The following is a 72,089-nucleotide window of genomic DNA, read 5'->3' as shown; positions in this document are numbered from 1 at the left end:
TACCATAAATATACATAGCGAATCAAAATATCCATTAAAAAAACACTTGACACATTTGACATGTACTCAGAGGTCATTATGTATTATAATGTAAAAATAAAATATTTTGTACATCCTTTCCCGGCAGCCGACTTCTTCGCTCTGAAATGAATTGTCCAGGTTTTGAGAATAGTCGTCTTCTAATCATAACATAACATTCCTGCGTTGCGACTCCTACAGTAATATCGAATATTGTATACAAACTTTTTAAAAATGTGTCACCTTAGCTAATAGAAAATATACTTATGTAATAAGTATATAAGTAATTAATTTTTTTCATTATTAGTTTTCTAGGAATCCAAACACCAGAAATCTTATCGGTATACATATTATAGTAAGACTATTATGTATTTTTTATGCTGACTGTGCTATGAGGTCACTCGGCTAAACAAAATTTGCCGAAACAGCGCGACTATTATTTAAAAATATCATAAGGTAATAATGATACGAGACCAAAGAACAGATAGTGCCGGATATCGTGTAAACAAAATTCCGAAATATTATTTTAACGATATACATTTCTCCAAGAAATTAACGCACCACCTTAAAAACGGGTCATTTTTAATGTCTCAAATTTCCTAAAGCTGTTGTCCGATTTAAGTGATTTTTTTTTAATATGTTGTCTTATTCTTTATAAATATTGCTGTAATAATATTGTTGCTGGACAGGTCAATTATTGTCATTGTATACCGGGTGTACCAATCAAACTGTGTTTTTTCTCACTCTGTGGAATATTCTAGCATTATGCTAACTTATTATTCAAGCATGCAATAGCATGCTGAAATTAAAACCCAACTATAGCCTCATATTTTCTTAGCATTATGTTTTTTTATTCAATTATCTTATATTGGATAATGAAAAAGTTAGGTACTTTTTTAACTAGCCCTGTTTTTCATCAATACAGGATGTTTTTAAATAAGTATGGCAAACTTTAATTTGTCATTCTGCACGAAAAAGTAATGACAGTTTGCGTCATAAACGTTTACTTTATAAATTCTTTGTTTCCTAAATAGGGGGTGTTGAAATTTTTCTTACAAACTGACGATTTATTTATCGCTCTAAAATCTGTTATGCAAATGAAATTTTGTGGGTTTTAAGAGGTAGTTTTAAATTTAGTTAGTTAGAACATAGGCAGATATCATTTAGATCGTGGGTTCAACCCCCACCCGGTGTCAGTTGTTTAGATATTTATTAATTTGGCTAGACTTTACTATGGCTATGATATTCAAGCTTAAAATGTACCTCTCTGTTACGTTGTTCTAAGATATGCAATAGGCTAATGGGCAACTGCAAGACTCTTGCTGCAAGACCAAGACTAAGACCAAGACCGGCAGCGCAATACCAAGACCAAGACTGTCTAAGTCTCGTCTTGGTCTTGCATTTGGGCAACACTACACTTAAGTGTAGTGTTGCCCAACTTTAGTGCCCAACTTTAGTGTTGCCCTCTTTTGATGACGTCTTGAACTCCTGATATTTGCCTGATTTGTTGGTTTGTTATGTGGTCTCGAATGCTCACGTTCAGCATTGCACGTTCCATGGCTTTTTGTGTAATTCTGAGTTTATTCGCGGATTTTTGCGTCAATGTTGAGTCTCTGCTCCATAAGTTTGTACGGGCAAAACCCAACGGGTATAAACCTTTCACTTGAGACGCATGGGAATTGAACTTTTTAGAAAATGGCATAGTTTGCCAAATGCTGCCCATGTCAGGCCTATTCGCTTCTGTATTTCATGTGTTAGGTTGTCTCTGCTTATGTTGATCTCGTGTCTCAGATATTTGTAAGTATCTGTTTGTTGTATGGAAATTGTCAATATCGTCGGCCTCATATGAAAAGTGCCTAAGTCCCAAAATAAACAAAAATGAGATTTTTGCGCCATCTGATTAATATTTATGGTACGCATGCATAGTAAGACAAAAAAGTTGAAACTTGCCAAAGTCCATCATTGTCATTGAGGTTAGATGTACTTTTGCTGCGCTGCTGTGTTATATCTTCAAGAAAAGTATTATAAGCTAACATATCTTCATGAAAATAGCGTAAACTTATTGAAGGTAAGTTCTATTTGATCATATTATTATAGTTTTTGTGTTATCTACATTTAAGTAGCATTAGTATATCCTTAAAACCCCTCATTTGTTTTTTTTTGTGGGACTTTTCTCACAATTTATTCTTGTTGACTTTTTATGGAGTTGCGCATGTTTATTCATGATTTTCGTTATTAAATATGCCTAACTCCAAAATGTTTCCTTATTTCAAAAATGAAAGTTGCCTAATGAGAAGGCTGACGGAAACTATTCTAAGTAACTGTGTCAAATAAGATAAAGTTTTAAGTCAAAATCATTCTTTAAATCAGTTTTTTCGTATCACTTTTCATATTAGGCCGACGATATGTAGGTTTATTTCCACTCATTACGAGATTTTTCATAAGTATAGTTTTCTCAAAGTTTATTTTTAATCCTGTTATGTCACAGTTTTAAGCAAATGTATCATATAAACTGTATCATATTGATGTCCATATTGTAATAAAACGAGCGATTTCGTATTTATATACGACTTTATTAATTTATTTATACAAGTTTTCTTTTACAAACTCTAGCTTAAACTAAACTCAAATAAAAGCGAGCTCCGCTTAATAGGCTATTGATTATGTACTATAGAAAGGAACTACAACGTTAACGGGGTTTTATTATTTCATATAGCCAACGAATCTCTATATATGAAAAAACCGCGGAGTGCTACCATTTAAAGGGGTGCGTTTTTGAGAAATGGGTGAATTAGTCCCTGGGCACAGGTTACATTAGAGTGAGTTCTATGCACTTTTGGTACAAACATATCTACATAAAAATTGTTCCTAGTTAAATTTCCTATCTAAATATAACTTTTTAAAGTCAAAGATACTTTTTTTTACAAAAATATATTCAAAAGAAAAAGCACATACAAACCCAAAAGAAAGAAATTTTGTTTTTTGTCCCATAACTTTTGTCCACGAGGATATAGGTATAGAATAGACATTGCTTCACAGAAAAAAAACTTACATATTTTCTCTTGAAAATTATTATTATTATTATACAATAATATCGAGCCAAAGCAGAGCTTATATGGCTCAAAGTACAAAAATAATTGTAGGTCTTAAACTAAATAATATAACATAAAACAAATTCTTACAAAATAAAAATTAAATTAAAGTAAATATTCAAAAGAATTGGTTTTCATAAAAGTTGTTACAACAATAGCAAATTAAAAAAGATACAAAAACTAGAAAGTAAGTATACCTAAAAATTACAATTTTTTTTCTCATAAAAAAAACATAAAATATATCCTTATATTTTACAACAACTATTTTAACAAAAATTGCTAATATTACACATACAATGTCCAGTTAGTTCTCATCAAACCTGTTTTTGAAACTATTTAAGCTAATAGCCCCTACGATGTCATCACTTAAACTGTTCCATTTATCAAAAACACGATTTACCAAAAAGTTTTGCCTTACAGTAGTTTTAAAAGGTTCCTTTTTCAATTTATAGTGATGACCTCGTAGTCTAGCATCTTCGCTGATATTAAAAAAATTCGATGTTCCCCAAAATTCTCCCCTAAGAATTCTGTAAGTAGATATTAAATCACCTCTCTCTCTTCTATGAGTCAATGGAGACAACTTAAGCTTTGGCTTAAGACAATTATGTTTGGCAGATGTTATTATAATTTACAGTTTTCAAAATATGATTTTTTAAAGTTCGCCACTCACAGCAATTTTGGGCAATTTTCACTAGTAATACCACTAGAGGTCAAATTATTTCCGGAAATTTTTTTGAGATCATGAATATTTTGAAAATTTCCCGAGTCGCAGACGAGGGAAATTTTCTAAAAATATTCATGATCAAAAAAAAATTTCCGGATATTAATTTGACTTCGCGTGGTATTCGGTAAGAAAATTCCACACCAAATTTGCATTTGAAAATCCAAAGCTGCATGAACAGATTAATAGCGCGCCATATCTTTGTCAGCAATTATTTAGGCTTTCAAATTCGTAATTTCTACTCATTGTAGTTGCATGGGAATACCATTTCAAGATAGAAAATAGTATATTCTTCAATTTTACATAAGTTTTGAGTAACTACAAGTGATAGAAAATGAATCAAAACTAAATTATGTAAACAAATAAAAACCAGTCTGTCAAAAATGTTCTGTTATTGTAAACGTCAAAAAATTTCCACTATAATTCGCTGTTGGGTACCCCACGAGCAAAAAATTTCCGATAAAATACCTCCGTTGCCATGGTGATCTGTCAAAATAACGTATTTTGATTGGTTCAAAATTACAGGTGTGGAATTTTCCTTGTTATTTCGCAAATATTGTTCTGTAACGTTTACGTTTTTCTACGTAACTTTAGGTATATGCAATGGTACATGTAAGAGGAATAGAAATCAATTACCTTTAAAATGGTCTACTGTATAATGTTGTACGACTTCTTTTAAAGGGGTTATCTTTTTCAAGACTTTATACTTTTAACGAGTTTTTATATTTTTTACGATTATTTTTTAAATTTGCCATTATAACTTTTTTTTCTATATGGTATATATTATATAATAAAAAAGAAAGATTATTCTGTTTACTTTAAAATGGTGTATTATAAAAAATTGTAGGGTTATTTTTGAATAAGATATGCTTTTTCAAATTGTAATAAGTACTTGCAACGATTTTTGATTTTAAGATTATTTTTTAAACTTATAACATTATAACTTTTTTATGTGATTGTGTGTTTGAATGTTTGAATCTTATTTTTTATAGGTAATACTTTGGATCCACTTGACTCGGCCGGGCAAACTTCAAAATATGGATTAATTCCAATATTTACTGTCAAAGCTCCTGCACCACAAGCCTTGCTTGAAAAAATAGCATGTAAATGTACTAAAGGATGTACAAAAAACTGCGGTTGTAGGAAGATAGGAATTAGTTGTTCAATATGCTGCAAAGGGTGCATGTGCATGGTTACTAATTATTGTGGGAACTCTAAGATAACTGAGGTATCAGAGGAAGATATTGAAGCTAGTGCTAACGAACAGATGGACTTTGATTTTGAAATTTTTTTAAATGTTAACGTTTAAATAATTTTAACTAAAGTGATGTTTTTTAAGACTAATGTTTATGTAATTTTTGTAAAAGAAATAATTTTAAATAATACAGGTAAAAAAATATCAAAGAATCGCTCGGTTTACATTATGTATTTAAACATAGATGATACACCATTTTAAAGAACAGAAAGTAAGCCCCCTTTGTTGCGCAATATATAGATAGTATATTCATGTACAAGAAAAAAAAGTTATAATGAGAAATTTCAAAAATAATCGTAAAAAATTTAAAAAATAATATTTTTTTATATTAGGTATTATATAATATATAATATATTATATCATAATTTTATTTTATTTTTATATTATATTATAAAAAAATCGTTAAAAGTATAAAACCTTGAAAAACCATAATCTCTTTAAAAAAAGTCGTACAACGTTATACAGTAGCCCATTTTAAAGGTAATTGATTTCTATTCCTATTACGTGTACATTGCATATACCTAAAGTTACGTAGAAAAAAGTTACAGAACAATATTTGCGAAATAACAAGGAAAATTGCCCAAAATTGCTGTGAGTGGCGAAATTTGAAAAATCATATTTCGAAAACTGTAAATCCTAATGACCTCTACCAAACATCATTTTAAAGAGAAAATATGTTAGTTTTTTTTCTGTGAAGCAATGTCTATACCTATATCCTCGTGGACAAAAGTTATGGGACCAAAATCAAAATTTCTTTCTTTTGGGTTTATTTGTGCTTTTCCTTTTGAATATATTTTTGTAAAAAAAAGTATCATTGACTTTAAAAAGCGATATTTAGATAGGAAATTTAACCAAGAACAATTTTTATGTAGATACGTTTGTACCAAAAGTGCATAGAACTTACCCTAATGTAACCTGTGCCCAGGGACTAATTCACCCATTTCTCAAAAACGCACCCCTTTAAATGGTAGCACTCCGCGGTTTTTTCATATATAGATGTCCACTGACCATATCAAATAATAAAACCCCGTTAACGTTGTAGTTCCTTTTAGCTATCTTATTTTGAATATAATCAATAGCCTATAAATAGCAAATAACGTTATTCTCGATCATTCCAGACTTCGCAATCTCTAGCTATTGTGTGATCTTCCACATACCGCACGTCTTTCTCCACCGATTCCACGTATATCGTGCTTCTGCCAGAATGTTCTGGAGATGGAACCGTTTGGAGCTGCTACTTGCGGCCGGTGATTCATTCTTTTGCTACAATATCTTGCCATCGAGTGTTCATGAATATTGACTCTAGAGCTGTCATGAACAATTTTGGTGAAATATTGTCTCCTTGTCTTACTCCTCGACCAAAGTTGAAGTTTTCTGTGTCTTCGTGTAGTCGTATAGTTGATGTAGCGTTTTCATAGATGTTTTTGATTAGTGACGTGTACGTATAATATATTCGGCTTCGGCTTTGCTTTAGGGCTTCCAGTACTGTTTCAAACTCCACAGAATCCAAAGCTTTCTCGTAATCGAACAACGCATTAACAATATCACCTTAGAGTAAAACAGACCTCAATAAAACACAAAAAGAACTAAAAGTAATTGAGGAGAACAGGGGAAAAACAAGGAATGTCACTTTTTCATGAATTTTGGCTTTCTTCGGCATGTGGTAGCAAAAACTGAGTACTATCGATTAGAGTGACTAGACTATCGATTCAAAACAATAGCCAGAAAGATCAGTCAATATAAATTTTCTAAGAATTTGTATCCAGGCGAAGGACCAGGATTGCCCGCACGCCACTGAACAAAAATATAGATGTCAGCAGTTTTTTGGTGCATTATTAAATTAATAAATTGATATAGATTAATATTATACAGGGTGTCCCGAAAAGATTGATCCTAAATTATATCACACATTCTGGAGTCAAAAATAGTTCGATTGAACCTAACTTACCTTAGTACAAATGTGCCCATAAAAAAAGTTCAGCCCTTTGAAGAGACAAAATGAAAATCGATTTTTCTTAATATATCGAAAACTATTAAAGATTTTTTATTGAAAATGGACATGTATCATTCTTATGGCAGGATCATCTTAAAACAAAATTATAGTGAGATTTGTCAACCCCATAATAATTTTATGGGGGTTTTGATCCATTAAACCCCCCCAGATTGTTGTGTACGTTCCAATTAATTCATTATTGTGGTACCATTAGTTGAATACAACGTTTTTAAAACTTTTTTGCCTCTTAGTATTTTTTCGATAAGCGAGTTTTTATCGAGATGCGGCTTCTTTTTTAATATATTTACATAAAAATTTTATGGGAGTTTTGTTCCTTTAAACTACCCAAATGTTTGTGTACGTTCCAATTAAACTATTATTGTGGTACCATTAGTTAAACACAGTGTTTTTAAAACTTGTTTGCCCCTTAATCTTTTTTGATGAGTCACCCTTTATCGAGATGTAGCTTCTCTTTCAAAATATACCTAAAAATGTAAATTATAAATACAGTTTCAGATTATTAATAGGTCTCTATAATCGTAAGTACTTAACCATATACAAATATGTGGTGGATTCGACAAATATTCAAAATATCTCGTTAAACACTTGCTTATCGAAAAAGTCCTAAGAGGCAAAAATGGTTTAAAAACAGTGTGTTTAACTATTGGTGCCTCAATAATAATTAAATTTTAACGTACACAAAAGTTGGGGAGTTTAAGGGAACAGAACCCCCATAAACTTTTTTTTTGGGTTACACAAATTTCACTTTAATTTTTATTTAAGATGCTGCTGCCATAAGAATGCCACATGTCAATTTTCAATGAAAAATCTCTAAGAGTTTTCGATATATGAAAAAAAAATTTATTTTCATTTTGTAACTTCAAAGGGCTGTAACTTTTTTTGTGTGCACTATTGTATATAGGTAAGTGAAGTTCAATCAACCTATTTTTGACCCCAGAATCTATGGTATAATTTATGACCAATCTTTTCGGGACACCCTGTATGAAGATTATAGCATAAGAATTGCTAGAATTCTGCTCTCCTAAGATTGCTCTCCTAAGTGGTGTCTAGATATCATAGGAATTAAACATTTATTGGTGTTTATCTTAATATGTATAAAATGTGACATTCCTTGTTTTTCCCCTGTACTCTTCAATTGATAATGGCAGAAAAAATGCAACTTTTCAGGAATATTTACAAAAACTAGATGCAACTAGTACCTAGCCATTGGCTACTCGTTATAAAAGTCTACAAAGACCTTACGAAAGCAGAACTATACAATCCCACCAGTAAGAACAGAAACAGAAAATTAGGCGAAAAGTCCACTAGACAAATTCGAAACTCAAAAAAGTTTTTAAACAAAATGGCGGAAAATACTCACTACAAACTGAAAATGAAATTATTTGAATATTCACAGAACCTTGTCAACTAGAACTTTCTGAAAAAAGATGGGCAAAAAAATGAAGTAAGAAATATTATACAAGACAACAACAATCTAAAAAAATCACCAGCATAATATGACATTATTACTGAAAAAACTCTTCAGCAGCTACCAGAACAAGTTTTCTAATTTTTGACAGTTATTTAACTCTATAATGAGTTTGGGTAATTTTCCATCACATTGAAAATTAGCACAGATAACACTGATACTAAATCCTGGAAAAGAATAAGCAAATGTACAGTCCTACCGTCCTATTAGTCTTCTTCCAGTGGTTTTCAAAGTTTTTGAAAAGCTGACACTTATTTAGGCTAATGGCTGGTATGAATAAAAACGGAGTATAAACACCGAGTATGTTCTCATGCGTATGAGCATAGAATATAAGTTTATACTCCATTTCATATGAATAATAATATGTTGATGTGATGAGTTTCTACTCACCGTACATAAGAGTATTTATTCTCTTTATATTCATTTTTATTCATACGAGCATATGCCTATACTAGAATACAAAAAATTAATACCATCACACCAATACTATCATCTAAAAAATCCCAGAATAACCTCAGAAATCCTACAATATTACTTACAATACAACAATGGATGACAAAATGGAGAAAATAAATGAAAACAGATCACATCCCTAATAACACAAAACATTCCATGAATGTTCCTAGAATGTACACACAGGACATTGAAAACATTCCTGGAATGTCCCCAAATGCACACGAATGTCCCTGGAAAGTACCAGGAAAGTGCTGTGTCAGCATTTTAAATATTCTTAGAATGTTCTGTTGGAACATTCCATGAATGTCTACGAATGTTCTTTGGACATTCACAGTCTATTTTTTAGACTGAATGTCTTGTTGGAACATTCCATGAATGTTCTTTGGACATTCACAGTATATTTTTAGACTGAATGTCTTGTTAGAACATTCCATGAATGTCTACGAACGTTCTTTGAACATTCACAGTATATTTTTTAGACATTCACTGAAATATATCGTCAGTAATGTGACAATACCTCCTATATGTTTTTTCATGAGGTTTGCAGGAGACGAAAAACATTTTTTAAGGTCACTTTCTGGTTTCGTACGTATTCTGACTTTTTTTGTAGTAAATAGATAGTTGAATTTACTGCAAAACAAGTCAAAAAATATATGAAAACAGGAGGTGGCCGAAACAAGTTTTTAGTCTATCTTACAAATCTCTTGAAAAAAACAGATAGGAGGTACTGTCACATCACTGACGATATATGGCCATACCAAATAATACATCCTTGATAAATATAAACATTTTTATTGCAAAAAATCTTTACATACATTTTTTAATGTAATTTGCTGACATTCCTAAATATTATAAAAAAATGTGTCACATTTGCTTTGTAAACCTTTCTTTTGCTTTTCGTAGCCACATATTCCGTTTCCTTTCTGTTTTTTTGTAGACCACTTCTCTCAGCTGATTCTAAAAGAAAATAAAATAAAAGGTAATTTTTCTATCCTTTACAATTAACAATCAGAAGAAATATTATTTACAGGTAATAATATGCATAAATAATAATAATAAAAAAATAAATATTAAATAATATTTAAATAAATAATAAATAATATTTAATAAATAAAATAATAATAATGAACATTTTGTATTTTGACAACGACATCCGATGTGGAAGTAGAAACCTTAATAAAATTATTTTTTCAAGTAAATTGTGGCTTATTTCCCCATTAGAATAATTAATTACAAAAAAGCCACAAAGAAATAGATTTTTCACAAACAAATAAGTATTTAGTATTCATTATATTTATTGTTTTTATTATTTACTTTAATGTCCTACTGGTACATTATTTGACAAATAATGACATTTCGAAGTCTGTTAAGTACGATATAACGCCCTTGGGCATTAAATTTAAATAACGACTTAGATACTGTCAAGTTGACAAATATCAACCTAAGTAAAACTATGGTTACCACAATTACGTTACTACTGTTACTGGTAAATGTACTTATTTAAAAACTAATCAATTCAAAATTCATTCAAATTTTTCGCATATAAAGAATAATTTAGTCGGGCATTAAACGTTGAAGGCACCACAGGTATTATAATAATAACGCTTTCGGTCAACGTATATCCCTATAATACCCTTGGTACCTTAATAACTGTAACATAAGATTATACCTTAATTCTTGTTTTCGATTTCTGATGGTTTTATTTATTTACATTGAATATTAATCTGTTTTGTTGTATAATCTACTTCGCAATAATTATGTGATATATTTGACTTAAAATGAATTCAAAAATTTTTTGTAGTTGGGCAACAATGTCAACTTAGATCTCTGATGTAGATAATGAATTACAACAGTATCTATATTGTACGGACTGTATTATTAATTAGGTTATGCATATACCTGTGTGACATAAGCTATTGGAACAGCACAGTCTCTCAAACGAACAGATGAAAGTGAAGTTCTGTCAATATCTTTTTCTAAAAAGTGTTTTGAACATACTCCTCTATTAACAAATCTGATCTATACTTCATGTCTTCTTCGCAGGATCTTCTGGAAAGCTAAAAATACAAAATATATGCATTACTAAGCATTATTAACAAATTTTAGTTTTAAATAAAAAATATGATTAATGAACTCACACAATTATTATAAAACAGCTTAGAAATTGTTTATTAGTATAGTCGGTTCCCCAAACTCAGACACAACTGGCTAGTGATTTTAGTAGGTAATTTTTTTTGTTTTTGGCCAATTTTGCCAAAATTACAGTAATTAGTACTGAGACTGAGTTTAGCAAATCGACTATAATATTCTGTGTATTCATTAGTTGGTACTGCATATTATAGTGTGTGGTCTACCATCCTATTTATAAACGCATACACTAGCAAAAACGCAAAAAGAATTATTTTAGTTTTACAAATCCTTTTGTTATTACCTATCTCTATTTACTATTTTAGTTAGGAATAAGCGAAGTTTGTGGCTTATTCACAATTATTATTAAAATAATAAATGGATATGACCAATTATTAACTTATAAAATAAAATAATAATTCTTCTGATTTATGCCTTTTATTCACTTTGTTATATCTACGTTACTTAAAAGATTTTTTATGAATAGTATTATTAGGGTATTAATAGTATTAATTTATTTTCTGAAATACAGGGCATGCTTTCGTTTACATATTTGCATACTAACCATAGAAAAAAAGTGTTGTGTGATTTGGTAGAACGCGAACTTACTCTTTAAAAAACATGTCACGTATTTCAGCGCCATCTCAGCACCTGGTTAAATGGAAGGATACTACAAATCTGGCCTCCACATAAGTGGTCTGTAGCTTCGACATGATAGGTGCGAAATTTTAAACGTTCTTGTTGTTGATTGGATAGGAAGGGTGCCATAATCTAGCCTCCATGCTAGATACATACATAGCCTCCATACCGTACTTCCAATATTTAATATTTTATTCAAGTGGTCAATAAAGGTAAAACACAAACAACATTTGTTTCTTACTTATTTATTTATAAAATAATGTGACATTTTACATAGAAATATGAGTATTTAATTTAGATTAAATAAATGTTTACTTGTTGAACTTTTCCACCGTCTGCACACAACAGCTGAACGGAGCCATTAGACCTAACAACAAAACGCGAAATAAAGTGTGTATTTTAAAACTGTTGGATAAACAGTACCTACAATCAGGAAATCTCTACCTTACAATCAGAAAAACTTACCTTTAAAAAGGTACTCGATTACAAAATATCAAAAAACAAGACTGAATATCAGCTTTTTATGGTGACACAAACACATCACATAACAGACCATATAAAATAAAATAACTGAACGACAACGAACGAACGCACACGAACACAGATTCACAGATAGCGCAGGATTTGTCAAAAGTCATGTTCCACCAATCACAATGCCGACATCAGCGCCTCTGACTAAACGGAAGGAAAATAAATACGATTACATGTTTTTTATTAGAGTTAGCGGGGCATGATACTAACCTTTTAATAGGGCTTTTCATTCACAGTCATTTGTTTTGAGCTTCTGTCATAATTGAAACGTTATTCCTGCAGATTTTTTTATCTACATTTGTTTCTGCTACTCCAACTGCGTTAAAAACAGGACACCATTTTATGCACTATGTTAATAATACTATTAAAGCTATTATAAAAGTATCCGAATTAAAAAAATATTCTTAAAAAGCACAAATAATACAAACAACTAAAAACAATCCACGGCAAGGCAAGGTCGCCAAGATGAAGATGCCAAGATGGCCGAAGCGAGGTCGTTGGTTGGTCGTTTTTAGTCACGTGATGCCCTCTCAAGCGCCATGCACAAAAATATATGCACGGCGAATTTGAAAATGAACGCAAAAGAAATAAATATAAATGCCTCTCTTGGGTTTTGCATAAGTTATAAGTATTTTTTTTATTAACAAAATCGCATTCCAAATTGAATATTCGCGAACAATAATTTTTATTACATTTGTATGTTTATAATCTTGGGAAACTCTTTAAATTTGACATATTATTGCACTGTAGGCCTAAAATGTCACTTAGTTTGTCTGGTATGTTATAAGTAATGTTGTATCTCTTACACGTATGTATTATTATTTCGCAACTTAAAATATAGGAACATTGGTAGTATGTTCACAGAATGTCTTATGGTAACATTCCAGGAATAATTTAAACAGATGTTCACCGAATGTTCCCTAAATGTCCAGGACATTCAAATATTGATAGAACTTTGGTAGTACATTCCTGGAATGTTGTGTGTTGTTAGGGATCTAACATTTACCACGCGTAGGGAAACACGTCCGACTGTATGTAGCCTCTTAGGTTACATTGATAATATCTTCTTCTTGATATATATTCTTCTATCTCTCTTTACAAAATAAAATGCCTACAACATTTCTTCTTCTTTTTGTATAGACATGACTCTGACTGTCTTTTCAATGTGCCTCTAGTAGGTTGTCGTTCCATCGTTTTCGTGGTCTTCCCACTGATCGTCTTCTTATTGGGGAACCGTCTCTCGCTCTCCTTACTTACTCTATTTGTTGTCATTCGGCTTATGTGGTCATTCCATTCTATTCTTCTGTTTCTTACCCAGTTATTGTTATTAATGTTATCCAGATTGCATCTTCGTCGTATATCTGTACTTCTAGCTCTGTCCCATAAAGTCTTACCGTCGATTTTTCGAAGGCTTTTGTCATTATTGGTCTGATGACTGTTTTGTAAATTCTGCTTTTCATTTATTTTCCGATATATTTATTTCTCCAGATTGTGTCATTCAGGTAACCTGCGGCTCTGTTTGCTCTATTCACTTGATCTTTCACTTCTGCTTCGAGCCTTCCGTAGCTAGATAGTGTGATTCCTAGGTATTTAAACTCCATCACTTGTTCTAATATCTGACCTTCCAGCTCCAATTTACATCTTATTGGATCTGCTGTTATAACCATGCATTTTATCTTTTTTTGTGAAATTAACATGTTTAATTTTCTGGCGGTTATGTTAAATTGATGCAGCATACGTTGTAAACAATTTTCACTTTGAGAGATTAATATTGCATCGTCTGCATAGCAGATTACTTTAAGTTGTTTTTCTCCCATTTGGTATCCTTTTTAGTTTTTACTTTTTTTATTATTTCGTTCATGATCAGGTTGAACAATAAACGACTCAAGGAATCCCCCTGTCTTATCCCATTGCCGGCTTCAATTGGGTCAGTTAGTTTATTCATCTTCCACTTTTACTTTTATTGCGTTATTCTGGTAACATTGATAATATAAGTGCTAAAATTGAGTTTGGAATCCAAGGTTACCCCTAGATGCTTGACTTCATTGGTTCTTTCCAGTTCCTCCCCAAATATGTAATTTCACCTCACTCAGTCTAGCAAGCAGTAGGCTAATGAAGGCTACTAGTTTAGTTTTGGAAAGGTTCTCAGAGAGATTTTCTTTCAGACGTCAATCTCTCTATGCAATGCAAAAATTTTTTCCCTAGTTACTATGACAATGTCTTATTCGAAACCCTGGACCCATACTCCTTGACTGCTAAGCTCTTGGATCAGATCAGCAAACCTATAATCCGTAATGTTGGTGACAGTACACCCCCTTGAGATCACCCCATAGGTGTATAATATGACACCTTCAAACGTATGTACCGTGGATATGCAGTCAGACTTATAAGCTTGTATGAGTTTGTTAAGGTGTACCTAATCTGTTTTCCTGATTTGGAAATAAACGCCACCTTCGCTCTTCTCCAAGTTTTGGGAATGTATCCAGAGCATGTGATCAGGAGACCCATAATTATTTCCAGTCTTTTCTGGAGAAGCCTAGGAAGTATGCTACTGCTACGCAAATATTACAGACATTGCCTAATTCATCATCATCCAGTCTTCTGCATCCATGGATCAAATCATCAAACCTATAGTCCTTAATGTTGGTGACAATACACCCCCTTGAGATCGCCCCATAGGTGTATAATATGGCACCTTCAAACGTATGTACCGTGGATATGCAGTCAGACTTATACTCTTGTATGACTTTGTTAAGGTGTACCTAATCTGTTTTACTGATTTGGAAATAAACGCCAACTTCGCTCTTCTCCAAGTTTTGGGAATGTATCCAGAGCATGTGATCAGGAGACCCATAATTATTTCCAGTCTTTTCTGGAGTAGCCTAGGAAATATGCTACTGCTACGCAAATATTACAGGAATTCATCATCATCATCTAGCCTTCTGCATTCAAAGTTCAACATAGATCTTCCCTAATTTCTTCCAGTTCTGTCGATCTTGGGCTTCCTGCAACCAATTCCCAGCAACCCTTTTGACGTCTGTCCATCGTGTAGGTGGTCTACCTCTACTTCTTCTATCTACTCGTAGTCTCCACACTGTGATTTTTTGGGTCCACCGTTCTTCATTCTGGCTACATGGCCCGCCCAATTCCACTTCAGCTGTGCTATTCGCTCTATGACATTACCTAATTACTTTTTATTAAAATCAAAAACCAAACCTCAAAAAGTGATATATTGACGTAACCATTACCGTGACGTATTTTTTAATAACCAGCTGTTTCTTGCAGATATTTTCTGCAACGCACGATTGGCCGTCTTTAATACTTGATTTACTGAACTAACAATGATGTCGCGCCATGAACGCAACGGCTACAGAGATCGGTAGTGGTAGCGGCTACACGGAATTGGAGAAGATGGATTACTCATTAAACGAGGAGCGAGTCCGCTATAAAGACGGATTCTTCTTCGGTTATTTATTATTGCTATCGAAACCGGATGAACAGAATAACTCGACATTTTTATACCGTATCTTGTATAAATTACGTTTCGCTATTCATTTAAATCGCTAAATCTGTTCAGTTTTTTACTTTATATGTATTTATTTGTGTTTTTGTGTATATTCAAATTCCATATATTATATTATGCAACATGTATAGTTGCAGATATATCTTGAGGCATTAATGATATCTTCAGTGTAAAATCAGCTAAAGCTGGAAAATAGAAGTAAGGGACTAAGGGACATATTATATTAAAAATGTGTCTTAGAGACTCAGAGCCACATTAAGACAAATTCAACTGACTACTTTTGCGAGTTGAAAAAGACGAAAACATAGAAAATCAACTAAACATACATCAGCAACTACACATTGAAGCACCAACAAGAGAAGTAGTGCCAAATACCATCCAAAGACTTAAAAATAATAAAGCCCCAGGAATCGACGAAATTTGTTCTGAGATGTACAGGGAAGGTGGTGACCATCTTTTGGCAGTAATCCATAAACTGGTAGTACTAAATGGTATATGGCAATGAGAATGGAATTCAACAAGGTCTTCAAAACCATCTGAAGAATAAAAACCTAAAACTTGTAGTAATGTTCTCCACCTTGCATCTCCGTCGTATATCTAAACTTCTAGCTCTGTCCAATAGTGTCTTACCATCGATATTTCAAAGGTTTTCAGCTCTGCTGTATCTACATTATTTATATCATCTCTGTTTCAGGTCATTTTTCTGTCGCGTATGTCATTATTGGTCTGATGATTTTTATTTCTATATTCATTATGGAAACTTGCGGCTCTGTTTGCTCTATTCAGTTGATCTTCCACTTTTGTTTCGAGCTTTCCGTAGTTAGATAGTGTGATGCCTAGATATTTAAACCTTATCACTTGTTCTATTATCTGACACCGCAACTCTAATTTACATCTTAGCAGTGGCACACCCAGAAATTTCCTCGGAGGGGGAGGGGGTTGTCTTGGGCACCGAAATTTTTTTGTATTGTTTGTAAAAGAGATATTACATTTTCCTACTCTTCTTTGTATATTTTTTATATGCCCTGGGAGAGGTTTTAACCCCCAAAACCCTCTGGGTGCGCCACTGCATCTTAGTATTATGTAGTAGCTTTACTGTTATAACCATGCGATTTGTTTTTTTTTTAATTAACATGTTAAATTTTTTGGCGGTTATATTAAATTGGTGCAGCATACTTTGTAAATGTTCAAAATTTAATTATCATAATTTCAAGACGTATGCAGACTGTTTTAAGCACCCGAGAAGGAAATAATAGGTATTAATAACAAATGACATAAACAATATTTTATTATGACTGTTTTTATGAACAAAGCTACTTTTCATTTTTTTTCAATTTTTGAAATATGCCATTTTATGTTTTTATAAATAAATAATTTTTTGCATAAATTCTGTTTCGTATTTATCGTTAATGTTCTTCCTTAAATCTATGTCTAATCTGTACATGGCGTCTTCAAAAATGTGTCTTATTCTGTATCTCTATAACAAGAGCTCTAAAATTATCAATTTGTATTCCGAGTGACACTTTGACGGTTTTAATTTTTAATTATATCAAACTGTCACGAAGGTAAAACAAATTGATAATTTTATTTTTGAGAGCTCGAGAGTAATTCGGTAAGATTATTTCTTGAATAATGCTCTCTTTTTAAATCATTTTATCTAATATTTTATTGATATCTGTGCCTGAATATTTACTAAACCTGTTTCTTAGTGTTCTCTGTGACAAATTGTAAAACATTAATTGTCATTAATGTCACTGAATGTATTTTTTCATAGCAACGAAGGGCATCTGACGTAATATACTTAACGACGAGAAATTATTTAAAAAAATTATCAGTAGTAATTGCACAAGAGCTCTGAAATTATCGAATTTTTCCCGAGTGACACTTTGACAGTTTTAATTTCACGAGCCGAAGGCGAGTGAAATTATGTCAAAGTGTCATGAGAGCAAAAATTCTATATTAATTTCAGAGGTCGAGTGCAATTTGTTGCGATTATTTGATGAATAAAACTGTTGAAAACCAAAATTTTATTGTAATTTATTTATGTAGGTACCATTAAACACACAGTTTTTATAAATATTTGACGATTGAAAGTCATCACTTTTATAATTTTTAAAACATTAATTGTCATTAATGTCACTGAATGTATTTTTTCGTAGCAACGAAGGGCATCTGACGTAATATACTTAACGACGGGAGATTATCAAAAATTATCGATTTAATTCAGATTTCTGTAGCTTTCTATTGGTCAGAATCTCCTATGAATGAAATAATCAACATTAATATCATAAGAGAGTGACAATAAACTGACAATAATGCGACAATTTTTCGAAAACTTGTTTCCTGGCAATACACACGAGAGCTCGGAGGGCTCGAGGGACTATTGCTGATTGGAAACAAGTTTAAGAAAGAAAATTTGAGCATTATTTTCTTATTTATTCTTACTATCGTGTGATATTCGACCGATTATTTTTTATTACTTACTTATAAAATTCAAGGCTTTGTATAAAAACATTCAGTGACATTGATCCCAATTAATGTGACACATTTTTCAACTTGTCAAAGGGAACAGCACAGTTTAGCAAATATTTACACGAAGATATTATTAAAATATTAGTTAAAATTATTTATAAATAAACTTTTATTTATCAAATAATCTTACCGAAGTAAACTCGAGCGCTTAAAATTGCCGATTTGTATTCTCTTCGTGACAATTTGACATTAGACGCAGAACTACAAGTTTATTATGGATATTTTCTTAAATGTGACAGTTGTCAAAACAATGAAACTGGTTGCAATTAAACAGAAACAATACTTAAAATTATTCCCGCTGAAATAATGTACAGTAACATATTGTCGCTGTAATAATAATCTGATTGGACAGAATTAAACACGTGATGAAAAATCTTACTATTGGAAGTTAAAATCATAAAAAAATAATCGCTGCAATTTTTATTCTTGTAGGTTTCTATTGGTCAGAATCTGTATGAATGAAATAATCTTAGAAATTATAAAAGAATAAAATATTATAATAGAAAAGAATAAAAAAAATGGAGTATTGGAATATTTTGATAATTTTATTTTAATAGCGGCTTTTCATCAAAAAGTGTTTTTACAGATGAAAATAAATGTCCCAGATAAACATGAAGCATTTGTAACATCACATCTCATGATAAATATGCAGGTGTAACTGAAATGAAGGGGGACGTTACAACTAGCGTCCCGCTAAAAGATATTACTCTCACGGGATGAGAGAAGAGTTGACCAACTTGAATCGAACAATGACCATTATGATAAAAAACGCAAGGTGCGGGTCCAGTGGTCCAGCGACTAACGGAATACTAGTTATAGTAGTGATCAATAACCCTTTGGGAACGGTTTTGGGATAACAAAAAAAAAGTAAACTAGTAACAGTTGAAATTTATTTATTTGTTCAACTTAAACTTTAATGTTATTCAATTAACTTTTTTTATTTGGGAATAAACAACAATTTAAGTTTGAACTTCAATTGATTCGACGTTTCAATTTCCACTTTGGAAATCTTTATCAAAATACAAAACATTAAGGTGATACAGTAGCGATCAACAGGTGGCAACAAACGCGGTCCAATATTGCGAAAGTTCTGCGAACTTTCAAAAGTGAGGCAACAGTGCGTCGGTAATTCGACACTGACAGTGACGTTTATACTATCAAAAACAATAATTTTTATACACATAGGCGCGAAGTGTTGCCAAGTTAGTGACGTTCGATTTCTTGTTATAAAAAAATCGATTTTTAGTAGTTCCAAGATTACACAAAATCTAGGCATCGGATAAAAAAAGTTTATTTGAGGAAAGTGTATTTTTTTGTCTTTCTTAATGGCGGTACAGGCTCCTTTTTTCAATATTTTATTTAGTTGTAGAGTAATTTCCATATACTAACATATTTCTGAAATTGGGCTCTGTGCCGCCATTCTTTATTATATTACGAATATGTTTGCCAAATATCTCGAAAAAATATTCAAAATTAGAGCCGCAATCTTGGAACGCGTTTGTTGCTACCTGTTGATCGCTACTGTTTCCTCTTAATAAATTAATCAAATTTTGTTTTTGTTGTTTAGTAAAACAATTTTTCTAATATTTTAATTTTATCTGATTCATTCAAATTGACAATTCAGATAGGTATACATAAGCAGAGCTGGGCCGGGTACTGATAAATTGTACTCGGGTACAGGGTACCGGGTACTTTTCATAATTGAGGAAAGAGTACAGAGTACCCAGTACATTGCTCAAGTAAAATAGAGTACAATACTAAAAGTACAATTACCCGAATTTCTCGGGTAATTATTTCGAGTACATTCGAATATAGAATCCGAGAAAAGGTAAGAAGGTAATAATTATGTCTGTATATCTAAACATATTTATGAGTCATATTCCAACTGAAATAAAAAAATTTGAATTTTAAAAATTAATCACCGATTAATAATCAGTATCACTTACACTCATTGATTAATTTTATTGGCTTTTAAGTTAACTAATTTTTCAAAGTTTTGCGCAGAAAAAGGCAAGCATGTATTATAATTATTTCTTTTTGAGTTGATTGAGACTGAGGCAGTGGCGCACCCAGAATTTTCCTCCAAGGGGGTTGGCTTGAGCGGGGTTCGGCAAATAAAAGCTAAGAAAAAATCAACACAAATTATCTCTGGACAAAAATCCCCAGACAAAAAATCCCCGGACAAATAATCCCCGGGCAAAAGATCCCCACAAAAAATCCTGGACAAATAATCCCCACAAATTTTGTTCGACAAAATATCTACATGAAATATTTGCTACCAAATATTTCTCTAATCTAAAAGTTTTCCCGTGAACGCAATCGACTCGAATGTTTTTCAGCCTCAGTGCATAAGAGTTATAGCAATGACCATGAAACCGCTTTTCGGCACGACAATAGTGATTAGTAATTAAGATTAAGCATGAATTATTGTAATTTCGATTACCAAATTTCGAATTCCAATTACATGCCGAAAACTTCAAATTTTACATGACAAATGAGTGTGAGTTTTTTTTAAATCGTGGAAGATATGGGGATTGAGCTAAGGCTGTGGGAATCATGTAATTAATTATTCGCTTAAATATTTTGCTCATTCTGCCTTGAATAACTATTCAAACATTGCCTATTATCTGTGTGCATCCATGAAAATTTTTTGCGCTATTAAGAATGTTTATCTTTGTTATAAAAACGTAGAACACAGGTTTTCGACATAGCTTTTGAAGCAGGTTTCTGAAATGTTGCTTGCAGTTAATTGAAACTGATGACTAAATATTTTTCGTTATGTATTAATAAAAGCATTACTACCATATGCCGAAGAAGTAGTTGGTGACTACCAGTGTGATTTCAGACCCGGAAGATCGATTGTTGATAAAATATTAACTATTAGACAAATGCTTGAAAGGATTTGGATTATAATCAAGACGTGCATCAGATCTTAATAGATTTCAAACAGGCTTATGATTCAATTAAGCATCCTACACTATGGAATACAATGGTCCAGCTGGGCGTACCAAAAAACTAACTGAGGTAACGCAAATGTGTGTAAGTAACTTCTTTGCACAAGTTAGAAGAGGTGGGGAAATATCAAATGCTTTCTGCGTAAATTCTGGACTGAGACAGGGAGATCCGTTGTCCCCATTGTTGTTTAACCTGGCCTTAGAATATGCCATGCGAAAAATTTGCCCAAAAATCAAACCAGACATAGCTGTTCGGGGAGAGGCCAGATGGGAGAAAGTCTGTAGGATGCCTAGAAATAGGTGGAAAGATGCAGTCAGAGAAGATCTGAAGAAAATGGGAGTGAGACATTGGAAAATAGTGGCACAGGACCGACACATGGAAGGCAATAGTAAAACACTCGCAAGGACACTCGAAGAATTATAACGCCATTGATGATGATAATAACTAAATATTTTTGACGTTAAATTTACAAAAAGTAACAGGTTTTTTGCATTACAAAATTACAATCAAGATTATCGTTTTCAGGACCAGCAGTTCTTATCACGAATAGGCAATGTTTTGAAAATAGTTATTCAAAGCAGAGTGAGTAAGAGATTTAAGCGAATAATAATTACAACATGGTTCCCGCAGCCTTAGCGCATTCCCCATATCTTCCACGATTTTTGAAACAAACTCACACTAGTTTGTCATGTAAAATTTGAAGTTTTCGGCATGGATTTGAAATTCGAAATTTGGTAATCGAAATTACAAATCATGCTTAACCTTACTTGCTAATCATTATTTTCGTGCCGAAAAGCGGTTTCATGGCGATTGCTACAACTCTCATGCACTGAGGCTGAAAAACATATGAGTCGATTGCATTCACGGGAATATTTTTAGAGAACTATTCAGCAGCAAATATTTCTTGGGGATTTTTTATCCGGGATTTTTTTGTGGGGATATTTTGTCCAAAAAAAATTTGTGGGGATTATTTGTCCGGGATTTTTGGTCCGGGAATTATTTGTCCGGGGATTTTTTGTCTGGAAATTTTTTGTCCAGGGATAATTTGTGGAGATTTTTTGTCCGGGATTATTATTTGTCCTAGCTTCGCTTGGGCACCTAAATTGTTTTGTATTGTTTCTGAAAGACAAGTTACATTTTACTACTATTCTTTATATTTTTTTATATGCCCTGGGAGGGGTTTTAACCCCCAAAACCCCCCCTGGGTGCGCCACTGGACTGAGGAGATTGGTTTCGTGTGTCTTGTTTAGGTGGATACTCTGGTTCATTGAAATCGAAAAAGCCGTCTGGAGTAGTATAGTCGGTTCGCTAAACTCAGACGCAACAACTGGCTAGATATTTTAGTCGATAATTTTTTTGTTTTTGCCAATTTTGCAAAAATTGGCAAAATTACTAACTATTTAGTGATTATTAACTATTTAGTAATTATTTTTTGCCAATTTTACTAAAATTGGCAAAATTACCGACTAAAATATCTAGAAAGTTGCGTCTGAGTTTAGCGAACAGACTATATCACTTGAATCGCGTGTGTCTAGTTCTTCGCAATAATCAAGAGAAGTTAGTTTTTCAGTAGAGTTAATCACTATCCTTTTCAAAGCGTCCATAGAAAATTCTGCATTTTTTAAACTTTATACCAACGCAATTTAAACTTCCGATAATGGCCTCTTCCGATGGCAAATTAAGTATTTCAGAAAATCCTTTCTCCAAGCGTTGCATACATATTTTTATAAAAAAATTCACCGCCAGAACTCAGTGTTTGAACTTCTCCCATTTATTCCTCAAAAATAGCAAACTTGGAAGTACCCATAGTAGACACATTCTTTTCCTTGAAGAACATCGAAGTAGCGAGAGGTTCCAAGACCATACAGTACTCCTCTAAGTACAGCAACTCGATTTCTTTAAAAAAAATTATATCAAACCTTTGAAAAAAAAAAGACGGTAGCTTTTCTTTTTCACTTAAAATTTGCAGAACCGAGTCATAATAAGAGTTCCAGCTTGTTACAAAATGTACTTAAAAGTACCTAAATGTCTTTAAAATGATATTGCCAATATTTATGAGTTGAATTGCTGGAATCTGGAATGACTTTACTGGAAGATAGTGATAGTTCATTCGATTTCATGAAATCAACTTTAACTTAAGATTATCTGTCATATAAAAATCATAGCATGTGATTTTTCTATAAAAGACGAACATATGCAATGATGACAGTAAAATTCTCGTGTTGGTATTAGTGATTCCATAGTAAATCACGAGGAAAATCCAGGAAATAACCTCATGATGTAAGTATTTGGTCTTACATTCAGATTACTCTCAAAATTAACTCCAGACTGTGATTTTATATGCATGTTATTCAAAATACTAATAATATTAATAATACATCGGTAAGTACATATATAAATAATATTAAAATATAAACAATGTATCCTCGATATGTTCTTGGCTTACTAATCGTGGTATTTTCTTTCTATTGATTTCCTCTTTTAGTATGGGTAACCACGTCCTACTGCATTCTGCCGAAATACTTACCATGTCGGGATAGTATCATGAGGTCTTTTCCTGATTTTTCCTCGTAATTTACTATAGAATTACTAACACTAGAATTTTACTGTCATCACTGCATGTGGTTGTCTTTTTAAAGACAAATCACATGCTATGATTTTTATGACGGATATTCTTAAGTTAAAGTTGATTTCATGTAATCGAATGAACTATCTTCTGATAAAGTCGTTCCAGGAACGCAAGTCATAAACATTGGCAATTTCATTTTAAAGTCGTCTACTTTAAAATGTATATATAATATATGTCTGAATTGTCAATACTAATGAGTCAGATTAAATTAAATTATTAGAACAATTTTTTGAACAAAATTTGTTTAACTTATTATCTAATATTTTGTATTTAGATAACGATTTCCGAAATGAAAGTCGAAACGTAATTAAATTTAATTTTCAGCTAAAATTATGCCTTATTTTCCAAGTCAAATAGTAAATTGCATAAGATACTACAAGGAAATAGCTTCAGAACCATATTTAGTTTATAAAATAATAATTGAACGCCAACTATTTTTAGAGGAAAAATAGTAAAACAAAGCAGAAAGTTAGCAAATGAATAGAATCAATAGAAATTTGAATAAATTAATTATTTAACTATGTTATAGTCAAAGCCCGAATTTCAAACACTCCTAGGGTTGACTAGGCTATCCTCAGGTCTGAGTAGAGAATTAACATAATATCGGAAAAAACAGGTTTTTTCCGTTTTTTTTCCAGACCATTGGAAAAATTGGAAAAAATGGGAAGATTTGAAAATATTTTTTAATTGAGACTTAAGTATACTTACTAAGATACTTTAATTGTAAGTGTCAAAACCGAAACTTCAAAGGTAGAGAAACTTCATTGTTTAACCAAATTGCTCAGTGGTGTATTTTTATCTGAGTCTGAATCTGAATCTTCAGACCAAGCATCTGATTCAGACTCCAGCTACGCTTCACCATCCTGACCGCATAACACAACATGATTTTTGTCAGTCATTTTTTAATTTTAATGTTTATTATTTTTATATTATCGTAAGTAAAATAAAAAAATAGTGTTTATTCTCACATGTTAAGGCATTAAGAGTTACACAATACGTTAGACCTTTTTTACACTTACATAATAATTTTGAAGAGCATTTCTTATTGCAGAAGAAAATTCTCTTTGCATTCTCTTATTTGATTTCTTGAAAAAAGAATGTTTATTGTTCCGTATTTCATACCAACTCTATATAAACCGTCAATTGTTTTAGCTTTTATGATACCCAAAATATCTCGAGCATCTCCTTTGGTTATATCAAAGCTGGGAATAGGTATTGTTACACAGACAGAAAATATTAAAATAAATATAGGAAAGGCGATTGAAGGTCTTCATGCCCAGGCTAATGCTATGAAACAATTAAGTGAAAAAAAATGTTCTCCAATTTCGATCGGAAAAACTGTAACCAGCTAGAGCCAAAGGAGATGCTCGATATATTTTGAGTATCACACAAGATAAAACAATTGACGGTTTATATAGAGTTGGTACGAAATACTGAACAATAAACAAACTTGTTTCAAGAAATCAAATACGAGAATGCAAAGAAAATGTTCTTAATTTCGAAGATGTTCCAAACGTTAAGCTGTCTCTAAGAGAAATTAGTAGGTACAAAAGATTCTAAATTTGGAGGACAAGGCTTTATAAAATGCTACTGAAATAAGAAATGCTCTTCAAAATTATGTAAGTGTAAAAAAGGTTTAAGGTATTGTGTAACTCTAAATGCCATAATGCCTCAACATGTGAGAATAAACACTAATTTTCTTTTCATTTTAATTATGATAATATAAAAATAATAAACATTAAAATTAAAAAATGATGTTTTATTAAACCTAATCTAACAAAATACGACATTTTTAGGTTTGTTCTAGCAAACAGTCAAACTAGTCAGAAACCGTCAGCAAATAGTTGGTCAGTGAGACAACATAATGCAGTCACCAGTGCTATCCCCTCTACTCGCGCTGGTCCACTATTCGCTGATGGTTTCAAACCGTTTGAAACTGATGCTAGAACAAACCTAATAGCTGATGGGGTTTGACTAGTCAAACCTAGATTTCATATTAGTATATTATGCAACGAGCATTTAATGATGGTCATTATGAAGCGAGTATGAGGGTTACGAAACGTATGCGGCGAGTTTCGTATAGAGTACGAGCTTCATAATGATAATTAAATGCAAGTTGTATACACTATTTTTTCTATGATCATTCACAACAAAAAATATATTCAAATTTATTAATTTTGTAACACAAATAAATTCAGTAGTTTGTCAGTTTGACGGTTTGTTTACATATTGAGAACTGTCAAAGCGTACGTATGTGACTCGCCATTGGTCACTGCGCGTGTACCACCTTTATCGCGAATGCCATATTGCGATTCTATTGGTTAAAAAGCTGTATCTTAATGAAAATCTATATCATAATGAAGTTCAGGTAGTGACATCATAATTGATATATTATAGTATGAGAATAGAAAAAATTAAATTTCGACCTTTCCCTGACCAACTTAGTCTCTCCTAGGTTTAACTAGTCAAAGGCCTAAACTGTAATTTATTTTGGGCTTTGACCAAAATCGTCAGTCATACCGGAGGATTGCCTAGTAAAACCTAGGAGTGCCTGAAATTCGGGCTTTGACTATAACAAATATAAATAATTCTGATTGATCCTACAATGCTATTCATCTTAGAAATCTACTTTCTTAAAGTTGTTATCCCTATTATACTCGTATATTATAAACAAGAGTTGTTGGAGGGTGCGTCGTTGAATACCGGACAATTAAATCGACTGGACCAACTGGACCCGCACAACATGTTGGTCTCGAAATGACCGTTGTCCATTGAAATTCACGACGCTGACGGTTAACTCTTTTTCATCTCGTTGTGATCTCGTGAGAGAAACAATTTCTTTAGGGATAGTTTGTTGGCGGGACGGTTTTCCCCTTCTTCATCGAATCGTTCGTATTGATTACAGTTACAATACCTACTTGTAATGTACATTCTTCAAGGCCAGAAGAATTTATTAAAGAATATCGTATTTGCCAAAACTGGCTTTGCTGATTATATTTTTGTCTACTTTGACAGCAAAATCTTCTGCAATTAATGAGATTCCTGTTTTATTTTTTCTCTTTTTTCTTTTACCATGCCCTTCCTTAAGATTGTGTAGGTATATTATAACCTGGGTCCAGTTACCACCTAGTGAAGTAATATAATTATAATATAATAATTGTCAAATCTATAAGTAACATTAATTTTGATTTACAATAAATAATTGTTATTATATATTTGATATAATAATTTCTTTCAGAAAGAAAAGATGAAAGGGCCCAGATCAAAATTCAGAGGGCCCATTTCTATTTTTAGGTCTTCTCTAATATTTGTATTCTCCATTTTGTCCATTTGGGTTAGTCTTCTCACTCTTCAAATGATAAAATCTATTTCTTATGGTGAAAACGGTTTCTCAAGTTCAATAATTCCTGTAATACCTTCAGTTATCATACTTGACCTTGGATGTATCAGATACTACATTTCAATACGTTTCAAACTCGTGTTTAATGATCAAAATCGGTTAAGCCGTTCAGAAGTAATCGAGCTCCAAAAGTATAATCCTTTTAACCTTTATCGCTGAAATGGTTTATGTAGTTGTAATGGTTACGACGCTAAGATTGATCGTGCAATCCGAGTTCATTTGCTGGCCATAATTATTAGGATGGCTGAGATATGAACTCGGATTATCTTATCATAAGTCTGGTGTCGTAATACTAGATCATTTGGGAGAGAATGCGACAAGGCGACCATTTATAACGCTTAACGTGTAATCGAGAAACATTACATTCAACTTCATACATTTAATTTATAAAAAACTTGAAAAACTCCTGATATAAGAATAAAAAAATTAATTAATAAAACGGCGCTTAACGCCGTAAAAATGAGTGGCGCATACAATATTCCAGCTACAAAAGAGCTGATCATAAACTACCTCGTTGAGAAGAGGGAGGGGGGCTTGCTTATTACGACGGAGTACGACAGGGGGAGGGGGTATGAGTGCTCATTCGACGTCGTTTAATATATTGGTATATTTAAATTTGTCGCTATTGTGTCTATAAAAATAATTTTTTACTAGCTTCTACCAGCATTAAATTATCAGATATTCATATAAAAACGTATAGTTTTTGATATGAAATTGAAAATAAAACAAAACGTTTACGAATAAATATACCTTTGTTAAAATTAAAAAGAATAATTCTATTATAGATACTTTTATCGTATACTTTTCATTACGTTTTTATCAGTCACGGTGTTAAAATAATATTAGGTAGTACTTTTGTACAGGACAACAAACAATAAGACATTGTTCTTTGAGTTTAAACAATCGCTTCTATAATATACAGAACAACGTCTGGAAGCAAAAAAATATTAAATTGTTAGTTCATTTATGTGCTGCGTACTGTGTGTGAAACAACAGTTAACAGTTCTGAAAAAAACAATAGAAATAAAATATTGTTTTCTATTTAGTTAGTAAGTCGTATTTATACTTTAGAGGAAATGGCATCGAAATCAAAACCAAATAAATATAAAGATTTATATGATGCAGTTAAGAAAGCATACCCCGCAAAATATTGGTCCAATGCTATTTAAATGCATTCATTTTTTTCGAATACTAAGAAAACTAATAAAGGTTTTTGAAAAATTTAAACGCAGATTGAAAGACTGCATTATTGCCGAGGGCCAAAAGTTCCTGAAACATCTATAATGTTTATTTTAATAAGTCACAGGGGTGGAAAAAAGAGAGAAAATTTTGTCTGATTTTTCATTTCAAATATTTCATTCAAAAGAAACCTTTTGTTTATTCTAAGGGACTTTCAACCCTCGGTAATAATGTAATCTGTTATTCTGCGTTTAAATTTTTCAAATATATCTATTAGTTTTCTCAGGATTCGAAAAAAATTAATGCATTTAAATAGCATTGAACCAAGATTTTACGCCTACCCCCTCATATTTGATTAAAAAAAAAACGAAATAATATCGATTTTTTTTTTAATCAATGAAAGGGGGGTCGTGAGTTGCAACGACGACGTCGACATGGGAAGGATGGTCGTCTCTAAACAACGAATTACGACGGGGGGGGGGGGTATTAAAAAGTTCAAATGTTTTACGACGTAGTTTATGGATGCTTCCTTTTGAGTATTACGTGGAGCGAAAATGTATTTTCATTTTGATGGAAAATAAAATTTTAGTTTTATTTTGAAAGATTTTTTACATAATATTTCCTAAATTTGAAGTAAAACGCGCCACAAAAGAGCCTCAAAATGCAAACTGTATCAAAGTTACTCTTTTGTGGCACGTTTTACTTTTACTTCAAATTTAGCAAATATTATGGAAAAAAATCTTTCAAAATAAAACTAAAATTTTATTTTCTATCAAAATGAAAATATATTTTCGCGCCTCATAATACTCATATAACAGCTCTTTTGTAGCTGGAATATTGTATGCTCCACTCATTTTTACGGCGTTAAGCGGTTTTTTATTCTTGTTATTATGCTTTTACTCCTAGCACATTTTTTCACGGTTTTGCTGTAGATTTTAAAGAACCCTTTGGATTGATATGAAATTTGGCATACGCACAGCATAGCTAACATATCAAAGAAAAAAAGTGATATTGTGCTGATGTGTGCTTTTGCGATGGGGGTGACTTTCACCCCCTCTCGGGGGTGAAAAAGTATATGTCCAAGATAAGTCCGGAAATTGATAAACTGACTAATTTTAAGCAACTTTTGTTCCATACAGTTTTTTCACTAAGTTAATAATTTTCGAGTTATTTGCGAGTAAATATGTTCATTTTTCAATAAAATAACCACGTTTTTAGACGGTTTTTCGTAAATAATTTAAAAAGTAAATATTTTATCGAAAAAAACGTTCTTAGCAAAAATATACGCTGTACAAAAGTAAAAAAACGGTGTATGCATGTGGTCTCTTAGTAGAACTAGAGTTACAGCTAATGAAAAATAGGTTCATATTCGCCAAATTCCAAATAGAATATTTCAACGTGAAATATCCAAAAAATTAAGCACTTTTTGGGGAAAATTCATTACAACTTTTTTAAAGTGTTTAAAAAAGCTTTATTTCTGTTCTTATAAAAAAAGTTTCTAGCATCAAATGTAAGCAATTTATGCTCAAAATAAAGTTGGTCCCTTTTGTTTTGGCAAAAAAAATCGGGAATATCATCCCATAATTAGCAACTTAAATGAAATTAACCGTTACCACTTCACAAGGTACTTTAATTATGTTGTGTTTATATGATCTGTATGTTTCATCGATTCAAAGTGCTTATTTTTGAAATTTAGTTTTAAAAAAAAATTTTACAATTTTTAATTTTGAAAAAACTGCTTTTTTTTAAATATCTTAAAAATTTTTAGAGATACCAAAAATCTCAAAAAATAAAAAAGTTGGCTTTCCTTTTCTGAATATTTTGTATTTTTTTGTTTTTCTGTAAGACAAAAATTGGTTAAAATTTGAAGTTTCTAAATTTGCATACACTGGTGATTAGTGACTTGTTCAAGCCCTTTTAACTACAGCCCTCTCAAAAATAAGGACTTTGAATCGATGAAACTTACAGATCATATAAACAATACATACGCGAGTAAAAAAACTTGTGAAGTGGTAACGAGATTCATTTGAGATGCTAATTAGGGGGTGATTTTCCCGATTTTTTTACCAAGAAAAAAGGGACCAACTTTATTTTAAACGTAACTTGTTTAGTTTTGATGCTTGAATTTTTTTTATAAACAAAAATAAAGCTTTTTTTAAACAATTTAAAAAAGTTATAATGAGTTTTCCCCAAAAAGTGCTTTATTTTTTGGTTACTTCACGTTAAAATATTCGATTTGGAATTTGACGAGTATGAACCTATTTTTCATTAACTATGATTCTGCTTCTATTAGGTATAGAAACCAAATACATACACCATTTTTTACAGGCTATATTTTTGCTAGGAATGTTTCTTTCGACAAAATACTTACTTTTTGAGTTATTTGCGAAAAATCGTTTAAACGTGGTTATTTTGTTGAAAAATGAACATATTCACTCGCAAATAACTCGAAAAGTATTGACTTGGTGAAAAAACTCTACAGAAAAAAAGTTGCTTAGAATTAGTCAGTTTATCCATTTCCGCACTTATTGGTTAATGCGTTGTCCCTACATGCTGAGCGAACGCGGCTTTAGTCCCATAGCAACGCTCAATACAAACAAAAACCTTGGCCGACGCGGTGTAAATTGATTTGATTGTCATAATTTTCTTCGCTTGATTAAAACGGCATAATATTTAGCCATCCTTTTAATTCTACCCCAAACGAGCAGATACCTACACCAAATAGTGATTCTAGGTCTGCTCACCGTGGCTGTTCCAACCGATTAGAAATACAGTCCGCTCTCAACCCCAAGAAATTAGAAAAGAACAGCCCGTTTCATGGTCATCTTCGAGCCGGATTCCCAGTCCATTAGACTACGAGGAGGATACCCAGTTAGCACCACGTCAGGTAAACTCAGAGCGAAGAATACAGGTCAGTTCCTCACATTGTATAACTTTAATTTGCATTAGCGTGAAATACACATTTTTTAAAGTCAATGGATGACAGTTCGAGTTCCTGACATACATTTTTAACTGAAAAATAATCGTCAAATTTCAATAAAGCCTTTTTTTACTCATTCTGAGCTTATACTTAAGCTTTTCAAGCCTACCATTGGCGTGTATAACATAATTTTAAAGTTACAACTCGTTTAAACATTCATTTGCTTCACCATAGGCGCAACCAAATTCTTTAAAAATAATTAAAATATTTAATTTTGCCTTACCATAGGCGCGACCAATTTCATTTAAAACTAATTAAAATATTTTAAATTTTATTTGCCTCCCCATAGGCGCAGCCAAACGCTTTTAAAGCTAATTAAAATATTTTTATTTTATTTTGCCTCACCATAGGCGCAACCAACTTCCTTTAAAATTGATTAAAGTATTTTAATTCATTTGCCTCACCATAGGCGCAACCAACTTCCTTTAAAATTGATTAAAGTATTTTAATTCATTTTGCCTCGCCATAGGCGCAACCAAACTTTCCAAAGGTTAGTTAAAATATTTTAATTTTAATTCCAAACCATTCTAATAAAAACTGTAATATTAAATTAAAATTTGATTGCCATTGGCGTACCTGATTTGTATAAACAGGGTCATCAAGTTATATATTACGACTTAACGCTTACTGTTTAACGTTTTTAAATTAGTCAAACCATGGCAGAAGAAGACGTTAAAGATAAGCTTAAATATTTAGTAGCTCGTCGTGGTATAATTAAAGCCTCCTTAACCAGATTTGATAACTTTGTAAAAAAATGCGTTACTCCGTTATCATGCACCAGTCGTATTGACTTACAAATTCGTTTGGATACTCTAAAAAATCTTCCTCTAGAATTTGAAAAAATACAAGGTGATATTGAACAGCTTTGTTTAACAACTGATCTTCCTGAAATTAATCTTCAGGAAGATGAAAGAAATGAATTCGAAACCAGATATTATGCCTCTATGGCCAAAGCAAAATTCATTCTTGAGCCCCCAACTCCACCATTAGCACAGCCTTCTTCAATCACTCCTCCTAATCATCACGTAAATACCTATTTACCCCCAATTCCTTTACCTGAATTTCAAGGAAGCTATGAAACTTGGGTAACCTATAAACAAACCTTTGAAGCATTAATCGATAAAAATTCTAATATTCAGAATATTGAAAAATTCTATTATCTCAAAGGTAGTTTAAAAGGCGAAGCAGCTCAAATCATAAAGTCCCTTTCTGCTACTGCAGAAAACTACGATGTCGCTTGGAAATTACTAACTGAGCGCTACGAGAACAAGAAAGCCATTACTCATGCTCATATCAAGGCCATTGTTGAATTAAACCTTGTTAAGAATGAATCATCCCACGCTCTAAGAAAATTTGCAGACACGTTTATAAATCACTACAAATCATTAGAGAATCTAGGAGAAAAAGTCTCCGAATGGAATGCTATTTTGATTTACCTTTTAACCTCAAGGCTAGATTTAACCTCTCGTAAAGAATGGGAAAAGGTTACCAAAAATATTCAATCACCTACTATTAGTCAATTCACTGAATTTTTAAATGATAGATGTAAATTTTTGGAGTCTATTGAATGTAAGCTAAACTCAAGGGGAAATGATAAAAGATACGATCAAATTCCTAAACAGTCATTTAAATCGAATAGCCATTCACTTTTAGCTCAAAACAAAAATAAATGTCCTTTATGTGCCGACAACCATTTCATTTATTCTTGCACCAAGTTTCATAGCATGTCTGTACCTGATCGATTTTCTGAGGCCAAAAAGGCTTTTTTATGTACCAACTGTTTACGATCTTCTCATAAATCTAGTGAATGCAAATCTACCCACCTTTGTAAAACCTGCCAGGGTAAACATCACAGCCTATTGCATAGAAATAAAGTCATCAGTAGCACGAGTGAAACCTCGCCAACCCACAACTTTAATGGTTCTGCATCCACCTCGCAAAATGCAATTCTCCAACCAAATAATTCCACATCTTCCCAATCCTCTTGTAACTTGCACTCAACCAATCAAAGCCCTAATTCGTTTATATTGTTATCAACCGCCGTTGTGAAAACACTTAACAAAAATCGTCAACCTATACTAACCAGAGCAGTTCTAGATAGTGGTAGTCAATCCAACTTTATAACGCAGGAACTTGTTGAAAAATTAAATCTTACTTTCGAACATGTTGACTTGCCAATCTCGGGAATTAATTTATCAACTACTTCCTTAACCAAAAGAGTAAATTTAGAAGTAAAATCCTTAAACGGTGATTATACATTTAAAATGCCTGCTCTTGTTATCGATCGTATTACCGATTTAACGCCTCAACATTATATCAACACTACTCATTTAAATATACCTGACAATATTGTTCTTGCTGATCCCAATTTTTATGACCCCTCTGAAGTACATATTCTCATAGGAGCAGGATTGTTTTTTAATATCTTAAGCTCAGGTCAAATCAGGGGTAATAAAAATCAACCAATTTTGCAACAAACCAAATTGGGTTGGATTGTTAGCGGTCCCGTCCCTCCGAGTGCTTATTCTCTGAACACAACTATTGACTCTTGCTTATTAACATCTTCTAATGACCAGCTCCAATCTAGCATTGAAAACTTCTGGAAAATAGAAGAAAACTATAACTTGTCTTCTTCTTCTAAGTATACTCAGGAAGAGGAAGAGTGTGAAAATTACTTCAAATCTACCACAATACGTGACAACACGGGTCGTTTTCAAGTGCGCCTGCCCACTAAACCTCAAATTACTCATCTTGGTGAATCTTATAATTCCGCTGTAAAACGATTTTTGTCAATCGAAAGGAAACTTCAAAGAAACCCTTTGCTAAATAAAGCATATAACGATTTTATGTCAGAATACATCACTTTGGGACATATGTCTCCCATTGGTCTACAGACGGACAAATCGAGTTCGATAATATCTTATTATTTACCACATCATGCTGTCGAGAAGCAAGAAAGTATAACTACCAAAACCCGTATCGTGTTTGACGCATCATCTCCCACCTCAACAGGGTTGTCTTTGAACAATGTACTCAAGATAGGACCTACTGTACAAAGCGATCTATTTTCTATAATACTGCGTTTAGACAACATAATTTTGTTTTAACAAGCGATATTGAGAAAATGTATCGCCAAATACTGATTGATCCTGAACAACGTAATCTTCAACGCATAATATGGCGAAATACTCCTACGGAAACACTTTCCACTTATCAGCTAAATACCGTAACTTACGGCATGGCATGTTCATCCTACCTAGCAACAAGGTGTCTCAAAGAAATATCAATTTTGGTAAAAGACGATTTTCCAATTGAAAGTAACATATTAGAACTCGATACTTATGTTGACGATGTAGTGACTGGTGCCTCCACCGAGGAGGAATTAATCTTAATTCGTAAAAATCTAACCTCCATTTTAGGTTCATTTGGTTTCGTTTTACGGAAATTTGTCTCAAATAGTGACGCTATATTGCCCAATCTAAAGTTAGAAAACTCTAACGATGAATATATTATATCAGACTCACCCAATAATAAGGCTCTTGGCATATCTTGGAACTCTCAAGCCGACTCGTTTAATTTTAAATCTAAAATAAAACCTCCTTCAACTCTAGTAACAAAAAGAACGATTTTATCAACCATTTCATCAATTTTTGATCCTCTGGGGTTCCTTGGACCCATGATTATCCAAGTAAAAGTTTTAATGCAAAAATTATGGATCGTTAAGATTGCATGGGACGATCCGGTTCCCTCAGAGATTTATAAGACTTGGAAACATTTTATCGATAATCTTTCACTTGTAAATGCATATAATATTCCAAGACAAGTTGTTTCAAAAAATTCCTCAAACTTTGAGCTTCATGGGTTTTCAGATAGTTCGATTAACGCATATGGCGCTTGCATCTACATAAGATCCGTTAGTCCACAAGGCTATATACTCAGCAATTTACTCTGCGCTAAATCACGCGTAGCTCCTTTAAAGGCGATTTCATTACCTCGACTTGAGCTTTGTGGCGCTCTTGTTCTTGCTCGTCTTGCTAAAAAGATAACTGATCTTTTGGATTTCAATATTCAAAGAACTTACCTTTATACCGACTCCACAATTGTTTTAAATTGGTTATCTCTTGAACCTCGTATTTTAAAAACCTTTGTCTGTAACCGTGTATCAGAGATACAACAATTATCAAGCATTGTCAATTGGTATCATATACGCTCCGATTCTAATCCCGCTGATATCTTATCCAGAGGATCCACCCCTACTGATCTACATAATTCTGAATTATGGTGGCATGGTCCCACGTTCTTATCTCAACCAAATGAGACCTGGTCCACAATTAATCACATTTCTAACTTTACAAAAAATTTAGATCAGGATTTACCAGAAATAAATCCAAAATCTATTATATTGTCCACCCAGGAAATCAAATCTGATATAGTTTCCCTGCTTATCGAAAGAATCTCCAGCTATTCTAGACTTATCAATGTAACCGCATATTGTCTAAGATTTATATCAAACCTCAAGGTTGCCAAAGATTCTAGAATGTTTGGTGATCTGACCGAGCATGAAATCGAAAAGGGAAAAATACTTCTTATAAAGCACATTCAATCTCGCAATTTTCTTGAAGATATTCAAATCCTAAAAAAGCAAGGTCAAGTGATGCCTTCCAGTAAACTTAGCTCTTTGCATGTTTTTATAGACAAAAATGATATTATAAGAGTTGGTGGTAGATTGCGAAATGCCGATCTACAATACTATTCCAAACACCCTATTTTACTTCCTGACAAAACCCATTTTACTGAACTCATTATTTCCCACGAGCATCAACGAAATCTTCATGCAGGAGCTCAAGCAACTCTATCATTTGTTCGTCAAAACTTTTGGCCCCTGAATGGAAGAAATGCTGTTCGAAAGGTTTTACATAAATGCATTCCTTGTTTTAAATCCAGCCCTAAGACCATCAAAAACCTAATGGGAGATTTACCCCCTTCTCGCATCACTATGTCTCATCCCTTCACGCGCTCTGGCGTAGACTATGCTGGACCCTTTCTCTTGAGAGAATCAAAGTTTCGTAATCGTCGCTTAAGTAAAGCATATATTTGTGTGTTCGTGTGCATGGCTACAAAAGCGGTGCACATCGAGCTAGCTAGCGAATTAACCTCTGAATGTTTCATTAGCGTTCTAAGGCGTTTTACTTCTAGACGCGGGTTGTACACCGATATTTATTCTGATAACGGTAGTAATTTTGTTGGAGCCAACAACGAGCTACTAAAGATTCATGATATTTTAACAAATTCCAATATTAAAAACTTCTCCCAAGAAAGCAAAATTAATTGGCACTTCATTCCCCCAAAATCTCCTCATTTTGGCGGTATATGGGAAAGTGCTGTAAAGTCAATAAAAACTCATTTACGTAGAATCCTAACTGATACTAATCCATTGTCTTTCGAGGAATTGTATACCTTGTTGGTGCAAATTGAAGGAGTACTGAACTCCCGGCCTCTGTTTCCTCTGAGCAATGATCCTAACGATATGGAAGCCTTGACGCCCGGACATTTTTTAATTGGGCATCCTATAAACATGGTCTCTGATCTAAAGTTAGAAGGATCCATAAACCGATTATCCCGCTACCAGCACTTGCAGCTTATGCTCCAGCACTTCTGGTCTAGATGGAAAACAGAATACCTACATACACTACAGCAACGCTACAAATGGCGCTTTGAGAAAGACACACCCAATCTGCTAGGCAACATGGTTCTTCTAAAAGACGAACATTCTCCTGTATATCAATGGACTCGAGGCCGTATTTGTGAACTTCATCCTGGCAAGGACGGTGTTGTGCGCGTTGTTAGTGTATTAACGTTAAATGGAATAGTTAAACGCAGTGTAACTAAAGTTTGTCCTCTACCCATCGAAATGGACACTGACACTCTCTAATAACTAAATTATATCAAACGAACTTTTTTATTCATTTTATTCATTTTTGTTTCCTTTGTAAACGTACCTTGTTTTTATGCTTATAACCAATTTGTTCTATTTATTTTATAGTTGATATGCATAGCCTCAGCCAAGACTTTGTCCCATCTATTATTTTAATAACTTAATGTATTTAAATAATCCAAGATTATTTCAAGGGCGGCGGTATGGTTAATGCGTTGTCCCTACATGCTGAGTGAAGGCGGCTTTAGTCCCATAGCAACGCTCAATACAAACAAAAACCTTGGCCGACGCGGTGTAAATTGATTTGATTGTCATAATTTTCTTCGCTTGATTAAAACGGCATAATATTTAGCCATCCTTTTAATTCTACCCCAAACGAGCAGATACCTACACCAAATAGTGATTCTAGGTCTGCTCACCGTGGCTGTTCCAACCGATTAGAAATACAGTCCGCTCTCAACCCCAAGAAATTAGAAAAGAACAGCCCGTTTCACTTATTTTGGGCATATAATTTTTTAACCCCCGAGAGGGGGTGAAAATCAACCCCAGGGCAAAAGCACACATAGACACAATATAACTTTTTTCCTTTGACTTGTTAGCTATGTGTGTGCCAAATTTCATGTCATTCCAAACAGTTCTTTAAAATTTAGAGGTTTTACAATATTTTACCGTCAAAGAACGTACCTATTATCCTGCTACAGCAATTAATTAATCGATTGTTTAAACGGCAAATTACAAATATTTTAATTACTATCCATTCCGATAACCCGCTAAATTGATATCATATTTTAGAATAATTTATCTGAAAGTAATTACAACATTACAGCTACTCCTCCTATTATATTACGGCCTGGTAACCCAATTAGGCAATCCAAACCACGTGATTTTTAATGACAGGACGTATGGCAGGCAATTCAGCGTTGCCAGAGTTGTTAAAATTGTACCAATTTGATACAATTAACAATCAAACTTTTGATACTAAAGTCTCCTAAAGTAAAAACCTAAAATTTTGTGACATAAGAAATTTGCTTCAAATAATATTAAACGACGTTTTTTTAAGTTTTTGTACAAAATGTGTTGGTTTAGTACTTTGTGTCACTATTCCAGTCATTCCGGTGCATTTACAAAAATTTCTCTGGCAACACTGCACACAAGTGATTTTATTGGATACTTTATTTAAATTAAAATTTCAAATTTAAGATACAATGTGGTATTACTAAGTACCTAAAATAATAAAATATATATTACCCCGATGATTTTACCTAAAATCTATTTTAGGGATGCTCAATATTATTTTTTATTAAACTTATAAAACATAAAATTTGTTAACCTAGCTTTCTTCAATCTTCCAAATTACTTAGTTAAAACTTTTTAACTACTTATTAAAGTTTATTGACGTAAGCAATATTTGTTACTATGTCACAGAAGTATTTAGCAATACTTACATGGACATAAAATACGAAAATTACTTTAAAATACTAAAATAACACTATACTATCATATGCCTTCAATGTATTGCATGCCAATCGCCAGACATATTGGAATAGTTTGACAGATCGTTGGATTCCCTAATTTCGTGTGTGTGTTTATGTTTTATTGGCACTGAAACCCAATTTCATTATAATACAAAATATCACTGTTTGTACTATTTGAACCTTTTATAGCAGGTGATCTTTTGTAGCGGAAAAATAATGACACAGACGTCTTTTATTATAAATAAAAGTAAAAGTAACCTTCAGTCACTAGTAGTAAGGAAGGTTCAAACAGGTATGAGGTCTTTTTTGAAAAAAGTGTATAGAGCCAGGGGTGCGAGTATAATAGAGACATATTATAAGGTTGGAAGTTAACATCCTAAATATATTTATATATACATAAAAAAGGGGATTTAATTTTTTTTGTTAATAAAATAGTAGTTGTTCGTTTCAGGTGATATTTGATAAAAAATCATTCAAAATTTCAATCAAAATTTATAAACTTTAACATTTGATCTGGTCCGTTTTATGTTTCACGTCTATTACTATTACTGACAATTCTTGCTGTAATGCTTCCAATCATTGTTTCACCATTTTTCCCTCCTACAGTATCCTTTTAACATTTTGGTCCTGTGGCATTCGTATATTATCAAACCATCTAGCTCTTTGGGCTTGTATTTTGTTGTAATTAGAATAGAATAGAAATATGCTTTATTGTCACTGAAAATTTTTACAATTTTATAGACAAAGCTTACATACAGTTGCTTGGAGCAACTCAACTATTGCATCTCTTCATGAAACTATAACTTCGGATCTACTGACCACAAAGACCTGGTCTGATTCTAATTTACTCTCTTTTAATGTAGATAAAACAGTAACATTATCCTATAAAGGAGCTCTTCAACCTTTGTCTCTTAATAATAGCCAGATCAGTACCGTTGATTCTGTAAAATATCTTCGTATTTTTTTAGACAGGGACCTCAAAATGTCCCTTCATATCGAGTCGTTAAGTAAGAAACTCGCCTCAGCTTGCTATGCAATAAGATCTGTCTCAATGGAACTCAATTTAGCATCTTATAAAACATATTTTTCGTTATTCGAGTCTCATCTTCGATATGGTCTTCCTTTCTGGGGTTCTAGTACAGCTGCTTAATTTGATGTTATTTTTAAATTGCAAAAAAGAGCAATAAGTTACTTCAGAAATCACGGAATTTTAACACTTCTATCTTTATATATTCTAGAAACGGTTTGTTTAATTCGTAAACACCTTCATGTCTTTCCAGCAATTCCCAATCATCGTTACTCCACCAGAAATTCAATCTCTGATATTTATTTACCGATTCTATCCACTGAGTTAGTAAAGAAATCTATATTATATTCCGCAAAAAAACTTTACAATCATCTCCCGTTACAACTTAAATCTTCAACATCTTTCCCAAAGTTCCGTAAAATGAAAAAGCCTATCTATCTAAAAGACCATATTATTCAATAGAAAAATTTCTTAATGAATAACTAAGAAAAGTGGGTTTCATATGCAGTAGCTTAAACTGTCAATTACTAATGTTGTATTTTATTTGTTGTAAGTTGTTTTTGGTTTTGGTTTTATAACTTATTTACTGTATATTGACAATTTATCTAATTTTAGTAAATTGTAGTTGTTATTTGTTGTTGATATTATTTTTCTTTTGACTGTATGTAAGCTTTGTCCATAAAATTGTAAAAATTTTCAGTGACAATAAAGCATATTTCTATTCTATAATTATTGGTTTTCCTACAGTTTAGAACATTAGACCTACCATCTACCTAAAAACCCGTGCATTTGATCAGTGCATCCTTCCTGTTCTGACGTATGGCCTAGAAACATCGACAGTGACAAAGGCCAACATAGACAAAATAGAAATAACTCAAAGAAAAATGGAAAGATCCATGTTGGGAATAAAACTACAAGACAGAAAATCAAACAAATGGAAAAAAGAGAAAACACAGGTAAAAAATGTAACAGAACATAATTATAACAGGGTTAAAAGGAAATTTAGGGGCCACAAGAAGATAAAAGATGGAATGCTGAAATACAAAACTGGAGACTGTGGATAGGAAGAAGAGGAAGACCTCAGATGCGATGGATGGACGATATTGTAAAAGCTGCAGAAACTCACTGGAAAAGCGCAGCCAAGGACAGACAAATATGGAAAGATTTGGGGAAGGCCTATGTTAAAAGTTGGATAGAAATGGGCTAAAGATCATTACTCCTTTCTTTGTTCGTCTCCAAATATCCCCAGCCGTCTGTAGGAATTCCTCCGAAAAATTTTCTTGACCACCTTTCTCTTTCCCAGATCTTTCCTTGCTTTTCTTCCTGAAGGTTCGTAATCAACTTTTCACTGGCATTAATCGTCGTGGGTATGATTGGTGCCTCTGATGCACACACTTGCAGTTTAGGGTACCACGTCAAAATAGCCCCGTCGAAAAAGCTCCGACAAAATAGCCTTGACATAATATCCCGCACACAAAATAGCTCCGCCAAAATAGCCGCGGAATAATAGCTTGCCCACAAAATAGCCCCGACAAAATAGTCCCGACAGAAAAAGCTCCCTTCAGAATTCATCATGAAATAATCCCTTAAAAATACATTTTTTCGGAAATGGTAATGATCCACTATTCAGATGTTTATCTTATCCACATTAAATAAAAATGGTCTTTTCAGAGACTCGAACCCTGTCTTCTGTTTCGATTGAATGTGTTCTGCTTTTTGATTATATTCAATGTTCAAGCCAGCTCCCGTAAGCATCTTCTTCTTTTAAGTTTGAACATTTAATTTAAGCGAAAATGAATGTTTATTTGTGATATAAACATTTTTGTCTGATTTCTGACAGCAGTAAAATGTATTTTGAATCAAATGAATTACATACATTGTTCTTTTTTTGTCAAATAATTTAAACTAAAAAAAAGTTTTTGGACACCTTGTATAAATAATTATGTAAATGTTTATATTACTGAATAGAAAATTAAATAAACTTTCAAATGAGCTAGCACACGACCCTTATTCTTATTTAAAAAAATCATCGATTATGTCATCACACCCAGATGAATGACGTCACTAATCACTAATATGATATATATACCCAAATTTCGTAAATTAAAAATAAAAATCGACCTGTTTTAGGATTTTTTCTTAACGAAATAACGAATTTATTCCTTTCTTTGCACCAGATAATACTGTATGTCTGAATTGCCGATATGAATGAGTCAGATTAAATTAAATTATTAGAAGAATTTTTTTACTAAGCAACAACATTTTTGTCTAATTTATTAATATTTTGTATTTTGACAACGACATCCGAAGTGAAAGTCGAAACGTTAATAAAAGAATTTTTAAGTTAAATTGAGGCTTATTGATTTAAATCAAATGGTACTCCGTTAAAAGGTAAAACTTTTTATTGGGGGTGTTGTCGCCGGGGTTGTTTTAGCCGGGGCTGTCTTGACCGGGGCTATTTTGTGTGCGATCTATTTTGTCGGGGCTATTTTGTTTACGGGCTATTTTGTCGAGGCTATTTTGTAACCGGGCTATTTTGACGGGGCTTTTTTTACGGGGCTTTTTTTTACGAGGCTCTTTTGACCGGGCCATTTTGACGGGTCACGGCAGTTTAGCTATCCTTAACATATTTTTTTCTTTCATTATTGAATTTATTGACCCTACTGCTCTGCTTCCCTTCATTAATCTTTTGTCTGTCTCTTTTCCTTATGTTCCTGTGTTCGTTATTGTCACTCCTAAGTAATTAAAATCTGGCACTGTTTCAAAATTATGGACAACCTCTGCTCCTTTCATTTTGATATATTTGCTATCATTTGTTATGTCTCCTCTCATTTCAATAAATTACGTTTTTGTTTGGTTTATTGCTATTCCGCATATTTTCGCTTCTTCTTCTTCAAATTTCTGGAAAACTTTTCAGACCAAGTTTTCGTTGGAATTTTTGCCACGATGAGCAGGCAGGAAGTAAGATGCAGTGCCGCGCCAGCACGTGGTAGCGCCTGTGTGCAAAACATTTAATGGCGCCCAAAATGAACAATTATTTATTGTAACCAAAAAAATAACTAAAAATTGTTCCACATGCAACATGAAAATAAATTAAGTCAAAATAATTAAATAAAAATTAATCTTTGGGGTAACACCATTAAAAACAAAAAACTAAAATATAGGTTAACTATTTAGTGGAAAATAAGCCACAATTAAATTGAAAAAATAATTTTATTAACGTTTCGAAGCCCAAATCGGGTTTCCTGGTCAAAATACAAAATACTATTAAAATAAACAAAAACGTTGGTGCTAAGTAAAAAAATTCTTCTAATAATTTATTTAATCTGACTCATTTATATTGGCAATTCAGACGTATATTATACATTTTAAAGTAGAAGACTTTAAAATGATATCGCCAATATTTATGAGTTGCGTTCCTGGGAACAACATTAAAATATAGGTGGATAAACATGAAATACTAATTTTATAAAAAATTAACTTTTCGAGCCTTCAGTTCGAAAAATCTTTTTATAAGAGGTATGGTGAATAGCAATTTGATTTAATACTGACGACTCTATAAAGATGGTAGATAATTATTGTCAACCGCTCTTGACTGATGGTCGATCTTAAATAATTTTTTATAAGTTTCAGTTTAGAAAAAGATCGTTCAGCAGTGGCATCAGATATGGGCAGAGTGAGCAGAATGCGAAGAGCTATTGTTAAATTTGGGTAAACTGCAGTAAATTAGTTTAAAAATAAAAATTTTGAAATTTTACAAACATCATTGTGTAATTCTTTTAACAAAGGCAGTCTCTGTATAATTTCTTCAAACAAATCGTCTCCCTCTATATCTAGATGATCATTAAATCTCATGTTTTTTACAAATTTCTACACATCAGTTTTAATTGTGAGTTTTCTGTAGTGTCGTTCAAATTATATAAAAATTTGAAAGAATCAATATGATTTTCCAATATGGAAAATCTTTCAATTACTGAAATTAATGCTTGGTCGAGAACACAATAAAATAAAAATGAAATTTGTATGACATTTTAGGATGCAAAATCGGTTCGTTTTAATGTTCGTAATCGAACAACAGTCTGCTCTTATTCCGACGCCGTAACTGTGGCTGGTTGAAAACTGGGCTCCAGATGCAGTTTCTCTGCAATTTCATTTTCTGTAGTAAAAACGTCATTAAATTTGCTATCTATCCGAAACTCGAGCAAGAATTGTTTTACACTGAATCCTGAGAAAACTAAGAAGATTTTTGAAAAATTTAATCGCAGAATGAAAGATTACATTATTACCGAGGGCCGAAAGTCCCTTAGAATAACCAAAAAGTTTTATTTGAATGAGATATTTTGAAATAAATCACACTAAATTTTCTCTTTTTTTTTCACCAATGTAACTTATTAAAATAAACGTTATAGAAGTTTTCAGGGACTTTCTGCCCTCAATAATAATGTAATCTTTCATTCTGGGTTTAAATTTTTCAAAAATACCTATTAGTTTTCTCAGGATTTGAAAGGAATTAATGAATTTAAAACACATTGGCGCGAAATTTTGCGCATACGAAATTTTGCGCGAAAAATTGCCTACAACATTCATTGTTTTTGATTGTAAACTTTTGCTAACGAAGTTAACTTTCATGAGAACTTCATACCATAAGTAGATATAAATATGTGGACTGAGTATATTAATGTAAATTTTGATATTTTATCTCCTAAACATCTAGATCTAAAGATCAAATATATCCTAATGTGTTATATCACATAAAGCATCATTTTCGCTCAAATTTTTGTACAATAGCTTTAAAGCATAAATTCTGCTGGACCGGTGGCTGTATTTCTTTACATGATTTTTCTTGTTTATGCAGATTGTATAAATCATTACGTACCTAATGTTTGAAATTGAGATATACAGGGTCGGTAAATGGGTAATTGGTCGGTAAATGGGTAATTGGTCGGTAAATGGGTAAGTGTTATTTTGACCTGCGTAAAATTTTTGTAACAACTCTAGTGGCGCCCCTTAATTGCTGGCGCCTGTGTGCGCCGCACACATTGCACACGTGGACGTCGCGGCCCTGGTAAGATGCAATACATAGATCTCTCCTAGCCTTCTTTACCTCAGCATTCGCTTGGTTTTCAAATTATAAAAACCGCGAAGGCATTACCAGAAAATTGGTCTCAATAAAAGTTTTATTAAACAGGGTGTTTCATTAGGAAACGGAAATACTTTAATTCTGAATAGAGGTCACCGAGCCGGTTCTAGATATATTACATCTTTTGCCCTGCCGACTTTTATAACCGAGTTACAGGATGTCTTATCGATTTTGCCAATTTCTTTACTAAGCCATAACTTTAGAACCACCATGTATATTTTTTTCATATTTGGTACACATGTATCTCATCCAAAACCCAAACGACCGACATACTAATCACAAAAAAATCCAGGTCCGGATTAACAAAAAATTATAAAATAATTGTGACCTTAAAAAACACCCTGTATATTGAAATTCTGAAAATCTTCAAACGAAAATGAGTTCTTCTAACGCAGTAAATAATAACTAATTATTTTTAAAATTAGTATTTATTCATTAACTTGAAATATTTATTATTACCTAAGTGCTTTAAAAACCTGCTTATTTATTTCAGTGTTCTTAAAAATTTTAATATACATATTTCATTTCAAAATTAAAGTTAATAAATTTTTGCACAAAAAATCAAAGTGAACCGATAAACTCGGATTTTTTGGGTCTTTTCAAATGTGCAAACAAATTTTGAAAATGTCAATATACAGGGTGTTGTTTCAAGGTCAAAATTACTATATGTTTTTTTGTTAATCCGGATCTGGATTTTTCTTGTGATTATTAATTGGGTCTTTCCAATGCGATAAATAAGTATTGATTCATTTTAAAATGAGTATTTATTCAATAACTTTAATAATTTATAATTAAAAGTTAATAATACCTGCTTTTTAATGTTGAGTTCTTAAAAAATTTATTATAATTTCAAAATTAAAGTCAAAAAATTGTCTGGCCGAAAAATCGAAGCAAACCATTAGACTTAGTTGTTTGTGCTCTTTTCAAATATGCAGATTTTCATAATTTCAATATACAGGGTGTTGTTTTAAGGTCACAATTACTTTATAATTTTTTGTAAATCCGGACCTGGATTTTTCTTGTGATTAGTTTGTCGGTCGTTTGGGTTTTGAATGAGACATAATAATATGTGTACGGAATATTAAAAAAATATAGAGGGTGGTTCTAAAGTTATGGCTTAGGAAAGAAATGAGCAAAATCGATAAAACACCCTGTAACTCGGATATAAAAGTCAGTAGGGCAAAAAATTTAGTTTACCTGGAACGGCCTCGGTGACCTATATTCACGATTAAAGTATTTCCGTTTCCCAATGAAACACCCTGTATTATTTAGTTATTTAATATTATTTTTAATTTCATTGAAGTAAAACTTTCGCTTCTTTTAAATCTATTGTGAGAAAAAACAACACTGCTTTGAAATAATAGTATTCAATGTTATCAGCACAAGTATTAGATCACACATGTTCGATTCATAGAAAAAAAACCTGTTCTATTTTATCCGTTAGATGAAATGGGTGTCATGCATTCATATCACATCTCACATCCCATTCATTCAGCTTCTGTTGTGGTCCAGTAGTGAACTCTGACCCGGCGTGATTCAAGTCGGTTAACCCTTCTCGTAGATGAGAAACACAATCACGATTTTCTCTGGGGATAGGTATTTCAACGGGGTGTATTCGAAATAGATTCTATTGATGATAGAGCCACTTGTAGAATTTTGCTAATAAAGTTCTTAAACTATATTAAATAAGTATTAGAAATATTATTCTGAAACTATTTAAAAGACAATTAAAAAAATTGAGGAAGTTACTGACATACATTTTTTACTTTTCTTACCAATTATTAGAGGGTTTAGTAATTAATTATAATTTGGAGGTCGTAGCACAGTGGCAGATCCAGGGAGGTGTCATGGGGGTCATGACCCCCCCCCCTCCAGACGAAAATAAACATCAATTCAATATTCCTAAAAAAGAAAAACCAAGAGCGAGAGCCGTCAAGCAAAAACAATTTAGGCCCACCCAAAAAATAATTAAAAACCCACATATCCTAGGAGCGGTAGGGCTAAGAAGTGACCTTACATCAGAGAAAAGTTATTAAATCACCCTCTACACCTATAATTCTTCCCTTCCCAAAATTTCTGGATCCGTCACTGGGTAGGGGAGTCCAAGCGGGGATTTTTGCAGTTATTCGAGCGCGTCAGAAAATCACATGGGACAAACCTTGTACCCTGTAAGTGTACCCCTACCATATATCGACTTTTAATACAGGGGGTTCGTTAAGGAGGACCCGAAAAAAATCTATTAGAAAAATTTGAGCGAGTAAGTAAATGGGCGGGTCACAAAGGTTCACAAAAAAAAGAATGTGTGTGTGTACTTTGTACGCAAGTAAGAAGTTATACTTCTATTATACAGGGTGTAACGAAAATACAGGTCATAAATTAAATCACATATTTTGAGACCAAAAATAGTTCGAATGAACCTAATTTACCTTAGTACAAATATGCACATAAAAAAAGTTACAGCCCTATGAAGTTACAAAATGAAAATCGATTTTTTCGAATATATCGAAAACTATTAGAGATTTTTTATTGAAAATGAACATGTGATATTCTTATGGCAGGAACATCTTAAAAAAAATTATATTGAAATTTGTGCACCCTATAATAATTTTATGGGGGTTTTGTTCCCTTAAACCCCCCCAAACTTTTGTGTACGTTCCAATGAAATTATTATTGTGGTACCATTAGTTAAATTCAATATTTTTAAAACTTTTTTGCCTCTTAGTGTTTTTTCGATAAGGCAGTTTTTATCGAGTTGCGGCTGCTTTTTTAATATGTTTACATAAAAATTTTATGGGGGTTTTGTTCCTTTAAACCCCCCAAATGTTTGTGTATGTTCCAATTAAGCTTTTACTGCGGTACCATTAGTTAAACACAGTGTTTTTAAAACTTTTTTGCCTCTTTGTATTTTTTCGAGAAGGCACTTTTTATCGAGATATTACTTCTTTTTTAATATGATTCAAAATATACATTACCAAAAATGTAAATCATAAATAAATTTTCATATTATTACCAAGTCTCCATAATCGTACTTAGCCATATACAAATATGTGGTGGATTTGACAAATATTCAAAATATCTCGATAAAAACTGACTTTTTTTCGAAAAAGTACTAAGAGGCAAAACATTTTTTGAAACATTGTGTTTAACTAATGGTACTATAATAATAATTAAATTGGAACGTACACAAAAGTTTGGGGGGGTTTAAAGGAACAAAACCCCCATAAAATTTTTATGGGGTGTCCAAATTTCACTATAATTTTTTCTTCAGATACTACTACTATTAGAATGCCACATGTCTATTTTCAATAAAAGATCTCTAATAGTTTTCGATATATTGGAAAAAATCGATTTTCATTTTGTAACTTCAAAGGGCTGTAACTTCTTTTGTGTGCACATTTGTACGAAGGTAAGTTAGGTTTAATCGAACTATTTTTGGTCCCAGAATATGTGACTACATTTATGACCTGTATTTTTGTTACACCCTGTATATGATTTCAACGAAATAAATATACTTTCAACAGGTTATTTGTATTTTATTTAAAGATTAAACTAATTTTTACTTACTACTTTTCAAAAATTTTTAATAAAACAATATCTACCAAATATAAAAAAAAGTTATATGACACACGGATTTGAACCGGGGACCTCTCGATCTCAGGACGAACGCTCTATATACCACTGAGCTATACTCCATTTGCTTTGACAGGTTACAAGATTTCTCATACATACTGACAAATTTAATAGACCCAGTCAAGTATAAAAATACTTTAAAATTTAAAGTAAATAACTTAACTACAGTAGAACCCCGTAAATCCGAACGCCGCGAATCCGAACTTTCGGCAAATCCGAACCAACGGAAAGTGAAAAAAATTAAAAAATTCAAGACAAAAACTTAAAAACATGTTTATTATACAGAGTAAAGCCAGAAAATTGGACAATGTAGGATTACTAGGACTTTGACATTTAAAATTTCTTAAAAATAAATATTATACTTTAATATAATATAGGTTTATAAAGTGTTTATAAAGGTTAAATACAAACTTACTTTGGTTCTCTCGTAGCCAACTTGAGTCCAAAAATATTGTCCACACTCTTGCGAGAACGTTTGGCTACTCAAAATCACAATGAAAGCTTTGCACTACTAGTTAAGGCTAACTTTCGGATAATCCGAACTTTTCGGAATCCGAACAGGCTGTCCCCCCAATTAGTTCGGATTTGCGGGGTTCTACTGTATTAATAACTTACTATTATTATACAATATTTTATTTCCGAGGAAGACAAATCCAAAGACACAAAAATTATAATAAATAATACATTTACTAAAAACGCTAATATATTCTTTATTCTTTTAATGACTTACCCAGGCAACCAAACGACGTTTTTATAACGTAGATAACACGTCATAAAAATGACCAATTGACGTGTTTCTATGACGTAGTATCGACGTTGAAAATCACGTGTATTTGTCTCATCGATTTGACGTCATAATTGTGACGATTTTAAAACGTCTAAAAGGTGACGTCTTTTATACGTCGATAATATTCACGTATTTAATACTTTCAAAAAGTGACCTCTTTCAGATGTTTCAAAATAGGTAGTATAAAAAATAGGTAACATGAAACCTATAGGTCCACGTCTCATGTGTCGATGAAGATATACTACTATTTGTTTAAGATCGCTTGTGCATTAGAAGTAATCTAACATTGATTCTGCATGATTGTACCAGCCCTCGCATTATAGAATTTTCACTATTTATATAAGTATACCTACTTACTGTGTCAAAACTGAAAAAACATACAAACTAATAAATAATTTATTAACAAATTACTCGATAAAAGTCGATAACACATAATTAGTCCATTAACAGAAAATAAACATAACCTCAAACAGTTGTCAAGAAGAATACTGCATTAAACTAACTCACTGAGCAAAAACGAATACAAATCTCTTAATTAACACGTTTCTTCAACTAAATATCTAAACGAAAAGTCTTATTTTATCACACAAGACACAAACCACGTAAACAATAAATGAGAAATTTCTTATGAAAATTATTTAACGAAATTGTTTGGAGTAATACAAACAAGCTCCTCCCAATTTTGTGACCTCAGACTTAAACTGTCTGAAAAGAAAACGTTTTTTAAACGTTACTTTAACGTCATTAATCTTACGTATATAAAGTCACCTACAAAAGACGTCTATATGACGTAATTTTCAAATACGTGTATATATTCAACCAAAACTGACGTTTCCTCGACGTTATATGACGTCAGTTGGTTGCCTGGGTATTTGCGCTGATACATACACAATTTAAAAGATTAGCAACTAACTAACAGTGGCGGCTCGTAATTTTTACAATATGGGAGGCTATACCTAACTGTAAAATATCTAGACAAATTTGCACTAGCAAAAAAAGTCCGCCAAAAAAATCTAATTTAAGGCCCCATTTTTTAATCATTTTTTATTTACATTTTATAATATCATTATAATTCACAATTTCATAAATCATATCATTTTAAAAATAGTTAGTCTAATTGTAAAAGTTTATATCAAAGTTTGTGTCGTTTATTTGTTAACAATTCTATCTCTGTAAGTAGCTATGCATATCAAAATAAATACAGATTTAAAGTTTTGCAGTCCATTCAGGTTGAAGGTTCACATTTTTTAAGATACTCAACTGAATTTTTTTAATTCTAAAAGCGGCCTACTGCGAATCCAAAAACACGGTCAATTATCGATATTTTGCTTTGCATTACAGATATCGGAAAAAGTTATTTGAACAAGTTGTTCCAAATATTATTCTAATCCCACATACCAAATTTCATCACAAAATTCGCACTTTTAGTTTCTTCATTATTTGTAGTCAGGATCCTAAAATCGCAGAGGAGGCTGCTGGCCGATTAGCCGCCCTTGCCCAATCTCCGGGCAGCGTATGCGTTAAGCGATAATGCAGCTCTAAGGAGACCGGGTCTCCTTAAACTACCATGCTTAAACGCTGCTGGGCTGAGCGGAGCATTAGCAAGTGAGATTTTCCGGCCAGCAGCCTCCTCTGCGATTTTAGGATCCTGACTACAAATAATGAAAAAACAAAAAGTGCGAATTTTGTGATGAAATTTGGTATGAAGGGTTAGAATATTATTTGGAATAACTTGTTCAAATAACTTTTTCCGATATGTCTAACGCGAAGCAAAATAGCAAAGTAAACAAAACAGTGTAGCACGTGTAAAAAATTTATGGCGAGGCTAAGCCTCCCTTGCCTCCTCTAACCAGCCGCCACTGCGAACAACATACTGTCTGTCTGCGCATGCGCCAGGGAATTATAAAATTTCACTCTAGATCGTAAAGAAGTATAACTTCAAAAAGCGTATATTTCGCGAAATAAACGTCAGATCGAAAAACTGAAAAATATGTGTTCAATATTTTTCAAAAATCTATCGAATGATACCAAACACGACCCCCCACGGAGAGGGGTGGGGGTAACTTTAAAATTTGAAATATGAACCCCGCGCGATATTTTGCCAAATTAACATCAAATAAAAAAAAATCAAATACGTGTTCAATATTTTTTAAAAATTTATTGATTGAAAACAAACACGACCACTCACTGTTTTGGGGTGCAGAGTTACTTTAAAATCTTAAATAGGAGCCCCCATTTTTTAGTGCACATTTGGATTTCTTACGTAAAGATAAGCAACTTTTATTCGAGACATTTTTCGAATAATTATGGATAGATGGCGCTATAATCGAAAAAAAAACGATTGTTGGAAATGGAAAATTAAATAAAAAATGGAAAATCCCCACTAAAGTGGAAAACTTATTTTAACTTTTTTTTGGTTTTAGGAGCTAATCTTCACAACCCAATAAGTCCCCATAACGCTCGAGTAACTGCAAAATTAAGCATACTTGCCTCCCCTGCTATTAGGTATGGGGCCGTCCATTAATGACGTGATGTTTTTTTGGCCTTTTTTAACCCCCCTCCCCCTTGGTGATACATGGCGATGTTTAAAACTAACCCCCCTTCCCCTATATCACGTGTATTTTTTAGTATCTACAAAAAATATATTTTTTAAATAATTATTGTAAAATACACATCATCTAATGTTATTATAAAAAATTAAAGAAAGACCACAATAATAACGTTTAGTGGTAGACAGGAAGGTTGCAGGTTGTTTTTGACTGCCATAAAATAATGAAAGAAATGCGAGACACCTTTTGTACTAAATTAGTATTATATTACTAATGTATTATATGTAATTATCATGCAAAGAAGTTAATGATAATATATTATCATCCCCAGCAATTTTATTTCATATAATATTAAAATAAAGAATTCAAAATGGCACGAATTAAAAGATATGTATTGGATTTAAGTAATATTTAAGGTACACTTCAGTCCACGAGTCTTTACCCGTGCGTCATTAATACCTGGCGAGATAAAACACATATTTTTGATAACTCAAATTTTAACCCGTGATAGGATAGGTAGCTACTTACTGTCACTTGCTATTGCGTTTAGTAACTTTCAATTTCCGACTTTTTCATCGACTTATTTCGTATGCTTTAAATGATGAAACACGGGTAAAGACTCGTGGACTCAACTGTAGGTATGTACGCTATGCATATTTTATTTGTAAAGTAATTACATTTATTTTATCAATGTTATAAAAAATGTAAGATTTAACAATAACATAATACTGCAAATAAAACTACATAGGTGAATTCTTAGTATTAGAACAATGTCCATAAAAATATATAGTCACATAAAAATTTTAACTTATCTTTTTAGTGGTAGAATAATAAAAGAGAATATTGGAAGGCCTCTGTGCTTGGTTCTTGCGGCGGTAATCTAGTAAAAGATCATTGGCCCACTTAAATAAATCCTTCCTTTGTATATTTTTGTTTCCCGTTAACCCATAATTCATTAAATCCTTTTTGAGCGACACCAAGATTTTTTCCTTTCTTATACTCTGTAAATAGTTCTTTATACAGATCACCTAGACATTGTGATGAAAAAAGTACGAAGTTAAAAACAGTTTAAACGCATGTATTCAGTGACAAAACAACGGAATAAAACTGACAGGATTTTGAGAATTTCCAATTCATCAGATAGTAGGTAAAACACAGGTAAATAAGACTAAAGGCTCATAAATAAAAAGTGGGAGACGGTGACAGAGTCCCGGTCAGTATCCCTATTTAGTGGAAACATATGCTACATTCACAACAAAACGATTTGAAATGGGTCGCTTCTTATCATAACATTCAAGATAATTTGGGTGGAACCAATTTGCTGGGTTGTGTATATTGTGAAAGAGAAATGGATTTTTTTAAATATTAGTCACAGCAATGCCGCTTTCGATTTTTGTACGCATTTGACAAAAAAGTAAATACACGTAACGGGTTGAGTTGAGTATCGGGCATTTTCCGAAAAAAAAATACACGTGATATACTACTGCACCCCCTACCCCCTTGTGATGTTTCGTGATTTTTTATGGACCCCTCCCCCCTTTCGAGCATCACGTGATTAATGGATAGCCCCTATGATGTTGCAGTACATAGCTGATGATATTCGATATAAAATTTCCGATAGCGTAACAGTCACTCTTGACGGTCCTAAGCTCTGACAAAAGAGGAGGGTTATTTATAGTAGGAGGCCAGCCCCCTATCTTATGTAAAAAATTGCTAAAAAACCTAATCAAAATTCTCGAACTGGACAGGAACAACTTTTAAGACAGACTAAACTAAGAAAAATAAAACGGGTCTATAAAACAATAATCAGACCCATAGCAAATTATGGGTGTGAAACATGGGTTAGGTATAACGCAAAAATCTACCAATGCATAATGCATTAGACGTGTTTGAAAGAAAAATGTTACGTAGGATACTGCGCCCAATAAGTGAAAATAACAACTAGCGAATTAGATATAATACGAACGATATAGCGAACCAACACTACCTAGCAGAATACACTAGATTGTTTTACTATTGTTATTGTAATTCAATAGACTGCAAAGATTACAATGAGCAGGGCATGTGATCCGCATGCATAAGAACAGAATTCCCAGAAAATTGTTACAATGCAAGAATGCAAGGAAAAAGACCTGTTGGAAGACAAAAAAAGATGGAAAGACAAAGTAGATGATGATGCCAAAAAACTCCTAAAAACGCAATCATGAAAAAAAAACCGAAGTACTTAAATCGAGATGATTGGAGAAGCTTGCTGAAGGAGGCCAAGGACCGGTTTGGACTGTAGTGTGGTTGGATGGATGGAAAAGTATTATGAGTTGTGGAACATGGAATGTACAGTGTCTCTCAAAGAAAATAAATGAATTGTTAAGTGAAGTAGGCAAGTGCAATATTGATATTACAGTGCTAAAAAAAACCAAGAAAAAAAAGTAGAGAATCCAGAAGTTGGATAAAATATCATCACTTCTAAAATGTGGTCCTTAAAGAAAAGAGGGCACAACAAGGATAACAATCATCATATACAGAAAGTTTAGAATATACATTTATTGGCAATATGTACACAATAAAGCGACTTTCTGTAATAAAAAGTATTCAGTTGCATAAACATTACAAAGTCTTTAAAGATACATTTCTCTTGCCAAGATGTAGTATCCGGCAAATTTTAATAAATTTTGATCTGTTGGTCCTTCTTCCAGTGTGTGTTTAATGTTATTTATTACTTGCAAAATTCTTTGAATTACGTTTTTGCCATACAAATGTTATCTACATTTTGCTGGAATATCTTCCTGTTTTGAGGAAGTAAGTCTACGTTATTGTAACTTTTTGTCCAACATCAACTTAGATTTCTTGTCAAAGTTTTTTCCACTTATTTCGTTTGTTACAATGGAGTTCTTTGGCTTATTTCAGATGCCCCTGATGATGCTAAGTTAGTGAAAGTATACTTGGGCAAGATTTGATTAAACTATATGCTCGAAATCTGCCTTTTATCCCTATAAATTCCATATATTCGAGCATTCAACATACTTCTATTTTAAAGATGCTACCGAGAATTACTTATACCTGTCCGAGATGCTACCTCTTCTCCGTATTATTTTATGGGTTGGAGGTTTGGACATTAAAGAAAGACGTTTCAGACAGACTGGAAGCCTTCGAATTGTGGGCCTACAGAATATTAGGTACTTAAGGCCCAAATTACGAATAAGTTAGGCAGATAGAGTCACGAATGTCGAAGTGTTGAGAATAATAGGAAAAGAGAAAGAGGTATTTTACATACCATTAAAATAATAAAATTTCAATGTCTGGAACATGTCGTGAGGAACGAGCATTATATAACTTACTGAAGGATGGAAAGAAGAATACAGGGTACCTACAGTCCCTGGCCAAATTATTAGACGCATTATAAGATTTTATAAGAAATGTTGATTAAGAGATGACACTAAATAGGTTTTTGTATTATCTCGGTTATAGATAAATGAGAAATTTAATGAGATAGACCAATTGGTGTACAAATGGTATTACCACTTGTATAGCAATTAGTCTATCTCTTTAAATTTCTCATTTATCTATAACCGGGCTATACCAGACACAATGTATGTATGTATGTTGTTTAATTGTCTATATTTTATCACAAAGAAAACGTCATTATTAATGAACCAATTGACTTTTGAAAGAAAACAGAAATAACGACAATTATATGTTAATATTCTGGTTGAGCCACCTTTATCCGCTATTAGAGCTTTAATTCTGCGCAGGAGAGACTTCAGGTTTCCATTGATAGTATGCCGCGCAGAATTAAAGCTCTAATAGCGGCTAAAGGTGGCTCAACCAAAATATTAACATTTAATTGTCGTTATTTCTGTTTTCTTTCAAGAGTCAATTGGTTCATTAGTAATGACGTTTTCTTTGTGATAAAATATAGACAATTAAATGGACAACGAAACAACATACATACATACATTGTGTTTGGTACATACAAAAACCTATTTAGTGTCATCTCATAATTAACATTTCTTATAAAATCCTATAGTGCGTCTAATAATTTGGCCAGGGACTGTAGATGAATACTTTCCTATTCTTTCACTTTCACTTGTCAAAAGTTTGTACGAAACATATCAGTTTTTTCAATTACATAACAGTAACAACTAGTTTTAGGATAGGTATGAAAACAATAGGGCTTTTCATCGATTGTCATTTGTTTCGAGCTGCTATCATAGGTTGTATAATCTGTATAATATTAATATACACGGATTATACGAAATATGACAGAAGCTCGAAATAAATGACTGTGAATGAAAAGCCCTATACATGGAGTACTAGGTTTTGGAACTGAAAATGCTACGTAATATTTCGAAAGAGATAAAGTCAACTTATTCCATACAAACATCAAAATAGAATATTTCATGATGGGAAAAAAATACTTAAATTTAACACATTGACTGACAGTGCGTCAAATGTATAAGCAAGTGTTGTGACACTATATGTATTTTGCACAGTAGAATAGGGAAAAATGCAACGTCTATAGATGTTATGTCACATTACATCAATGTAAGTTAGATATCTATAGACATTCTGTCCGTCAACGTGTTAAAGAATGCAAATAGTCAGTGCGACTGTAAGCCTATAACTCTATCAATATAAATTACTTGTGCTAGAGTTTAAAGACATCAAATAAAATACAAAAAATTGATGAGTTATATGTTCCTGAAAGAAATAGGTGAGGATGGGCAAAGAAAATCAAAATCAATAGTCAAAATCTTGTAGTAATGAATAAGTATCAAAAATTAACATACCAATCTTTATTTAAAACAAATTCACACTATATAATTTCTTAAGTACATATACAAACGTGGAATGATATGTTTATTAACAATAATCTCAAATTATCCTAAACTGGAAGTGTTTGAAGAATTGCTGGTCCTCCTTCCTGGAGGAACTGCAACCGAAGATCTAAAGCTCAGAGAAGTAGCAGACATATAGAACTCCTCCCCATCCACATCGTCTCCAGATGAGGGTGTAGGTGATGGTGACGGAGGGGATAACACTCTATCTTCTTGCTCTTGTAACATTTGTCTATATTCTTGTAGAGATTCGTTTAGAGACCATAATTGGGATAACAGCGATAGGTCTAGTTGGCGTAAGTTGTACATTTCTTGTTTTAAGATTGCTAGTTTTGTGTCCAGTGGTGAGTTTCTTGTAGGTCCTCCAACTTGTATGAGTTGGACATTGGATTCTGGATATAAAAGAGGAGATTGATGTGATGTAGAACGCACAGATGATGTTCTAGCAGGTGTTGGTGGTATATTCGTAGGAAATTCCGATAGTTTAAAGCCACTGAGGCTTTTAGGCAGTGGAGGGAGTCCTGGATAGGACATATTGAGGCTGTCACACTTTTAAATTACACAATGCGAAACATTATTACACAAGTTAATCCATTTCTTACGGAGATTATTTAAGTTATGTTTGTTTAATTTATATTAAAAGTATAATAGTTTTTCAAAGGGAAATTATGTAAATAAAAATATAAACATAACCCTTTACTTGTGACACTGACAAAGACAAATATTTGACATAACGTAATTTCCAGTTCTGTGTATTGATATTTGGATTTTTCTATGAGCTTATTCATCCACATAAGAAAAATGTTTTAATTCTGTGGTTCTGTTTATCTTATCAATGTCATGATATATGTTATCACTAATTTTTTTCTTTCAAGACATTTTTCCGTAGAATATAATAATAGGGAAATATTTTTCATATATTACGTTTACAACAGTTGAAATTTTTATAATCTGGCTATTTTATCAAAACAACTAATGTTATGTTGGTAGCGCTGTGGTAGGTGGTAGTGCTGAGGGACACGATCGATCGCGGGAAATTTTGACAAAGGATATCAAAAATTGGTTAGGTTATTGTTATTTTTAAACTGTTTATTTTTGTTAATTTTATCAAGTTTTATCGAAATATCAGAATAACACATTATGAAAAGCAATTGGTACAGGCTTTTATGCAAAAAAAGTGAATTGCAGTTGCTAGGTTCCTTAAATGGTGGCCAAAGTTTCAGGTAATTTACTTTTGTCTACTCGCTGTATTTCATTTTTAATTTAAGCCTCGCACTATTTTTGCCTCGCTGAATTTTACAATATTTATGTAAAATAATCTAGAGGCTGCAAAATATTTAGTAGAAGCCCTAAATATCTCGATGGACAGTGTAAGCAATATTGTTACTGAAGTATTGGGTTTCGAAAGATGTGTTCACAATGGCTGCAGCATTCCCTAATAATGGAATAAAAACACATTCGAATGCAACTTTCTCAACATTTAGAGCATTTCCAAAAGGCTAAAGCTTTTGTGCATCGATTCATTACTATGGATGAGACTTAGGTCTATCCATAGTATTTATATTGCAATATTGAAAACATGTAGCATGTCAAAGCCCTTACTCTCAGCTCTACTTCTTGCAGTTTGTCCGAAAACTTATTCTTTTCGTTTTTTTTTTCACCTTCATCAGGTCCATATTACTTATTAAGTTTGTAATTATACATACAGTCAGAAAAATGAAAGAATAGGGCTTTCCATCGATTGTCATTTGTTTCGAGCCTCTGTCATGTGTCACATAATGTTAATATATCTACATCATACGTCTTTGGTTTGTATCCAGAGACATGTAAAGAAAATAGACTTGGATAGGGATATGCCACTCAATGCATCGGGGTGTAACGTCGATATCAAGTACGGTGGTTTAGCTATCTTTGTCTGTCGTGCGAGTGTGAGCGTATCTACCAAGAGGTGGGAGTAACGGAACAACAGTGACACACAGGCGGCGGCCATAATATGCTAGAGAGAGAAAGCTAAGCGCCGGTAGAGGGAGATAGATAGACCACTGACCCGAACTGCTCCGCGTTACGCTATTTTTCTGAGTTGGCCAAATCTATGAGTATAAGATCTTTGTTTGTATCATTGTTATATGCCAATAATGTATGACGTAGCTACATTAATATTAAGTGACACATGACAGAAGCTCGAAACAAATGACTGTGAATGAAAAGCCCCATACGCTGTGAGCTCGTTCGTAGAGGGGATATTTAAGAAATCGCGAGCGCCAGTAGTGACAAGTCTGTAAACGTTTATTGGAAATTTGACATAAATGTCGAAGTGATTAATTTAAAATTAAAAATAAAAACATTATTATAAAAAATATTAGTTGGTCAAAGCTGTAGTATATATTTTTACCTTAAATATACTTACGTTTTAAATACTGAATTTAAGTTTTTTTAATGTTCCGTAATATGTAATTATAAATTAATCCATTAATCTTAGCGCCATCTACACGATAATTGTGAAAGTATCTGAAGTAAGAAATTAATATTTCATCAATAGAACGCCAAAATGATTAGCAAAATCTTAAAAAAAATCAATTACAAATTAATTACTTTTTTGCGTTGTAAATATTAAGCGATCACAATTAAATAATAGTGAAAGTTGCATTACTAATCCACTAGGAGTGACACCAGCGAAGCTCAGAGTGTATACGCTGTGAGCTCATACATAGAGGGGATATTTACAAATTCGCGAACGCCAGTAGTGGCAAGTCTGTAAACGTTTACCGGAAATTTGACATAAATGTCAAAGTGATTAATTTAAAATTAAAATTAAAAACATTAATTATAAAAAATATTAGTTGAGGGGATATTTACAAATTCGCGAACGCCAGTAGTGGCAAGTCTGTAAACGTTTACCAGAAATTTGACATAAATGTCAAAGTGATTAATTTAAAATTAAAATTAAAAACATTAATTATAAAAAATATTAGTTGGTCAAAGCTCTGGTATATATTTTTACCTTAAATATACTTAAGTTTTAAATACTGAATTTAAGTTTTTTTAATGTTCCGTAATATGTAATTATAATTTAATCTAAAAATCTTAGCGCATCTACACGATAATTGTGAAAGTATCCGAAGTAAGAAATTCATATTTTATCAATAGAATGTCAAAATGATTAGCAAAATCTTAAAAAAATCGATTACAATTTAATTACTTTTTTGCGTTGTAAATGTTAAGCGATAACAATTAAATAATAAATTTAAAAATTACCAGTGAAAGTTGAATTAGTAATCCGCTAGGAGCGCCACCAGCGAAGCTCAGAGCGTATACCCATGAAGGATCACATCAATCACATATTTTGTATTTGCTGTTCTTTTTCTATAAATAACAAACGAGAGAGATAGATTATTAATTATCTTAATAATATGTGATTGATGTGATCATTCATGGGTATTCTTTCATTTTTCCGACTGTATGTCATTATTTGAGGTGGTACACAAAATGCAAAACAGTCAAAATCAGTACCACTACTATAGTTAATTAGATTACCTAGCTAGATAGGTATTTCAGTTAGGTGGTACCAAAAAGCATAAAAAATATTTTGTGGTACATGAATCAAAAATATTGAGAACCACTGTGTTAGAATATCGGTCGCTCAAATACTATGAGCTCTTTTAATCCATTTCACGCGGTGGATTAGTCTGCAGTTTCCTTTAGGTCATCGTTCATAGGTTGTGATGTTTTTTGCCTTCTCTACTATCTTCTTTCACTCTCTCTGATCCTGAATCTTTTCTCTCCAGTTTGCAATCTCCATCTTTGATATATCATCTAGCAGTTGATCTTTCCATCTTATTTTTGGTCTTCCTCTTGGTCTATTTTTACTGGTTTCCAGTTCATTATCTTCCTGATCAGTTCTTCTACCCCTCTTCTTTGTGTGTGTCCAAACCATTTGAGCCTTTGTACTTTAATGAATTTCACTATATCTTATCCTTCAGTTATATTTATTATTTCATGGTTCATCAGCTTTCTATATTCCCCTGTTTCTGTTTTTACTACTGGGCCATGTATTCATAGTGTTTTTAAAATAAAGAGTACTAAATCCCATTTCTGAATGGTAAAAGGTTAAAAAGTGATTAACACATTGGCTGCGTTACAAGACAAATAGACTTCGTATTACACTAAGGGTTGGCTACATTGACTGTGTGGTGATGCATTGTGGCAAACATTCACAGTGGGACATACATGCCTCGTAACGCACTCAACGTAAGTTCATAAATATCTCTAAAGGCATCCAAGGTGTTAAATAGTGTATTTATTTTTAAAATTTGAAAACATCAATCACATATACATGTACAGTAGAACCCCGTAAATCCGAACCCCGCGAATCCGAACTTTCGGCAAATCCGAACTAACGGAAAGTGAAAAAAATTAAAAAATTCAAGACAAAAACTTAAAAACATGTTTATTATACAGAGTAAAGCCAGAAAATTGAACAATGTAGGATTACTAGGACTTTGACATTTAAAATTTCTTAAAAATAAATATTATACTTTAATATATAGGTTTATAAAGTGTTTATAAAGGTTAAACACAAAATTATTTCGGTTCTCTCGTAGTCAACTTGAGTCCAAAAATATTGTCCACACTCTTGAGAGAACGTTTGGCTACTCAAAATCACAATGAACGCTTTGAACTACTAGTTAAGGCTAACTTTCGGATAATCCGAACTTTTCGGAATCCGAACAGGCTGTCCCCCCAATTAGTTCGGATTTGCGGGGTTCTACTGTATTCCATTGTTGTAGGTGGAAGAAGCATCCAAAAAACGAAGATCAGTGGATAGGTGTCTTTGCAAACAAAGTATGGATCCTAAAACAGGAAGAAGATTGCATTAATTATCAGGTTTTTGAACCAAAAGCAAATAAAAGTGAACCTATGGAAACATACTATAATTCTTTATTGAAAGATTATTTTCAGTTAGATTTGAATCTCACTAAATACTATGCAGAATGGTCTGAATGTGATAAGTATTTTAAGGAAGCCGCCAAACAATTTTATGGTATAAGGATATTAAAACAAGATGTTGTTGAGAACATATTTTCTTTTATTTGTTCTTCAAATAATCACATTACGAGGTACATTTTCTCTTCTAATATCGTCATTTTAAATAATATAATACATTATTATAATATATATTATAATATATTATATTATAAATTATAAGAGATGATTATATTTAACCTGTAAGCCAATTTATTTCATAGACATATAACACCTAGACTGTGCGCTGTCATCTAAAATCGTAAAACGTTGTAAGCAGGGTATGCATCTCTTTCTAATCAGCTGCAGTGGAAAATTCATGTGGTCAATAAACTAAAGTCGATTAGAAAGAGATGCATACCCAGTTTACAACATTTTTCTCTGGCGCACTGGGGAAGAGTTTTAGATTGCAGCGCTCAGTCCAGGTATTAGCAGTCATATAGTCCCAACTTTTTTTTGATTACATCTTATTTGTATTGCTGTAATCTAATAGTTTTCTCAGTAACTTAATTCTTTTTTATTTATAATATCTCATAACTTTTAGGATAAGTGGCATGGTAGAGAAATTAGCCAAATTCTACGGAAACGAAATATGTGAAGTGGAAGGAGAAATGTATTATTCATTTCCAAATGTCGAACAGTTAGCTGGGAATAAAGTGGAAGATAAACTGAGAACTAATGGTTTTGGATACAGATCTAAGTATATTAGTAAATCTGCCCAGTACATAGCAGAACAGGGTGGAAACGATTGGTTGGTTAAGCTTAAGAATATGCCCTATGATGACGCTAAGAAATCTTTAATGGAGTTGACTGGAGTTGGTGCTAAGGTATGTTTTAGGTATTTACAACAACTGAAGATGTATTTTTAAGTTACGTTATCTGTTGATAGGCTTTACTAATAGGATTTTCATTCACAGTCATTTGTTTCGAGCTTCTGTCATGTGTCACATAAAATTAATATATCTTCGTCATACGTTATTGGGATCCACCATGTATCCACCTAGATACAAACCAAAGACGTATGACGTAGATATATTAATATTATGTGACACATGACAGAAACTCTAAACAAATGACAATCGATGAAAAGCCCTATTAATAAGAGTGAAGCAATACAAGAAATTGAAATGAGGGAAGTTTTTAACAATCGCTTGAAACACAATCATTTGTAAAGGGCTGATGATACAAACAAACTGTGATTCATATTGAGTGTTGAATACCAAAGTCGAAAATGTTTTGAAGGTCCTTAAATAAAGTGCACTAAAAAAAATAATTGGAGGAGGTAATGAAGGAGAGAAGGAATGGAAAGTCGTTGAATTATATTCCTAAACCTTAAATGAACTAGTATTGACAGAGGACAATGAATAAAAATGACAGTGACCTGTCTAGAAAATGCTATTTAGAAACATAACTTAATATTTTAGATGTACTTTATTTCTGGAAGACAAAAAAAGGAGAAATATCTGTCAAAATGGCAAAAGCCTTGCAAATTGAGCTGATGTTGATGGCAGGTGCAAACCTTTCATGTCTCTTTTCATAGATTCAATTATTCTTACAACACATTTATTCCTAGAACTCTTCGATTAGCTAACTCATTAAATAACCTCGAAATTTTTAATATATCAGTTTTCCGCTTTAAAAACCATATTTCTTCCCTAACTTTTTAACTTTTTAATATTTTCGGCCAGAGCTTTTGTATTGTGTTATTACATGACCTGTATGTATTAGATAACTCAAAACCGTTATACCTTGATTTAAGTGATATCTTTTGTTTGTAATTGTACTGACCTAATGTTATCTTATTCTTTTTTTTTTTTCTTTTTTGTAACTGCACTACTCATAGCATTATTTTTTCTCAAACCACTTTATGTTATATTATGATAATTTATGTTATATAATTGGTTAACATTAATGTTATATATAATTGTATAATTATGTTATATAATTTAGAACACTGTAACGTTTATATCTGAATAGGGCTTGCCCGTGAATAAATAAATGAAATGAATAAATAAATGAAATGTTTATCAGCTATGCCGCAGTATAATACTAAAGAATCAGTAGGGTCACTCCGCGAAAAATCCTTTGTTCTCTATGTTCCATTTTGGTGACATCGCATCAGAAATTTTAGTGCTGCGCGCAGATGAACGGCATCCTACGTTTGCTGTGATTGGTCGTTATCGTAACGCATTAAAAATTTTGTCTCAGGAGTGGACTGCAGAATTGGAACTGTTAAAATTCGAGAGTGAATTAACTGATTCTTTAGCAATAAACTGTGGCTATTGTATGACAATATGAGTATATTAGAAGCAAAAAAAAAACAAATTGAGTAAATAATGTACCACAGCGAATTTCATAGTACATAAGCTAGATGGATACATAATATAACAAAGTAGATTAAGAAAAGGAAAAAATAGAAACAGACCAAGATATGAAAGAATTAAAAATCCAGAAATGACTAAAAAATCTTAATTGATGGAAATTACTACATCCTTAAAAGTCCATGATGCTGGTTTTAGTAAAGTCAAAAGTGAATTTAAAAAAAATCCATTTTTTTTTCAATAAAATAGATAAAGATTGTAATATACAGTTATTTTTAGGTAGCAGATTGCATATGTCTAATGTCTTTGGGTCATCTTCAAGCAATTCCTGTAGATACCCATATTTACCAAATAGCTAAACGATTATACATGCCAAGCTTGCCGAATAATAAGACTGTGACAGAAAAAGTATATAATGACATAGGTGATAACTTTAGAAAATTATATGGACCATTGGCAGGCTGGGCTCATACAGTAAGATATTTTTTTAGTTTTATTAAATTTTTTTCAGGGCAAAATCGATGTAAACGATTGGTTGGAAGAAAACAATTGTCCTGACTGCGTAACATTAGACAGTGGACAGGTCAAACGGTCGAGGACTTGTTTCGTATAGCTGCCAATCGAGAAACATTTCATCAGCTTGTTAATACGGCAATAGCCAACGCTTGAAAACAAGCACGGCACACAAAGAAGAAAATTTGAGTTGCATTATTCATTATAATTATTTGATAAGTTGAGCCATACAACTCTTACTCCCACTAATAGCCCGATCAAAGAACAATCTGACCAAAAAAAAATAAAGGAAGGATGAAAATTTGGGAATAGGTAGTTGAAATTGTTTATTATTATATAAGAAAAAGTTTACAATTCTACATTCCCTCCATTTTACAGAAATGGAGGGGTATACCCTCTTCTCGAGGGTGAAAAATATACACTCAAAATAAGTCCGGAATTGGATAAAATGACTAGTTCTAAGCAACTTTTGTTCTATACAGTTTTTTCATTCAGTTAGTACTTTTCGAGTTATTTGCGAGTGAATATGTTCATTTTTAACAAAGAGAAACATGTTTTTGGACGATTTTTCGCAAATAACTCAAAAAGTAAGTATTTTATGGAAAACATATTCCTAACAAAAATATAGCTTAAAAAAAAGTGAAAAAAGTGGTGTATACATGAAGTTTGTGGACCTAGCAGAAGCAGAGTTGTAGCTAATGAAAAGTCCTAAGTTCTTCTTCGTCAAATTTCAAGTCGAATATTTCAACTTGAAATGACCAAAAAACGCACTTTTCAGGGAAAATTCATTACAACTTTTTTAAATTGTTTAAAAAAAGGTTTATTTTTGTTTTTTAAAAACACTTCTAACATTAAAACGCTCAAAATATTGTTGGTCCTTTTTATTTTTTGGTATAAAGAATCGCGAAAATCACTCTCTAATTAGCATACAAATAAAATTAATTGTTACCGCTTCACAGGTTACTTTACTTATGTATTGTTTATATGATCTATAAGTTTCATTGGTTCGAAGTGCTCCTTTTTGGAAAAAATTGGTTTTAAAATAAAAAAAAATTTTAATTTTGAAAAAAATACTATTTTTTTTTCAAAATAACTTAAAAATTATTAGTAATACCAAAAATCTCAGAGTAATAAAATTATTGTTTTACTTTTCTGGATATTTTGGATTTCTCGTTTTCATGTTAGACAAAAATTGGTTATGCTGTGGCTGTTAAAAATTTGCATAAACTCGTGATTAGTGACTCGTTCAAGCAATTTTAACTACAGCCTTTTCAAAAATAAGCACTTTAAACCGATGAAACTTACACATCATATAAAGAATACATAAGCAAAGTAACTTGTGAAGCGGTAACAAGTTTATTTGGGATGCTAATTAGGGGGTGATTTTCGCGATTCTTTTACCAAAAAATAAACAGGACCAACCATTTTTGAGCGTAACTCACTTACTTTTAATGTTAGAAGTTTTTTTAAAAATCAAAAATAAACCTTTTTTAAAACACTTTAAAAAAGTTGTAATGAGTTTTCCCTGAATAGTGTTCCGTTTTTTGGTTATTTCACGTTGAAATATTCGGTTTGAAATTTGACGAATATGAACCTATTTTTCATTAGCTATGACTCTGCTTCTATTAGGTGTAGAGACTTCAAGCATACACCATTTTTTTCACTTTTTTATAAGCTATAGTTTTGCTAAGAGCATTTTTTTTCAATAAAATACTTACTTTTTGAGTTATTTGCGAAAAACCGTCCAAAAACATGTTTTTCTTTGCTAAGAATAAACATATTCACTGGCAAATAACTAGAAAAGTATTGACGTAGTGAAAAAACTCTATAGAACTAAAGTTGCTTAAAATTAGTCATGTTATCCAATTTCGGACTTATTTTTAATGTATATTTTCACCCCCGAGAAGCGGATATTCCCCTCCATTTTGTAAAATGGAGGGGATGTAGAATTGTAAACCTTTTCTTATATAATAATAGACAATTTCAACTACCTATTCCCAAATTTTCATCCTTCCTTTATTTTTTTTAGGTTTTCGTAAAGTTTTGTGTTCTTTAATCGGGCTATAAGGGAAAATTCACTCATCCCAAATAGCAACCTACGGTATCAAAATGATTGAGCTCTGGTTCCGTGGTATCGAGCCCTAGATGATTTAGTATGTAGTACAGCTTTCTGCTCTAGTCTTGTAGAGATGTGATAGGCGATTGTTTATAATGAGTCACATAGACATATACAGTAAGCGCCACCCTACTAGATAAATGGGTAGGTACCTAATTGCTATGCTTATGGGCTAATACGGTCCGTTCTCAGATGTGACTTTCATCCCTGTCATATTACTGTCAAGAAACTACTCAAAATAATTGTTTTTCATACAAAAAATGCATTAATTAATAGTATTATTCATCTGCTTTAAAATAACTTTATTGAAACACCAAGAATATTACAATAGTTTAAAGCTTTAATAAAATGGCAACTATAAACGTCAAAATTAGATCAGCTGTATTTTAATACAGCTGATCTGTTGTTTGTCAACTTTCTTCTTCTTCTTGCTTCTTGTATGTAGACTTTAAAGCCTGTTTATTCTTCAATACTTCTATGTCTATTTGATGACTTATCTCGTGCTATTCGTTCTATCCTGTCCTCTGCCATTCTACTAATGTTTTGCTCCACTTCTGTTTCCGTTTTGTCACCCATCCATTAATGTCTTCTACATTGCATGATCTTCTTATGTTTTCGCTTCTCTCCCTATTCAACAGACTTTTCCCTGACATTCGTCGGAGTATTTTCATCCCTGTTGTTTCTAGTAGTCGTCTCGTTTTAGATGTGTTAGGTTTTGTCTCTGTGTATGTCAATATATGTAGGTCTAATTGCTGCTTTATAGATTCTTGCTTTTGTGTCTTGTGTGAAGTTGGGGGTTGCTAGACGAAGACACTACCCCGAACAAACAAACTTAAACTTTTTACAGAAACTTTATTCTTATATAGTTAAATGTACAATTACATTACGTAGACCTTGAGATAGGTCGGGGATAACCCATTTCTCGGTAACTAGATCCCCTGACTACGCGCGACAGAGTGCAACGACAACAGCGATGTCTCAGGTACTCGACCTTCCTATTTATATCTGTTATAGTTAAAAACAGTGCCAATATGTATGATCATAATATATGGTGAGGTACTATACGTATATTAAGGATGATGTGTGCTTTCTTTGCAGTCTTTCAAATGAGTTCAGTACTTTGAACTTTGCTACTATCGTAATAAATTATACAAATTGCAAATATAATATTATGACCTTATTTTTATAACAAATAAATTAGGAAAATTCCGTGAGGGTTATCGTGTACCATCACACTTGTCTTAGGTGTTTGTTCTTCCAGATTGTGTCATTAAGAGATCCTGCCGCTTTACTTGCTTTTAAGCTTTGTTGTCGTACTTCCTCTTCAACATCCCCGTAACTGGTTATATCTATTCCCAGATATCTATACCTTGCTTCCTGCTTTATTATTTTCCCATCAATTTCGATTTTACATCGTAGTGGGTATTTAGATGTCATACATTTGGTTTTTTCTGCTGATATTATCATATTGTATTTCTTGGCTGTTGTATTGAAGATGTGTGTTAATCTTTGGAGATCGTCTTCTGTCTCGGCGATTAATGCGGCGTCGTCTGCATAACATAATATTTGGATTTCTTTGTTCCCCATTCTGTAACCATGACCTTTACGTACTGCTTCTATTATTTCATCCATTATTATATTTAAGAGCAGTGGCCTTAACGAGTCACCTTGTCTGACTCCGCTTTGTACTGGTATAAACTGTGTTAATATTTGTCAACTTTCTATGTTAATATTCAGTTTCTATACAGTTTCTGACGTTCTAAACTCACTAGACATAAAAAAAGAATGTGTGTACTTTGTATGCACGTAAGAAGTTATACTTCTATTATATGATTTCGACGAAATCAATATACTTTAAACAGTTTCTCTACTACTTTCCAAAAATTTTTATTAAAACAATACCAAAAATTAAAAAAATAAAAGAATAAAACACACACAAACACATTGAAAAATGCCACAAATGATTTCTGAACAATAATTGTTGCCAAAAATTTTAATTAAATGCGTATTTTCTGAAAAAAATTATATAATAATATACTTACAATCATAAAATTATAAAAAAAAATAAAAAAAAAATGATATAACTTGCATTGGGCTTGAACCTACTTCCCGTGTATCCCGCCGTACGAGAGTCGAAGCGATTTAAAACTGCACCACCTTCGCGTATACGTCATGTGGGAATATACACAAACTGAACAACTTTTTGACATTTTGTTTATATGAATTTTTATTAGTTTGATTTTTGTCGAATTAAAATACAACAATATATAGAGTAAGGAAACGATACATTAGATGAAAATTTGTAGAAAGTTTGTTCGTAATCAGATTATGTAAATTAAAGCATTGACTACTAGGGGTATAGCATAGCAAGTACTAGGTAAGTACATTATTTTTTTTTACATTTTCCAAATAGGTATGAAGATAATTTTTTATTGCAATACAACTGAAACATTTAGAATTACGTACCTGTGGCTTTTCAAAACTATTTAAAAAGTCACTATAATTATAAATTTGATTTTATTTCTGTCCTCACAACAATAAAAACTAATATATTATACAACACATTTTTGTTTACCGATAACCTCCATATTGAACAATTATTGACAGATCATTTCAACACCCAATCAGAGCCCGTATAAAGACTAATACCAAACTGTCGGTGTGCGCATGCGCGCAGGTCAATATAAATTGACCCTCAATCTCAATCACGCCTAAAGAAGTATAACTTCAAAAACATTGCAACTAGTGAAGGGTCCAGGACTGTAATAGCTCAATGTTCCTATATATCTAGTAGGGTGGTGCTTACTGTATAGTTCTCTAATGTACTCTGAATAAATAATATTCTATAATATTTGCTCTTTTGTAATATATCAAACACTCTTTTGTGTTTCAGGTATTATTTTGTGCTGATCTAAAAAAGTTTCAAGGAAATAATTTGGAAGAGAATGAAAGAGACACTAAACCAAAGAAAAAACTTAAATCTACTAAATAATTTGAGTTCTTGATATTTTTAAAGCAATGATTTTAAGGGTATTTTTTATTGTATGTATGTATTAAGTTTGCAAAATAAACGTTTTTTATTTTTTTATACAAAATTAATTTTTTTACATTGTCTATTTTACTCATCTCACATTTTTGTCAAGAATGAGCTAAAGAGAAGTAAATCATAATATATTAACTGGATTGAGTACTTTAAAGGATATCTTCTTCTGTTCTTCTTAAAGTGCCCTCTCCTCAATGGAGGTTGGCTACTACAATTGCAAACTCTTCTCGTCTTCAGCTGTTCTTATTAGCTGTTCAAAGTTTAGCCCTGCCATTGTCCGATGTTTCTGAGCTACGATAGTTAGTTAGAACGAGAAGATACAATGTTTCGGAAAAAATCAAACAAGGTTATATTTTTCTAAAACTTTTTTTGTTAGTTTATAAATATGTTAAAGTAAAAAGTTCTACTCACAAATTTCTCACTCAATAGGTTCAATAGGTTATCAATAGGTTCCAAGTTACGCAGACATACTGTATAAGAGCTAAAAAAATTTTTTTGTTGAACATTTATTATTTTTGAAGCTTATTAAATTAATTTTAGGTAAGTTTTACAGAAAAAAGTTTTGATCACTCTGTATATACATTTTTTCAGCTGGTAATTTTCGGTTTTTGTGTTATCTTTCTTAGTTTTCTCAAAAAGAAATTGTTTATTTCATTTTTAATCTAAAATAATTCAGTGTTTTTTTAAAGATTACATCCTAGGCTTTAAAAAAATATTAAAAAAATTGTATTAGATTTATTCAAACTTGAGTAATACCGTCTTAAAGTGGTGGGAATTCTGTAGAACTACGAAGTTTTCAAAAATTACATTTTTTGAGACAGCGTATTATTTGAATTAAATTTTTGAGATTTTTTTTTGAATGAAACATCGTTTAGTAAGATGATTGAGAGGTAAGTTGTGCAAATTTGAGAGCTTTGTAAGTAAAATTGTATTAGTTACACATTTTTAAATCATTTTTAAACAAAATTCATGTAAGTCTCACTTTCCGCCTACACCGTACTTATGTCCATACATTTTATTTCTTTTTATTACAACCATAAGATAGCTTATTTTATCTTCTTTCATGTCCAATTTGTAAAATTTCTTTTGATCCATTAGTTAAAGAATTACATTAAAAAAACTCAACCGTGCACTTCTTCCAACGCTAGTTTACATTGCGCCAATGTGTGTGAGAAGGGTGACTTTAGCGTTATAAATAAAAAATTACAGAAGCTAGAGATTTAATTTTAGAAAAATCTTTATATAAGGTTTTTTTTGTAAAATTTTCTGAATTTTTCAATGGTCAAACTCAGTTTTTTTCTAAAAATTATATTTTCGGAGTTATTTAAAAAAACATCTATCTTCGCTGTTCATTTGTTTAATAAAAAATGAAGCACCCACTTCTCGAGTAGAACTTTTTGATATGTTGTTTATTAAACATTTCTTAATGAAATTACAAAGAGTTTTATCTTGTTTGATTTTTTCCGAAGTGAAAATCTAAATGCACTCCCCTAAGTCTATTTCTTCCTATTCCTCTCTTTCCCTCGATCTTTCCTTTCACTATAAGTTGAGCTATTGGTAGGTACTTATTATTTCTCAGTATGTGGCCTATAATAGGTATGATGTTTTTCTAACTTTCACTGTGTTGAAAAGTTGTCTTTCCTTGCCTATTCTATGCAGCACTTCTTCGTTTGAGGTATGCGATGTGCATGAAATTTTGAGGATTCTCCGGTAGTTCCACATTTTTAAGGCTTCCAATTTCTTTACGGTTTATGTTTTAAGGGTCCATGTCTCAACTGCATAGTGAAGAGTCGACTAGACGTAGCATTTTGATAAACGTAGTCGAATTTCAAGTTTTATACGAAAATCACAAAGCAGTTTTTTGATTTTTTTTTTAAGATTTTCTGGCCTATTCTATTATCGATCTTATTTCTAGATCAGGATTTAGGCCGATCCAACATCTCAGGTACTAAAATCTATCGATCCGTTCTAAAATGTGCCTATTTATTGCGCAAGGTTGAGGTACATTTTGGTTTCTTCGGCTTAACATCATTATGGTTTTCTTTAATGTTTATTTTCATACCAAATTGCTCACAGGTAGGGGTCGCCAACTTTTTGAAAATTTCAAGATCTTGTCTTGATTTCAAGACAAGAAGTAATTTTAGATTTCAAGACAAGACAAGAAATTTTATGTCAAT

The 72,089-nt window shown here is 32.3% G+C and overlaps 2 protein-coding genes and 2 long non-coding RNA genes across 4 annotated transcripts; 1 reads left to right on the top strand and 3 right to left on the bottom strand.

Annotated features, from left to right (window-relative positions):
- Nucleotides 1-9,615: 9,615 nt before the first annotated feature.
- Nucleotides 9,616-13,316, bottom strand: LOC126884119 (uncharacterized). The gene is made up of 3 exons (XR_007697864.1): nt 12,532-13,316; nt 10,924-11,081; nt 9,616-9,981 (listed from the first exon to the last, which is right to left on the bottom strand). It is a non-coding gene; the product is annotated as an uncharacterized LOC126884119 (long non-coding RNA).
- Nucleotides 12,020-12,524, bottom strand: LOC126884120 (uncharacterized). The gene is made up of 2 exons (XR_007697865.1): nt 12,256-12,524; nt 12,020-12,157 (listed from the first exon to the last, which is right to left on the bottom strand). It is a non-coding gene; the product is annotated as an uncharacterized LOC126884120 (long non-coding RNA).
- Nucleotides 13,317-56,840: 43,524 nt separating the features above from the next.
- Nucleotides 56,841-57,685, bottom strand: LOC114334361 (leucine repeat adapter protein 25-like). The gene has a single exon (XM_028284405.2). It carries the CDS (start codon nt 57,429-57,431, stop codon nt 56,940-56,942), a length of 492 nt encoding a protein of 163 aa, XP_028140206.2. The 5' UTR covers nt 57,432-57,685; the 3' UTR covers nt 56,841-56,939.
- A 201-nt stretch (nt 57,686-57,886) lies between these two features.
- LOC114334355 (N-glycosylase/DNA lyase) lies at nt 57,887-69,964 on the top strand. The gene is made up of 5 exons (XM_028284392.2): nt 57,887-58,120; nt 61,685-62,014; nt 62,464-62,746; nt 64,520-64,714; nt 69,763-69,964. The coding sequence occupies exons 1-5, from the start codon at nt 58,038-58,040 to the stop codon at nt 69,859-69,861; spliced, it is 990 nt and encodes a 329-aa protein (XP_028140193.2). The 5' UTR covers nt 57,887-58,037; the 3' UTR covers nt 69,862-69,964.
- The last annotated feature ends 2,125 nt before the right edge of the window (nt 69,965-72,089 follow it).

The sequence above is a fragment of the Diabrotica virgifera genome, chromosome 4 (genome assembly GCF_917563875.1).
Source record: "Diabrotica virgifera virgifera chromosome 4, PGI_DIABVI_V3a".
In the NCBI taxonomy this organism is placed as follows: Eukaryota; Metazoa; Arthropoda; class Insecta; order Coleoptera; family Chrysomelidae; genus Diabrotica; species Diabrotica virgifera.
Note: the sequence above shows the minus strand (reverse complement) of the source record. Positions and strands in the feature narration are given on the sequence as shown.

Coding starts and splice junctions, on each gene's coding strand:
- LOC114334361 (XM_028284405.2), bottom strand. CDS start 57,431: ATGTCCTATCCAGGACTCCCTCCACTGCCTAAAAGCCTCAGTGGCTTT.
- LOC114334355 (XM_028284392.2), top strand. CDS start 58,038: ATGAAAAGCAATTGGTACAGGCTTTTATGCAAAAAAAGTGAATTGCAG. Junction 62,015..62,463: donor TCAAATAATCACATTACGAG/GTACATTTTCTC, acceptor CATAACTTTTAG/GATAAGTGGCATGGTAGAGA. Junction 62,747..64,519: donor TGACTGGAGTTGGTGCTAAG/GTATGTTTTAGG, acceptor AGTTATTTTTAG/GTAGCAGATTGCATATGTCT.